The sequence below is a fragment of the Oncorhynchus gorbuscha genome, linkage group LG07, assembly GCF_021184085.1.
Source record: "Oncorhynchus gorbuscha isolate QuinsamMale2020 ecotype Even-year linkage group LG07, OgorEven_v1.0, whole genome shotgun sequence".
NCBI classification, from domain to species: domain Eukaryota; kingdom Metazoa; phylum Chordata; class Actinopteri; order Salmoniformes; family Salmonidae; genus Oncorhynchus; species Oncorhynchus gorbuscha.
In genome coordinates this window covers 66,704,991-66,777,079 of record NC_060179.1, presented here as the reverse complement: position 1 = coordinate 66,777,079, position 72,089 = coordinate 66,704,991, and the positions used below count along the sequence as shown (strand labels likewise).

General features: G+C 43.7%; 2 protein-coding genes across 3 annotated transcripts; one reads left to right on the top strand and one right to left on the bottom strand.

Moving 5' to 3' along the window:
* Positions 1-29,174: 29,174 nt before the first annotated feature.
* dld (deltaD) lies at positions 29,175-39,524 on the bottom strand. 2 transcript variants are annotated; one of them, XM_046357252.1, is made up of 11 exons: positions 39,257-39,524; positions 33,995-34,285; positions 33,501-33,561; positions 33,141-33,398; positions 32,342-32,402; positions 32,101-32,231; positions 31,656-31,825; positions 31,234-31,450; positions 30,284-31,115; positions 30,039-30,165; positions 29,175-29,911 (listed from the first exon to the last, which is right to left on the bottom strand). In XM_046357252.1, the coding sequence occupies exons 1-11, from the start codon at positions 39,320-39,322 to the stop codon at positions 29,906-29,908; spliced, it is 2,220 nt and encodes a 739-aa protein (XP_046213208.1). In that variant the 5' UTR covers positions 39,323-39,524; the 3' UTR covers positions 29,175-29,905. The 2 variants fall into 2 exon arrangements, with proteins under 2 accessions (XP_046213208.1, XP_046213209.1); XM_046357253.1 differs by lacking the exon at positions 39,257-39,524 and adding an exon at positions 34,406-34,949.
* On the top strand, positions 39,493-53,566 carry fam120b (family with sequence similarity 120B). Its single transcript, XM_046357250.1, has 11 exons — positions 39,493-39,609; positions 40,014-41,035; positions 41,136-41,316; positions 41,459-41,560; positions 41,695-41,855; positions 42,296-42,388; positions 46,488-46,694; positions 48,452-48,554; positions 50,446-50,733; positions 50,982-51,039; positions 51,154-53,566. Exons 2-11 carry the CDS (start codon positions 40,019-40,021, stop codon positions 51,182-51,184), a joined length of 2,241 nt encoding a protein of 746 aa, XP_046213206.1. The 5' UTR covers positions 39,493-39,609; positions 40,014-40,018; the 3' UTR covers positions 51,185-53,566.
* Positions 53,567-72,089: the final 18,523 nt, after the last annotated feature.

Below are 72,089 nucleotides of genomic sequence, written 5' to 3'. Positions count from 1 at the left end.
TCTGCTGCCTGTGACTGGAACGAACTGCAAAAATCGCTGAAGTTGGAGACTTTTATCTCCCTCACCAACTTCAAACATCAGCTATCCGAGCAGCTAATCGATCGCTGCAGCTGTACATAGTCTATTGGTAAATAGCCCACCCATTTTCACCTACCTCATTCCCATACTGTTTTTATACTGTTTTTTATTTATTTACTTTTCTGCTCTTTTGCACACCAATATCTCTACCTGTACATGACCATCTGATCATTTATCACTCCAGTGTTAATCTGCAAAATTGTATTATTCGCCTACCTCCTCATGCCTTTTGCACACTTTGTATATAGACTGCCCATTTTTTTCTACTGTGTTATTGACTTGTTAATTGTTTACTCCATGTGTAACTCTGTGTTGTCTGTTCACACTGCTATGCTTTATTTTGGCCAGGTCGCAGTTGCAAATGAGAACTTGTTCTCAACTAGCCTACCTGGTTAAATAAAGGTGAAATAAAAAATAAAAATAAAAACACCTGTTAATTGAAATGTATTCCAGGTGACTACCTCATGAAGCTGGTTGAGAGAATGCCAAGAGTGACCAAAGCTGTCATCAACACAAAGGGTGGCTACTTTCAAGAATCTCAAATATAAAATATATTTTGACTTGTTAAACACTTTTTTGGTTACTACAGGTGGAAATGGCGCCAGAGAGTAGGGCTGCCGTCTTATTGGCTCTTAACCAACCATGCTATTTAGTTTGTTTTCTCGCGTTGTTCGTAACGTGTTTTGTATATAAAGTTGCTGCTACCATCTCTTATGACCGTAAAGAGCTTCTGGACATCAGAACTGGAATAACTCACCTTAAATTGGATGAGGAGTTCTTCTTCAATGAGTCGGACTCGAGGGATATACTACGGACACCCAACCAGGCCCAGATCCCCATGATTCGCTGGAAAAGGAAACCGGGATCGGGATGCCTTGGGAGGATCAGGCGACGAGTGGCTAATCTGCCCTTGTCTTCCGTTCTGCTAGCTAACGTTCAATCACTGGAAAATAAATGGGATGAACTGAAAGCACGTATATCCTACCACCGGGACATAAAAAATTGTAATATGTTATGTTTCACAGAGTCGTGGCTGAACAACTTCATTAAGAACATACAGCTGGTGGGTTATACACTCTATCGGCAGGACAGAACAGCAGCCTCTGGTAAGACACGGGGCACTGGCCTATGCATATTTGTAAACAATAGCTGGTGCACAATATCTAAGGAAGTGTCAGGGTTTTGCTCGCCTGTAGAAGAGTACCTCATAATAAGCTGTAGACCACACTACCTAGAGAGTTATCTGTATTTTTCGTAGCTGTCTACATACCACCACAGACCGAAGCTGGCACTAAAACCTCACTCAATAAGCTATATTACGCATAAGCAAACAGGAAAACGATCATCCAGATGCGACGCTCCTAGTGGCCAGGGACTTTAATGCAGGGAAACTTATAAAACAATAAAACAAAACAAACTCTATAAACTGGAGGCTGGTTTGTGGGCACAACATACTGTTCATGGCTAACGATCCGACAGGGAATGGATGTCAGGTCAGAGCTTTTGAATGGGAGAGGTGATGATCAGGACAGGTGTGCAGATTACTGATGGGATACAGGTGCGGGTGAACATCGATCTCCCAACAAGCTAATTCGCCCGGCAACCAGACAGGGTGCATTCCAGGACACCGGAAACACACACCAGGACAGAAACACAGGCAAACACAGACTCAGGAAGCGGGATTCGTGACAGTACCCCCCTACGACAAACGCCACCGGGAGGACTACCTGGAGCGCCAGGGTGGAGGCGGTAGAAGTCACGAAGCAGGTCGTCATCAAGGATCTGACGCCGAGGAATCCAACTCCTCTCCTCTGGACCATATCCTTCTCAATCCACGAGATATTGGAAACCTCAACCTCCCCATCTGGAATCCATTATGCGGCGCACCGTGTAGGCAGGACCATCTCCGATCATCCGAGGAGGAGGAGGACGAGGAGGAGGGGGCAGAGGACTGAGGAGAACCGGCTTGAGGCAGGAGACATGAAAGGTGGGGTGTACTCGAAGCGTTGCCGGCAATTTGAGTCGGACCACAACAGGGTTAATGATTCTCTCCACCACAAACGGACCAATGAACTTTGGTGACAGTTTCCTCGACTCAATCCGTAGAGGAAGATCCCGTGTAGCCAACCAAACCTTATCTCCGATGGTATAAACGGGAGCAGGAATACGGCGACGATTCGCCTGGATCTGATACCGGTCAGAAACTCTAAGGAGGACCTTCCTGGCCCGATGCCAGGTCCGGTGGCAACGACGAATGTGGGCCTGGACAGAAGGAACCGAAAGATCCCTCTCCTGAGAAGGAAACAAGGGAGGTTGGTATCCGTACAGGCATTGGAAGGGGGACATCCCAGTGGCAGATGAAGGAAGGGTATTATGGGCATACTCGACCCAGGGTAATTGAGATGACCAAGAGGTGGGATCAGAGGAGACAAGACAATGCAGCGTGGACTCCATCTTCTGGTTGGCTCTCTCCGCCTGACCATTAGATTGTGGGTGAAATCCAGAAGTGAGACTGAATGTAGCTCCAATGGCCAAACAGAAGGATCTCCAGACAGCAGAGGTAAACTGAAGACCACGGTCAGAAACAATGTCACTGGGCAATCCGTGGACCCTGAAAACCTCCCTAACCAGGATCGCGGACGTCTCCGTGGCAGATGGAAGCTTGGAGAGAGGGACAAAATGAGCAAACTTGCTGAATCTGTCCACAATGGTCAGAATGACCGTGTTCCCAACAGAAGGGGCAATCCCGTGACAAAATCCAGGGCCAGATGCGACCAAGGTCGCCGAGGAATAGGTAGGGGGTGAAGAAGCCCAGAGCTGGGCCGATTGGTACTTTTGTTCTGAGCACAAACAGGACATGCGGCAACAAACCTCCGGGTATCTTCTCCCATGGCAGGCCACCAAAATAGTCTGCGCAGTAGCGCCATAGTCCAAGTAACGCCAGGGTGACAAGCTATTTTGCTGGCGTGGGACCACTGAAGAACAGCAGAACGGACCGACCGGGTGGACCGTTACCGGGGCCGGGCTGCGTCCGAAGGGCCGCCATCACATCCTCCTCAATCCTCCATGTAACGGCTCCCACGACAAGGTTCTGGGGAAGAATCGTCTCAGTCTTGGCCCCACTCTCATCCGTCTTGGAGAACATCCGGGACAAGGCGGACCCAGGTCGGAATGTCAGGGAAAAATTGAAGCGTCCAAAAAACTAAGCCCACCTGGCCTGACGGGAGTAGAGACGTTTAGCCGATTGCACGTAAGCCAGATTCTTGTGGTCAGTCCAGACCACAAACGGTTGCTCCGCTCCCTCCAACCAGTGACGCCACTCCTCCAAGGCAAGCTTCACAGCGAGAAGCTCCCGGTTACCCACATCGTAGTTTCTCTCAGCTGGTGAAAGACGACAAGAGTAGAAGGCGCAGGGATCGAGTTTACCGTCAGTGGAGCTACGCTGGGACAGGATGGCGCCCACCCCCACATCAGACGTGTCCACCTCAACGTGTCAGGTTGAGAGAGAATCGGCGCGTTGGTGAATCGGCTCTTCAAGTTCAGAAATGCTCGGTCTGCCTCAGGAGTCCAACAGAAAATTATGGTGCAAGACGTCAGAGCAGTTAAAGGTGCGGCCACCCGGCTGTAATCACGGATAAACCTCCGATAGAAGTTCGCAAATCCCAGGAATCTCCGGAGCTGCAATCTCGTACCAGGCCGGGCCCAATCCCGAACCGCCCGAACCTTCTCTTGGTCCATCTTGATCTCACCCCTGGAGATGATGTACCCGAGGAAGGATGTAGTGTGGGCGTGAAAAATCAGACTTCTCTGCCTTCACAAACAGACGGTTCTCCAATAACCGCTGCAGGACCTGCTGAACATGCTGGATGTGGCTGGAAAGCTCCTTGGAGAAAATCAGGATGTCATCCAGGTAAACGAACACAAACAGACCGATCATATCCCTCAGCACGTCATTCACCAAACTTTGGAACACTGCTGGAGTATCAAATAAGCAAAGCGTCAATACAGGCCTAAGATCGAATCGTACTACACCGGCTCTGACTGTCATCGGATGTGGCAGGACTTGCAAACTATTACCGACTACAAAGGGAAGCACAGCTGCGAGCTGCCCAGTGACACAAGCCTCTACCAGACGAACTAAATAATATCTATGCTCATTTCTAGGCAAGTAACACTTAAACACCCATGAGAGCATCAGCTGTTCCGGACGACTCTGTGATCACATTCTCCCCAGCCGATGTGAGTAAGACCTTTAAGCAGGTCAACATTCACAAGGCAGCTGGGCCAGACGATTACCAGGAAGTGTACTCCGAGCATGCGCTGACCCACTGGCAGGTGTCTTCACTGACATTTTCAACCTCTCCCTGTCTAAGTTTCTAATACTGACATGTTTCAAGCAGACCACCATAGTCCCTGTGCCCAAGAACACTAAGGTAACCTGCCTAAATGACTACAGACCCGTAGCACTCACGTCTGTAGCCATGAAATGCTTTGAAAGGCCGGTCATGGCTCAAATCAACACCATTATCCCAGAAACCCTAGACCCACTCCAATTTGCATACCGCACCAACCGATCCACAGTTGATGCAATCTCTATTGCACTCCACACTGCCCTTTCCCACCTGGACAAAAGGAACACCTATGTGAGAATGTTATTCATTGACTACAGTATAGCGTTCAACAACATAGTGCCTTCAAAGCTCATCACTAAGCTAAGGACCCTGAGACGAAACACCTCCCTCTGCAACTAGGTCCTGGACTTCCTGACTGGCCAACCCCAGGTGGTGAGGGTAGGTAGCAACACATATGCCACGCTGATCCTCAACACTGGAGCTCCCCAGGGGTGCGTGCTCAATCCCCTCCTGTACTACCAGTTTACTCATGACTGCATGGCCAGGCACGACTCCAACACCATCATTAAGTTTGCTGACGACACAAAAACATGACACGACAAAGCCTATTCCCCCTCAGGAAACTAAAAAGATTTGGCATTTGTCCTGAGATCCTCAAAAGGTTCTACAGCTGCATCACTGCCTGGTACGGCAATTTCTCGGTCTCTGACCGCAAGGCACTACAGAAGGTAGTGTGTACAGCCAGGTACATCACTGGGGCTAAGCTGCCTGCCATCCAGGACCTCTACACCAGGCGGTGTAGGAGGAAGGCCCTAAAAATTGTCAAAGACCCCAGCCACCCCAGTCATAGACCGTTCTCTCTGCTATCAAATGGCAAGCGGTATCGGAGTGCCAAGTCTAGGACAGAAAGGCTTTTCAACCGTTTTTACCCACAAGCCATAAGACTCCTGAACAGGTAATGAAATGGTTACCCGGACTCTTTGCATTGTGTGCCTCCCCCAACCCCCCAACCCCTCTTTTTACACTGCTGCTACTCACCGGTGTCTGTATGTAGCCTCGCTACTTTTATAGCCTCGCTACTGTATATAGCCTGTCTTTTTACTGTTGTTTTTTTCCCTACCTATTGTTCACCTAATACATTTTTTGCACTATTGGTTAGAGCCTGTAAGTAAGCATTTTACTGTTGTATTTGGCGCACGTGACAAATAAACTTGGATTTGATTTGACTTCCTGTTTCCATCGCAGCTGTCTTGATTTATTTATATAGGATATGAATTTTCTCACATAAAAACTGTGGATGGAAACATGGTTTATAATGGCCTTTATGTAAAGAAATGCGGAACAGAAGTGTATGTTGTGTAATGCACCTTTATTATCACCTTTATTACCAGACAAATTTAGAACCCTAAAATTACAGGCAAACATGCAAATTGTAATTTAGAAAATTGTCAACAAGTATACACCCAGTGCTGGAAAAACTACTAAATTGTCATGCTTGACTAAAAGTAAAGTTACCTTAATAGAAAATGACTCAAGTAAATGTGAAAGTCACCCAGTAAAATACTACTGAGTAAAAGTCTAAAATAATTTGGTTTTAAATATAGTTAAGTATCAAAAGTAAATGGAATTGCTAAAATATACTTAAATGCAGGCAGAGATCTGGGACAAGGCTCCAGACAATGAGTTGAACATTGTTCCTTTACGGGTGTTGAAACAGTTAAGTTGGTAACAAGCGCGGCAGTTGGAAAGGGTGGGCTCAGGAAATGGGAGGGTAATGGCCCGAGTAAGGAAAGACTTGTTCTCAGCTAGCTTGAATAGAAAATGGGCACTGATTCCAAGGAAACTGTCTGTGTTCCTGACTAATCATTTGGGCAGGCACTCTGTGATCCAGCCTCTCCCTCCAGAAGTGCTGTTCGTCCGTCTGTCTGTCTGGACAGTACTGTGGAGCAGGGGCAGGAACAGCACAGGTCACAGAGGAGAGGAGTCCACTACTGTGTTGAGGAATATCTTTGGCAAGACTGTTGGGATGTGATGTAAATCATGAGGAAGAAGGGATCCCATTGCTTTGAGTTCCATATTAGCCTATGGTTTCTATCACAACCTCACATCTTGGCTATCAACAATACTTTTTACAATTTAAATAATACAGGTAGCCTACTGGAACACCATTTGCTACACAAAATCTACTGGATGTGACAGGCGCAGTATTAGTTAAGCAACAAACCACAACATGGTTAGTTGATGTGGTGTCATTATAATCACCATGCCACCATAACATCTAGGGTCACTACATCAAATTCAGATGAAATGACAAACACACTCCAACAAGTGTCTCATCTAACAACCAGCGGTTGGATGTTCTTTTGGGTTGATTAATACAAATTAGAGATTGAGGGGCTCAGTTAAAAATGCACTCTCAAACTTTTGTATTATTTCAGCCAGTTGTTTTGAAAGTGGTGCTCATGAGACAAAAGTGCTCCCCGTTTTTTGTGTACTATGTCATCCATTTCGCATGGTTACATCATGCAATTCGTATGATATGTAACAAATCCAATTTGTACAATTTGTTGAGAATTCGTTGTGCTTAGGATCCTGGATTGCATCTTTAACCCTATAGGGTAAGGCACAAACTCACTATTTGTTCACGTTTCCCTGGACGAGCATTTATGTGGTCTCTTTTTGTCCCTGAGGAGGGTGGCAGAGTGGAAGGGCCCTGTAGCCTACCTCACAGTCAAGCCACGCGCTCACCAGCCCCCCTGGTCCCCAATGTCTTGGATAATGACATTTACATTTTACATAATTTAACAGACGCTCTTATCCTGAGCAACTTACAGTAGTGAGAGCATATACACTATATATACAAAAGTATGTGGACACCCCTTCAAATTTGGATTTGGCTATTTCAGCCACACCCATTGATGACAGATGCATAAAATCGAGCACACAGCCATGCAATCTCCATAGACAAACATTGACAGTAGAATGGCCTTACTGAAGAGTTCAGTGACATTCAACTTGGCACTGTTATAGGATGCCACCTTTCCAACAAGTCAATTTGTCAAAGTTCTGCCCTGCTAGAGCTGCTCCGTTCAACTGTAAGTGTTATTGTGAAGTGGAAATGTCTAGGAGCAACAACAGCTCAGCGACGAAGTGGTAGGCGACACAAGCTCACAGAACGGGACAGAACGGGAACGTCAGCACAAGAACTGTTCGTCGGGAGCTTCAGAAAATGCATTTCCATGGCCAAGCAGCTCACACAAGCTTAAGATCAACATGCGCAATGCCAAGCATCAGCTGGAGTGGTGTAAGTTCGCCACCATTAGACTCTGCAGCAGTGGAAGCGTGTTCTTTGGAGTGATGAATCACGCTTCACCAACTGACAGTCCGACTAATGAATCTAGGTTTGATGGATGCCAGGAAAATGCTACCTGCCCCAATGCATAGTGCCAACTGTAAAGTTTGGTGGAGGAGGAATAATAGTCTGGGGCTGTTTTTCATGGTTCTGCCTAGGGCCCTTAGTTCCAGCGAATTAAAATCTTAATGCTACAGCATACAATGACAACCAAGATGATTCTGTGCTTCTAACTTTGTGGCAAAAGTTTGGGTTAGGCCCTTTCCTGTTTCAGCATGACCATACCCCGTGCACAAAGCGAGGTCCATAAGTAAATAGTTTGTTGAGATCAGTGTGAAAGAACTTGACTGGCCTGCACAGAGCCCTGACCTCAACCCCCATTGAACACCTTTGTGATGAATTGGAACGCTGACTGCAAGCCAGGCCTAATTTCCCAACATCAGTGCCCGACCTTATTAATTCCCTTATGGCGGAATGGAAGCAAGTCCCCGCAGCAATGTTCCAACATTTAATGGAAAGCCTTCCCAGAAGAGTGGAGGCTGTTATAGCAGCAAAGGTGGACCGACTCCATGTTAATCTCCATGATTTTCAAATGAGATGTTCGAAGAGCAGGTGTCCACATACTTTTGGTCATGTAGTGTATTTTCATACTTTTTTGTATTGGCCCCCCGTGGGAAAGGAATCCACAACCCTGGTGTTGCAACCTCCGTGCTCTACCAACCGAGCCACGCGGGACCGTACTCATACATGAATTCAGTTAGTGTTTATAATGGTGATTACATGAGATCAGTTAGTGTTTATAATTAAGAGAGACAAATGTAACTTTACAGTTTATTTACCCCTGCTGTATATCACTGCGACATGCGTGAGTATGATAAATGGATTCAGATTAGAGTCCATTTTTACACTGCTCTGAAGTGCTCTGCATTAGTGTCTCTCACTGTATTGTTGTCAGGCGAATTGTTCGACAGATTAATGATAATGACTTTGTACAGGACTTCCTGACTGAGTCAGTAAATATTGGCAAGAGTGCCTTATCCTCATACTCACAACTCAGCTCCAGCAGAAAGGGAAACTGGGGCAACATAACGCTTTCACTGGTCTCTTTTTAATTATCAACGTTTTACTTTTGAAAATGGTGTTTTGTCTCTGGAACATTTAGAGTAGTAATTCTATTTGTTTGACAAAATGTTTTTTATTCCGGTCAAACGTTTTTTTTTGCCATGAAATGCACCTTCTCTCTGTTGCTACTATATCCTGAGTTGGCAAAGAGGTGAATGTAAGAGCCATTTGTCTGTCTCAGAGGACGTTTTCTCAGTGTCACTCCTTCATCCCAGGTCATCTGAGGGCTCCAACGGTAGCCTAGGTCAGAGCTCCTTGGAAATTCACATACCATCACAGAAAAGGAAGTTTCTCTTCAATGTGTCAAAATCCAACTAGGAGATACCATTAGCTGAGAACTATCTAATGTCATTGGTATATTCGTATCAGCACTGTTGTCTAGGTTGTCTGTTGATAAAAGTCACACGTTTACAGTATTTACTTGCTGAGCTGCAGATCACTTTATGATACTATATGATTTGTAGATAGACCCATAATGACATTTCACCATAAATACAATTTTTATGATCTACTTTAACATTATCAATACATCTAAATTGTGGGAAAGCAAACAAGAAAGGATCCATGCAGAATTCATTGCTGACAAAATACTTCTTACACCGTGACCAAACTCAGGGACATTGCTACATATGACCTCCGTCCTGACTCCTAAGGGTCGGCAAGCCCAAGCCAATTATTGTTTGTTGTCCAAAAGGATGACCAATATACAATATTTACAATGGTCCAAAACTAAAGAAGTTAACTAAAACAAAATAAAGACTGGCAGGCCTAGATGCTCTATGGCTACCTCTCGCTCAAGGATTGACAAATCTGAAAGAATGGCGCCGGCGGAGATGGCTACCGTTTTAAGGCCTCCGAACCAAATGTGATATTTTGTTTGTTTTTTCACCTTGTTTGTAACTTACTTTGTACTTAATGTTTCTGCCACTGTCTCTTATGACCGAAAAGAGCTTCTGGATATCAGAACAGCGATTTCTCACCTTGAACTGGACAAAGATTTTTTTTCTTTAACAAGTCAGACGCAAAAGGATTGACTCCAGACACCCGACCAGGCCCAAATCCCTGTCATTCGCATGAAGAGAAGATGCTGATACAGGGGACGCAGTTCCGGGTGCCTAGTGAAAATTCGTCAGCGACTGGGTAATCCGCCTCTACCATCCGTCCAATTGGCCAACGTGCAATTATTGGAGAATAAGTTAGATGAACGCTGTTCAAAACTATCCTACCAACAGGACATTAAAAACTGTAATATCTTATGTTTCTGAACAACGACATGGATAATATACAGTTGGCTGGTTTTTCCGTGCATCGGCAAGACAGAACAGCTGCCTCCGGTAAGACAAGGGGTGGCGGTCTGTGTCTATTTGTCAATAACAGCTGGTGCGCGGAACCAAATATTAAGGAAGTCTTGAGGTTTTGCTCCCCTGAGGTAGAGTACCACATGATAAGCTGTAGACCACAATATTTACCAAGAGTTTTCATCTCTATTTTTCGTAGCTGTCTATTTGGGCTCCCGAGTGACGCAGCTGTCTAAGGCACTGCATCTCAGTGCTAGAGGTGTCACTACAGACCCTGGCTCGATTCCAGGCTGTATCACAACCGGCCGTGATTGGGAGTCCATGTGACAAATAAAAATTGATTTGCTGAATTGCCCACATTCGGAAAGTATTCAGACCCATTGACTTTTTCCACATTTGTTACGTTACAGCCTTATTTTAAAATGTATTCAATATTTTTTTCCCTCATCAGCCTACACACAATACCCCATAATGATGAAGCGAAAAACAGGTTTCTAGAAAGTTTTGATAATATATAAAAAATAAAAAAAAACAGAAATACCTTATTTAGAAAAGTATTCAGACCCTTTGTGCTTGGACACTCAAAATTGAGCTCAGGTGCATCCTGTTGACTTTTATCATCCTTGAGATGTTTCTACAACTTGATTGAAGTCCACCTTTGGTAAATTCAATTGATTGGACATGATTTGGAAAGGTACACCCCTGTCTCTATAAGGTCCCACAGTTGACAGTGCACGTCAGAACAAAAACCAAGCCTTGAGGTTGAAGGAATTGTCCGTTGAGCTCCTGTCACGCCCTGGTCTAAGTAGTTTGTGTTTTTCTTCATGTATTGGGTCAGGCCAGGGTGTGGCATGGAGTTTTTGTATTGTGGTGTGTTTTGTCTTGGGGTTTTGGTGTGTATGTATTTGGGATTGTAGCTAGTGGGGTTATCTAGCAAAGTCTATGGCTGTCTGGAGTGGTTCTCAATCAGAGGCAGGTGCTTATCGTTGTCTCTGATTGGGAACCATATTTAGGCTGTATTGTGGGTGATTGTCCTTAGTGTCTTGACGTCCTTATTCTGTGTTAGTTTGCACCAGTTTAGGCTGTTTCGGTTTTCATTACGTTTATTGTTTTGTTGAGTTTTTGTATTGATTCGTGTTACGTTTTTTTTTTATTAAACATGGATCACAATATACACGCTGCAGTTTGGTCCGACTCTCCTTCACCATATGAAAACCGTTACAGAATCACCCACCACAGGACCAAGCAGCGTGTTAACAGGCAGGAGCCACAGGAGAGGCAGCAGCAGCAGGAGCAGCAGCAGCTGCAGTGGGAGAGGCTGCACCACCTGGAGAAATGGACATGGGAGGAAGAACTGGAAGGTAAAGGACCCTGGGCTCAGCCTGGAGAATATCGCCGCCCCAAGGAAGAACTGGAGGCGTCGAAAGCTGAGAGGCGCAGATATGAGGAGGCAGCACGGCGTAGGGGATGGAAGCCCGAGAATCAGCCCCAAAAATGTATTGGGGGGGGGGTCTCAGGGAGAGTGTGGCAGAGTCAGGAGTCAGACCTGAGCCAACTCTCCCTGTTTATCGTGAGGAGCCAAGGAGGAGACCAGAACCAGAGCCGGTGTTGGAGGTGAGCGAAACAGAGACTGTGAAGGAGTTAATGGGGAAATTGGAGGAGAGAGAAATGAGGGAGTTGCTGTGTTGGTGCTTTTTGCATGGAATTCGCCCGACGGAACATGTGGGGGATTTGATAGCACCTGAGTTAGCGCTCCATACTCAACCTGAGGTGCGTGTTAGTCGGCTGGTGAAGTTGGTGCCAGCCTCACGCACCAGGCCTCCTGTGCCCATCCCTAGCCTTGCACGTCCTGTGCCAACACTGCTCTCAAGATCTCCAGTACGCCTCCACGGTCTAGCCCATCCTGTGCCACCTCCACACACCAGCCCTCCGGTAGCAGCTCCCCGCATCAGGCTTCCTGTGCTTGTCCTCGATCCAGTACCACCGGTTCCAGCACCACGCACCAGGCCTTCAGTGCGCCTCGCCTGTTCAGCGCAGCCAGCGTTTTTCTCCTCTCCTGCGCTGCTGGAGTCTCCCGCCTGTTTAGCGCAGCCAGAGCTTTTCTCCTCTACAGCGCTGCCGGAGCCTCCCGCCTGTTCAGCGCAGCCAGAGCCTTCCTCCTCTACAGTGCTGCTGGAGTCTCCCGCCTGTTTAGTGCAGCCAGAGCTTTTCTCCTCTACAGCGCTGCCAGAGCCTCCCGCCTGTTCAGCGCAGCCAGATCCTTCCTCCTCTACAGTGCTGCCGGAGCCTCCCGCCTGTTTAGCGCAGCCAGAGCTTTTCTCCTCTACAGCACTGCCGGAGCCTCCCACCTGTTCAGCGCAGCCAGAGCCTTCCTCCTCTACAGTGTTGCCGGAGCCTCCCGCCTGTTTAGTGCAGCCAGAGCCTTTCTCCTCTCCTATGCTGCCGGAGTCTCCCGCCTGTTCAGCGCCGCCAGTGCCGCCAGTCTGCCCAGCGGCGCCAGTGCCGCCAGTCTGCCCAGCACCGCCAGTGCCGCCAGTCTGCCCAGCGCCGCCAGTGCCGCCAGTCTGCCCAGCGGCGCCAGTGCCGCCAGTCTGCCCAGCGCCGCCAGTGCCGCCAGTCTGCCCAGCGCCGCCAGTCTGCCCAGCGCCACCAGTCTGCCCAGCGCCACCAGTCTGCCCAGCGCCGCAAGTCTGTCAGGATCAGTTAGATCTACCAGTCAGCCAGGATCCACTAGTCTGCCAGGATCCGCCAGAAGTGCCAGTCGGCCAGGATCCGCCAGTCAGCCAGGATCTGCCAGATCTGCTAGTCGGCTGGGATCCGCCAGTCGGCCAGGATCCGCCAGTCAGCCAGGATCCGCCAGTCAGCCAGGATCCGCCAGTCAGCCAGGATCTGCCAGATCCGCTAGTCGGCCAGGATCCGCCAGTCGGCCAGGATCCGCCAGTCGGCCAGGATCCGCCAGTCAGCCAGGATCCGCCAGTCAGCCAGGATCCGCCAGTCAGCCAGGATCCACCAGTCAGCCAGGGTCCGCCAGTCAGCCAGGATCTGCCAGATCTGCTAGTCAGCCAGGATCCGCCAGTCAGCCAGGATCTGCCGGATCTGCTAGTTAGCCAGGATCCGCCAGTCAGCCAGGATCTGCCGGAACCACCAGCCAGCCAGGATCTGGTAGATCCATCAACCTGCCTGAGCTTCCTCTCACTCCTGAGCTTTCTCTCACTCCTGAGCTTTCTCTCAATCCCGAGCTTTCTCTCACTCTCGAGCTTTCTCTCACTCTCGAGCTTCCCCTCAGTCCCGAGCTGCCTCAGTCCCGAGCTGTCCTTCAGTCCCGATCTGCTCCTCAGTCCAGTGGGTTTCTGGGTGAGGACTACTAGGCCATGGTCGGCGGCGAGCGTGGTCTATCCAGGGACGCGAGGAGAGGGGACTAAGACATTGACTGAGTGGGTTCCACGTCCCGCACCGGAGCCGCCACCATGGACAGACGCCCACCCGGACCCTCCCTATTGTTTTGAGGTGCGTTCGGGAGTCCGCACCTTAGGGGGGGTTCTGTCACGCCCTGGTCTAAGTAGTTTGTGTTTTTCTTCATGTATTGGGTCAGGCCAGGGTGTGGCATGGAGTTTTTGTATTGTGGTGTGTTTTGTCTTGGGGTTTTGGTGTGTATGTATTTGGGATTGTAGCTAGTGGGGTTATCTAGCAAAGTCTATGGCTGTCTGGAGTGGTTCTCAATCAAAGGCAGGTGCTTATCGTTATCTCTGATTGGGAACCATATTTAGGCAGCCATATTCTTTGGTTGTATTGTGGGTGATTGTCCTTAGTGTCTTGACGTCCTTATTCTGTGTTAGTTTGCACCAGTTTAGGCTGTTTCGGTTTTCATTACGTTTATTGTTTTGTTGAGTTTTTGTATTGATTCGTGTTACGTTTGTTTTATTAAACATGGATCACAATATACACGCTGCAGTTTGGTCCGACTCTCCTTCACCATATGAAAACCGTTACAGCTCCGAGACAGGATTGTGTCGCGGCACAGATCAGGGGAAGGGTACCAAAACATTCTGCAGCGGTGAATGTTCCCAAGAACACAGTGACATCCATAAATCTTAAATAGAAGAAGTTTGGAACCACCAAGACTGTCGCTAGAGCTGGCCACTAGGAAAGATGGGAGGTAATCAGGATTGAGGGAAAGATGAACAGCGCTAAGTACAGAGAGATTCCTGATGAAAACCTGCTCCAGAACGCTCAGGACCTCAGACTGGGGGCGAAGATTTACCTTCCAACAGGACAATGACCCAAAGCACACAGCCAAGAAAACGCAGGAGTGGCTTCGGGACAAGTTTCTGAATGTCCTTGAGTGGCCCAGCCAGGGCCCGGACTTGAACCCGATCGAACATCTCTGGAGAGACCTGAAAATTGCTGTGCAGCGACGCTCCCCATCCAACCTGACAGAGCTTGAGAGGATCTGCAGAGAAGAATGGAAGAAACTCCCCAAATACAGGTGTGCCAAGCTTGTAGCATCATACCCAAGAAGACTCGAGGCTGTAATCGCAGCCAAAGGGGATTTTTTGTTTTATTTTATTTAACCTTTATTTAACTAGGCAAGTCAGTTAAGAAAAAATTGTATTTATAATGACGGCCTACCAAAAGGCAAAAGGCCTCCTGTGGCGACGGGGGCTGGGATTAAACATTTAAAAAATATATATATGTAGGACATAACACACATCACGCCAAGAGAGACACCATAACACTACATAAAGAAAGACCTAGGACAGCAACATAGCATGGCAGTAACACATGACAACACAGCATGGTAGCAACACAACTTGACAACAACATGATAGCAACACAACATGGCAGCAGCACAACATGGTAGCAGCACAAAATATGGTACAAACATTATTGGGCACAGACAACAGCACAAAGGGCAAGAAGGTAGAGACAACAATGCATCATGCGAAGCAGCCACAATTGTCAGTAAGAGTGTCCATGATTGAGTATTTGAATGAAGAGATGTCCAGTTTGAGTGTGTTTTACATTTTACATTTACATTTAAGTCATTTAGCAGATGCTCTTATCCAGAGCGACTTACAAATTGGTGCATTCACCTTATGACATCCAGTGGAACAGTCACTTTACAATAGTGCATCTAAATCTTAAAGGGGGGGGTGAGAAGGATTACTTATCCTATCCTAGGTATTCCTTAACGAGGTGGGGTTTCAGGTGTCTCCGGAAGGTAGCTCGTTCCTTTCGCTAGCTGCGGCGAACTGAAAAGAGTAGCGACCCAGAGATGTGTGTGCTTTGGGGACCAGTTTACAGAGGAGTATAAAGTGAAGTGATGTGATGTGTCCTATATGTAGCATTGGTGGAAAATCTGATGGCCGAATGGTAAAGAACATCTTGCCGCTCGAGAGCACCCTTACCTGCCGATCTATAAATTACATCTCCGTAATCTGGCATGGGTAGGATGGACATCTGAATTAGGGTTAGTTTGGCAGCTGGGTTGAAAGAGGAGTGATTATGATAGAGGAAACCAAGTCTAGATTTAACTTTAGCCTGCAGCTTTGATATGTGCTGAGAGAAGGATAGTTGACTACATCAATACTCAGACATTCACCTCCAGATGGATCGCACACTAACTGAAAACCGCCGGGCTATTTCGGGAAGCTTCAACAAAGTACTAAGTAAAGAGTCTGAATACTTATGTAAATGTGATATTTCAGTTTTGTATTTTTTATACATTTGCCAAAATTTGAATGGCTTCCATTGTTTTATAGCCCCACATTGTCTTCAGTTAATCAACATCGTTAGCATTCGGCAGCACAGATGGTCGTTGATGCACGCAAGCAGTGTGGATGAAATGATTGAATCACATGAATGTGCAACGTGGCCGGTCTAGTCAGGGTGTTAGGAAAAACACTTGCACATCTGAGTAAGTGTAACGGCATTCTTCCTTCTCTTCTGAGGAGGAGTAGCGAGAAGGATCGGAGGACCAATGCGCAGTGTGGTAAGTGTCCATAACATTTATTATAAGATATAAACTGAACACTATGAAATATAAAACAATAAACGTGAACATGAACAAAAACCGAAACAGTACCGTGTGGCAACAAACACTCACATGGAAACAAACACCCACAACTCAAAAGTGAAGCCCAGGCTACCTAAGTATGATTCTCAATCAGAGACAACTAACGACACCTGCCTCTGATTGAGAACCATACTAGGCCGAAACAGAAACCAAACATAGAAAAACAAACATAGACTGCCCACCCCAACTCACGCCATGACCATACTAAATAAAGACAAAACAAAGGAAATAAAGGTCAGAACGTGACAGTAAGCTTGTTGCAGCTGCATTGGAATAATTTCTTTAAAGAATAGAAAAACGCGCACTTTTCAGTAACATTTACGTATCGTCAGGACAGAATACTGGCTGTTTTGGAAACAGTCCTGTCCCTAGTGGGATTTCAGATTAAACTACCCAATTCATAATCTGCTGCTCCATATGTGGACAGACAATTTCTCTGCTTTTCTCACCTGTTTTTGGAAACGCCAAATGAAACCAATGGGCATAAACATGATGTAATGTCAACCAGCAGCAATCAATCAATGTTGGAGTTAAAAAGTAAATACTCTCTACTTTGTTTCAGGTATAATCAGATGGTTTACTGCTGTAGCACTGTTTACACTAGCTTCTCTATTTCCCTTTCCTTGTTCAGCAGATAGAGGGCGGATACTAGCAAGGGCTTCCTCTTGGTCCCTATACACTTCCTCAGTAAATCTCTTGCCCAGACCTCATCTGTGTGAAAAATATCTCAAGCATTCCTCTGGAACACACATGCACACACACAAAGACACACACACACACACACACATACACACAAACTGTTCTTGCCCAATTAGCTTTAACCAGAGCAAATAATGTTTCTAAGTTTGTCAAAGTGATCATTTTGTATTTAGCTCTGTTTTACCCCTCCTCTGCTCCCCACCAAAGGGATGATGACAATGCTGCAAGCCAAGTGGAATGAGACACAAAATCGATGTCGCCTGCTGCTACGCGAGCCGGCGTGCGCATGGGGCGAGAGGACGACATGTGACGCTTTCTGAATGGGCGCCTTTGCCAGGCCAGTGGCGACCGTAGGATGGAAATGTGAGTCCAAGTGACTAGTGTTATTGATTCCAGTCAACAAATGAGTTCATGTAATCCGTCTGCCTTTGTTCCGTTTACTTGGCGGAGCGCTCTCATTAGTCCCCAGTGCACGGTGAACTTGTCAGCAGGTCTGCTCTCCTGCCCACTGACCTCTGACTCGGGCTCATTCTTGGACAAATGAAATCTCACAAATGACAAATCCGGGCATGCGGTAAACCCTGTGCAGCAGCACATTTGCTTTTAACACTGGCGCCCCATTAGGCAGGCCAGGCAGAAAGCCCCATTCAGTGGCTAACTGGGCCGGCCCGAAACGGTTTTAACGTTCATCCCACTTGACAGCTAGCAGCGGGCTTCTCTGAAAGAAATGCCAACATTTGGGGAACGTGGCTGCTTTATTTGCTCTGACACGATAACTTGGGAAGGGAAAGTGTGTTCTGTGTTTGTTTTAGGGTCTCGTGTTGACTGTCATTGCAGAGAGTTTGATTTAGTTTGATTATACTGGAGTAGATGACAGGCAGAGAGGTTGTCCCCCTCCATGTGAACAAGGGAGAAGCTATTGTAGAGATTGGTACCCTAACCAAATGGTTCTCTGTCCAGTCAGAATGCACAGTTTGTTCCCAAATTTCCCTCGTACTGAGGGGCAATGAGTTTCTTTGTGGTTAAGGTTCAAATACAGAATACGGAAAGGACATGGAAAAGAAACAACTCTATGACAATGCTGTTATTGTGCAACTTTCCGGTCAAATTGTTATCGTATCAGTTATTACAACGACATAACTACAGTTGCATTCCTCATTGCCTATGTCTATGACAGGTTCATAACTGTCTGCAAAACTTTGGCGCTCAATTGATGGACAATCAAAGGGAACAAAATAACCATTTTAATGCTGTTTTTTTTAACAGTAATTAGACCAATTAACATGTACAACGTGTTAATCTCCTAATCCAAGTCTGAATCTATCACTTGTTTTTGCTCTATTCAGGGGACTCCTGGGAGGAAGCAGGCACAGTTTCCTGCTGCAATAACTCTGGTAGCCTGCGACCCCCCCTCGGCCAACACATTCTTAATCAGCAACTCTCTGTTATCCTACCAGCAGAGGAAGCATCGTTGTTTGCCTTGAAGGCTTGCTCTACCTCCCTGGTCTGGGAGGAACACTCTAGTTTGAACCATATTGTAGTTTCCAATAGGGGTTGCATAGATACAAATGAATTTTCCAAAACTGATACCCAGTCTCTTTAGTACTTCAATGTGAAAAGGAGCACAAATATTTTCTTTAAATTCAAAAGATGAATTAACTTTGGACCTTGACAGGAAAACATCTCATCTATATAAATGTTATTTCAAAAAGTGTAATTATCCTTTGGCAAAAGTGTATTTAGGCTTGTTCAGTACACATCAAGCTGATCATCATGCTCAACCACACACTTTACGGTACTGTGTCAATAGAGAAAGGCAGGGATGAAACCAAGGTCAATCACACTTGTTACCGTGTGACTAATACTTCAAGTTTTATTGGTCAGATATACAGGACACACATGGTGTATACTGTCCAACGAAATGCTTACTTGAAGGTTTCTTCTGGACAATTCAACAACAATAAGAAATAATAAAAGATAAGAATACGAACAAAAAGTAAATGACTCAGTAGAATAGAATAAACATTTTAGTGTGTCTAATATTCGTTTTACATGTACATGACAACATAGCTCATTCACCCACATTTTCTCAGTGATCTGTCTCATTTTGATTAGTGTGGTTCAGGGTGTAACGGACGTTGTTGGTGGAAGAAGGTGAGGACCAAAGCACAGCGTGGTATGTGTTCATGATGTTTATATTTAATGAATCAAACTTAACACTGAAATACAAAACAACAAAGTGAACGAACGAAACCGAAACACTTCTGTCTGGTGCAGAATACAAACACTCAACAGAAAATAATCACCCATAACTCAAGGGTGAAAACAGGCTACCTAAGTATGGTTATCAATCAGGGACAACGATTGACAACTGCCTCTGATTGAGAACCATACCAGGCCAAACACAGAAATCCCAAATCATAGAAAAAAGAACATAGACTGCCCACCCCAACTCACGCCCTGACCATATGAAAACAAAGACAAAACAAAGGAACTAAGGTCAGAACGTGACACAGGGTGTGTTTTGCCATTTGTCCATGCCTTTAGGACTTGCTTTGCTCTCTGATTAGACTTTCTGATGTTCGTGTTCATTCATAGAGACTGGGGTCCATTCAGCTCACTCTTTAGATCCCTTCAGAAGTTTCTCCTTTCAAAGAATGAGACTAATCACAAACTAAATTCAATTCTGTGTTCAAGTAAACTGTTTGCTGTAAATGACCAAAATAACAATTATTATTGTTATGGTTATGCTAAGCACAATGAAGAAGAAAAAACCCTGGGACACAATGGGGCATATCTCATTGTTTTAATCAGTTTGATTGTGTCCTGTCTGAGTTTTGTTTTTATAATGAAGTCTATAAGGGGCGATGGTGGGGGGCTATGGTTCCCCCCCCCTTTCTCTCTCTCTCTCGCTCTCTCTCCCTCAGCCTCCTCTTTTCCTCTATTCATATTCAGATGAAAGCAGGCCTTTTCTGTCTGGTTATTTACATACTCTGGAGAGAAGTGTGGGACAAGCCAGCCAGGGCCTGGCAAGTCTGCTGGAGAAGAGGGATGAGAAAATGCCAGCACATGCCGGCAGTTACCAGGGCAGGGACGAAGCAATGCTGCTCAGCCCATTAATGGGTGTTGCTCACCATCTGTCTGTCGGAGTGGCGAGGCGAGGCGTACGTGTCAACTCCCAGCCGCATGGCATCACAGGCAGACTGGAGCCAGAGTGAGGTCCCCAGAGTTCCACTGGCTAGAGCAGTCCGACACAGACACAAGAGGAGAGGGACAATGCACTCGGGGGATGGGTGAGATAGGGGCTGTTCAGCACTGATGTATATGGGTTCATCCATCCCCCGCCATGACTTTGCATATTCACACTGCGTCTTGTGTCATCTTCACCATGATAGCTGATGTGTGGTGAGCGTTCTGGCACAAAATGGTTGCCGTGCATCACCCAAGTGAGTGCTACACATTGTTACTGGAAAAGGTGAGTTTCCCCCCTTACTATGTAAAGAGCTTTGGGCACCTACTGTAGGTGGAAAGGAACTATAATATTATTATTATTATTATCATTGTTATTACTATTGTCATTAGTCTGAATGTGAGACCGACTTTCTCTAGGTTTTGTGTCAGCAGTGGAGGCTCACAGATACAGTTTCAGTGTTAGGGATGACAGCAGTGCATTACAGCTATAGAGGCCCAGTGATGAATGTGCTTTAGAGGCATACGAGAAGTCAGAGGGGTGTGTGAGGTGGCATCAAGTCAAAGCACCTGTTACATCTCTATGCCCACTGCTACCCTACTAATTCTGGGGCAGAAAATTGAAGAACAACATTGGATAACGCTCCTCTGGAAATGGATGAGTTATTATTTTAACACATATTTGATTGATTTCCATTACTTCAGTACTACTTCAAATTATATAATTTACTCCTCTCCCTCGATTGTTTTTTTTTCTCACAATTGTAACTATCCATACTTATTAATAAAAATCAACAACAGAAACGATGAGTCACATCTAACATGTCTAGTCACAATAATCCCAGTGAGATGCCTCCTCATTGTTAATCTAGTGAACAGCACACATCGGTCCCATCTCTTGTTTCCCCCAAGTAATTGGCCTTAAGCTAAAGGCCAACGGAAAAACATGGGATACTTTCCCCTTTGTTCTCAACCGAAGGGATTTTCATTCATTGTGAGTTGATTGTGGCCTAACCTCAACTTTCCTACCCATCTGCCATTTGAAATGATTATCATCTCAAGAGAGCAGAGCATTCAGTGTTTGTGGTCATTAATCAGGCGTCAGTCCACAGGTCCATTCCCACACACCCCACACTGAACACTGTCTCCAAGGGGCACGCCCCACTCTCGCTTCAATGGAGAAGACCTGGCAACCCGGCGCTTTCCAAGCACGAGAGTCGAGGTGCTGTGCATTTATATACACGTTATATATTTGCTCAAATGTGTCAGGGGCACACTATTTATTGAAGTGTTCTGGCTTTTTTTTGGAACTGTGTCGATTATGGTGCCTGGGATCAAGGTCCTGTGTCCTGTGACCTCAATAGGTCAGGGAGAGGCCCTCAGAAAAGACTCATATTCAGAGGATCCACACAAACAAGCACAGCCAGCTGCTCTGTGTGACTTTCTGTGGCCTGACGTAGCCATGTTGACCAGAACACACATGGGCCACAAGGACAGGCAACACAAAACAGAGGAAAGAAGAAGAAAACACCATTGATTATTGATTGGGAACAACAACAGCAACTCACAAAATAAATTGTAATCAACTCCCAGCTATATAATTGCTACTCATTGTGGCTTCTCTGTGATACAGGGTTGATCATTCTGATTCTGATTACGCATAGACATTTTCGGCAAGTCTATGAGTTAGCAAAGCAAAGACACCAAGCAGGGACTGGATCACAAGTGATTTCAAAGTCTGGGTTTAGGTTTTATAAACAAAATAAAAACATATGCCTTTTAGAGGATGCTTTATTCAAAATTAGTCTGTTAGATAAAACCCATTATGATCCATTTATTTTACTCACAGCTTATAAAACACAATCTTTGTTAATTTACTTTAAAAAAATATATTTCATTATAATGTTATATGGATATGAGAACCATTTCACTGAACATTTGATAAATATAAATGACTAACTTGTCTTCCTGGTCTGAAAGATGCATGTTATTGACTTTACCCAGAATTTTTTGACATCTTTATTATTTTGGCATGATTTTTTTTTTAAAGAAGAAGAAGAAGTAACCAATGTTGAATCAAATTAAAATAATCACAAATCAATCGTATCTTGATCTCATCACATTCTCCTACTCTCCACCAAAACAGAGACATCCAGTATTTTTTTTGTGCACTCCCATTCTTGAGCTCTTCGGCTTGGCTAGTGCGCAGGGCTGAATACTTGCAAGGAGGCATCTGTTGCTTATAGTTCTGACAACATCTGCTGCCATTGCTCCCCTTTCCCAGCATGCTGTTGGATATGGTTTCTCCCAAAGGTGGCCTTTGTATGCACCATTGTGAATTCAATCATTGTCTGCCGCAGGCGGTTCCCACGAATCATGCAAAGGAAGTTATTGCCATGATTAAAAACCTGTTGTCATTGCCTCTGCGCAGTGATCGTCACTTTTACTATGAGGGCATGAAAAAAATACACATTTGAAAAGATGAGCTTAATGACATCGGTAATCAAGGAGGAACTGCTGAAATTTATACTGAACTGGAAAATGAATGAGCACAGAAAAATGTTAAAGAAAATAAAGTGAACCTATAAAAATGTGTCTTTTTCACCCACGCTTGCTTTGATAACTTAGAAGTAACTATCTGTCCAATGTGGTCAGTTAAAAATGTTGTAAAAATCTGGGTTTGGGGTTTGAGTTGGTAGATTCCCTGTCTCCTGGGGTGTATCTGTCAGCTGGTACGATTTCCAAGAGCCCCTTCTGGGAGCACAAGCGATTCAAAGAAGCTTGGTCCCTTGGGACCGACTTTTAACTCCTGACAATGTCCACAGTGTCACAACATAATAGCCCACCATGGGGTTGGTGGGGAAGACACAGCAGATGTTAATGATAAACTTTGCTCACTGTCCTCCTCCTCAGGATGACTGCCATTGGTCTGTTTCACTCGCAGCATGCTAAGCTGCAGACAACATAAAAGACTTGCATGATATTTCTGCCACACCACAAAAGAGGCTTGCTTTTGCCACACTTAAGGATAACATTTGGCACCTAAGCGAGTGTTTGCTCTTCAGACAAGCTGTGCGTTATAAAACAAATGTGTTTGTGACCGCAGAAAATATTCATAATTATACTGTCTTACCGTTTCTGACGTACACTACCGTTCAAAAGTTTGGGGTCATTCATTGAGAAATCTCCTTGTTTAAAAAAAATAAAAGCACATTTATTGTCCATTAAAATAACATTAAATTTATTAGAAATACAGTGTAGACATTGTTAACATTGTAATTGATTATTGTAGCTCGAAATGGCTAATGTTTTATGGAATATCTACATAGGTGTACAGAGGCCAATTATCAGCAGCCGTCACTCCTGTGTTCCAATGGCACATTGTGTTAGCTAATCCAAGTTTATCATTTTAAAATGCTAATTAATTATTAGCAAACCCAATTATGTTAGCACAGCTGAAAACTGTTGTCCTGATTAAAGAAGCAATAAAACTGGCCTTCTTTAGACTAGTTGAGTATCTGGAGCATCAGCATTTGTGGGTTCGATTACAGGCTCAAAATCACCAGAAACAAAGACCTTTCTTCTGAAACTCATCAGTCTATTCTTGTTCTGAGAAGTTAAGACTATTCCATGCGAGAAATTGCCAAGAAACTGAAGATCTCGTACAAAGATTTGTACTACTCCCTTCACTAAAAAGCGCAAACTGGCTCTTACCAGAATAGAAAGAGTAGTGGGAAGACCTGGTGCACAACTGAGCAAGAGAACAAGTACATTAGAGTGTCTAGTTTGAGAAACAGATGCCTCACAAGTCCTCAAATGGCAGCTTCATTAAATAGTACCCGCAAAACACCAGTCTCAACGCCAACAGTGAAGAGGCAACTCCGGGATGCTGGCCTTCTAGGCAGAGTTGCAAAGAAAAATACTTATCTCAGACTGGCCAATAAAAAGAAACGATTAAGATGGGCAAAGAACACAGACACTGGACAGAGAAACTCTGCCTAGAAGGCCAGCATCCCGGAATTGTTGGAAAAATTACTTGTGTCATGCACAAAGTACATGTCCTAACAGACTTGCCAAAGCTATAGTTTGTTAACAAGATATTTGTGGAGTGGTTGAAAGACAAGTTTTAATGACTCCAACCTATGTGCATGTAAACTTCCGACTTCAACTGTACATGTAAATAATGTCAACTGCTGGTCTGTTGATTATCAATAAAGTAATTGAGTCGCTCGTTTGCATTTTTTTTGTGCATGCGTCCATCTTGCACTCAGAAAATATTAACTCAGTTTACTCTGTGCATTCAGGACAATTGTATGTATTGATATTGGCTGGATTTTCAGGCATACCAAGATGCTGGCATTTCACAGTTCATCCAAGTTCAAGTTGATTCTTAAACATGTTCAATCAAATTAAATGATTTTAATAAGCTCTTCTCAATACATTTCTATCTCCACTCTCAAGCTTGTTTACTACATTTGCCCGAATTACTCCATATTTGCCTGACATGTTGACACAATCTCTGTTTGGACAGATGAGGAGCTAGGCCTGACTTCTTGTCTGTTTTCCAAAACTAAGGGGATGTGGAACCCTTAGATTCCTGCAGAGGCTTTCAGGAGAACCAACACTCTCCAAAAGGGTGCTGGCCGTCCCCGGACAGTAAAAGTGTCAGCTACAACATGCGTAGAGAAAACAAAGAGAGACTGTTATGCTCTCTGGATCACTGAGTTTTGTATCAGATGGTGGAAAGCCCTGTCCCTTAATGATCATTGGAAAGCTCTGTCCCATAATGACCATATCCACTATGGCACCAAAGGGCCAGAGTGGGTATGGGCATTATGCTACATGTGGAATTTTACTTTACTCCACCTACGTGGCACTAATGGAATGGAGGCATGCCTCTCCTGTCTTGAAATGTCATCAATGTTGGTTCATGCCAATGGAAAGATGATCAGACCAGGTTGTAAATATTTTGAGTTTACCACATTTGTTAGGCTGAGGCAAGAATTCCTTCTCTATTTGTACCTTTATTTATTTGATCTAATTCACTAGCTTTTGGTTTATTTTGTCAAATTGATCCATTTTGCTACATTTACATTAAACATTTGTATTGCTGTGATTAGGAGGACATATCAGCCGGTCCATTATCAACTACGTCCCCACTTCAAGCAGTGGTCCTCTTTATTCCTTTGCATAATATCTTCTTCATTTTGCATAGTAACTTTATCTACAAATGTCTTCAGTTTAGTCGCCGGTCTATAAGTGAATGGAGCATGGAGTGGGCTGTTTAAAGTGTGCGGTGTGGGGACTGGTCGAGAGTGTTGTGTAAACAGTATTCCCCTTTGTGGGGATTTGTGTGATGACAAACTAGCTTTTACACCCACCGCTTCCCTTTGTGTCCTTTCCATTGTCCTGCATGAAACAGTTTTGTTTCCCAAGACTTCCCTGGCACAACCCTAAATCCTATCCTTAGCTCGTCGAATGAGATCTGAGGCTCCAGGTTGCAGTGGTTCTAAAGGGGGGTGGCTCCACATTGTGGGGAGTGACAGGTGACCACTATACAGGAACAAAGGATGGCTCATTGTCGGACCAGGATCCCCTTTCTTCTACCCATGTTCCCCTCTCTCCACAATCTGTCAAAATTGTACTTGCCATTGAGGGGCTTGGCAGCAGAAAACAGCTTTATATTGACTAATCCATGCAGAAGTAAGAGTGCGCATAGAGACTCGTCCAAAGGGGGTCCACGACACCAGCATCTCTCCTTTTTACTTGAAAAAGAATAAAAAGAAATACGGATGAAGAAAAAGGGGGATATCTGTGACCAGATTAATAAGATCATGGGAAAGTAACACTTAAACAAGTCATTGACTGTACTAACCAGAACACTAACTGCTCTCTTGTCATGGTAATATAGATTAGGCCCAAACTAATTCTGCCTTCACAGAGGTCCTAGTGTGGATTTAAGAAATAACCTACAGATAACAAAGCCAACTTGTTAGCCATAGTCTGAAACAATTGGGTACATTTAAGTAAAAGTTTAAATGTTGCAACACCACCATTGGGCATCTCTTGGATGTACAGTACATTACACAGTGACAGAATGTTCTGAAAAGGATCCTGCGGGTATATTGTGTGAGTTGATTACTCGATAGTGTCACATCCAATCAACACCATTGACAAAAGACATCTACTTCAAATATCATTCTTGTAAATCTGAAGAATGCATCTGAAGAATGGCGCCAAATCTTTCAGGAACCGTTGAAAGTTCAGTGTTCTCAGGGGGATCTCAGTCCTGTTGGGCGGTGGGAAGATGTTTAGGAGCTAGAGCTTATGTGCATCTTTTCAAAAGAAAAGAATGCCCACACAAACATTTGGCATCCCACCAGATTCCTAACATATAGTTGGATCAACCCGCTCCCCCCCACCCCCAGTGGATGAATAGAAGCCGCAAATCCTAAGGATGAATCCAGCACTAATAGCTGAAAAGCAGACAGTTGCCCTGCGTGATTCCATCATAACCAATGCTCTGATCATTGCTATGGAATGGGAAGAGGATTGAGCTTTGTGTGTGAATGAATTCTGTTCAAGGTAGAATCCTGCCTAAACATGAACAAGTACGCAAGAAGTACACACATATATACACACCCATTATATTGTGTGTATTGCATTACAAATACATTTATAAGCATGTATAGGTATAGTTTTGTTAAAAGAAACATTATGATTATGATTATAATGTAATAGATTTTATGTGTGTAATGCATTCCAGATGGATTTATAGCGTTTATACATTTATACAGGCTGTTAAAATACATCAGATGTAGGGTACACAGTTTAAAATGTAGGAAACAAGAGTAAACATTTAGTAAGAGAATGAATATTTCGTAAAAAAAACAGTTGACCTTTGTTTGATTATAGACACAAAACTGAAAAGAAAAAAAGATGAAAAAGATAATATTCCCCATTGGACGCAGAGCCGTGGACCAGGACTACACTGAATGAAGATACAAAAGGTCTGCTTTAGGCCTGTCTCCTGATATTTTCCAACTCAGCGAAAAGCCTTTGTGCGACTGAAAAAAGTGAAGTTAAAAGCTTAGCATGGTATGTGGAAACAACTGTCCAATAGTTGTGTAATACTAGCAAATACTTTTCACTGGTCCCTATCAGAGCCACTATATTCTCCCTGCATTCACAGGGCAAACTCTCTCACCGCTCCTTTCTGGCTGGCTTTAAAACAAAGTTGAAACCATTTCATTTGCAAACAAAATGGGCACATGGAAGTGGTCTGTAACGTTTTAACTAAGGCTAAGAAGACTTTCTATTACATTTATAAAGCACAAAATAGATATGTATTTAGAGACACACTCTGCTTTGTATTTGACAGCACATTCCAGGGAAGAGAATAATATTTACACTTTCATTATTGTTGTTAGAATTGAAATACCAAAGAGGGTCAATGCTGCTATTGACCCTCCCTTGTTTTAACCCTATTCAAGACAGCAACATCTCTTTCGCAAAAAAGAAAGAATCAAAATGAACTAGAAAGTGAGTTCTCAAAAATATTGCTTGTCATACATTACCAATAACCTGGGGAAATACTGTGATTAAAATAGCAAGTTTATAAAGCAGGTCTGGTTGATATCACATCATTAAAATGGTCAGAGCATGAGGTTGACTTTCCTCGTCCCTGATTGAAGTTGCTAGTAAAAAACTCCAACACTCTCACAGCTGTTTTATTCAAGAGCTTGTTTATCATTTCAGTGAGTAACCTGACAGTACACATTCAACTACCCATTCTGGTCGGAATATAACATCTATATGCCACTGCTGCAGTCAGATCTTTGTTCAGACGGCGAACTAGAGGAGCTAATTTTTCACTTTAGAGTGTCAGTTAATTGATACATTTCTTAGGTATAAATAGCATCCATCTGCATGTTTACAGGTGAATGCTTTCTATCAAATAGAAAACTGATTGAACATAAACATAACTCTGGATCAGCATTCTATAGTATAGATTATTGTTTGGCTCTCTTGTGCTTATACACTGGTACAGTATATTGTATCTGCCTCATGCTCCCCAATTCTGGAATGGGGTGTCTCTCTAGTCACCATCTGGACAGCTGCAAGTCAATGTGTTATTCAGTCTAGTTTTCAGCTGTCCACTGTTCACTCAGTGCTTCAAAGACTGATTATGAATGAATAAAGAAAGACTTACATACTGTGCATATAGTCACGATGTATTTTCTTCCTGCTTTCATATCCGAAAGGGCTGTTCGACTGTCCCCATAGGATAACCCTTTTTGGTTCCAGGTAGAACCCTTTTGAGTTCCATGTAAAACCCTCTGTGGAAAGGGTTCTACACGGAAGCCAAAAGTGTTTTACCTGGAACCAAAAAGGGTTCTTCCAAGTGTTTTCCTTTGGATACAGCCAAAAGTATAAAAGTGTATAGTGTATATTGTATAGTGTAAAAGTGTATAGTGTATATTGTATAGTGTAAAAGCCAAAAGTGTATATTTGTAACCATTTGTCATGCTAGTTTGGTTTCTCCTTGAGTGTGGACCAGATAAGTATTTGATGAGTACAAAGGGCAGGTTACTTGTACACTATCACTAACAGCCTTACTAAATGACATTGACTAAGGTTTAAACAAAATTGGAAAACTCTGACCACCACATTTTCCAGGGGGGGGGGGGGTTTTTTTTGACAGAGGGTTCTTTCTTCCTAAAAATAAATTGCCATCAAGATGATGGTAGTAATTTGTGATTACTGGGTGTGTCTTTGTCTCACTTAGTGTGGTACCACAGGGAGACTGTTGCATGTTGCATCAGGCCAAGAATACTCACAAAGTTTGCAGTGAGACTACTTAGAGAACTTGAGGTCAAACAGTGTGTGCATGTACTCTATGTCAAAGAGAAAACGCAAGAGAAGTAACTCTAGTACTCAATGTTGGATGTTTTGGGTGACATGTTATGGTGTATGTGGATATCACAAAGACACTTCTACGTTATGTTAATTATTTCATACATTATTTATTTTGGAAAAATATTTAGTTGATTTCCTTAATGGGCAACAGTGATAAAACATTTCCAATAGCTTCTGTACAATGCTTCTTAAATACATTTATGTTGGAAAACAAAGTCACATTGACCTGAAGTGCCTTATATACATTATACATATTTGCAAAACAAACAAAATGAACTTAAATTATATCAAAATGTACTCTACAAAAATCACAAACAAATGGAACACAATGTAATTAAATTAAAATAATACATCTTTGAGAAAAACAGTATTTTAACAAATTTGAAGGTAGTGTTTTCCCCTCTCTAAACCAATTCAGAAGACTGGCTCAAAGGATTTACAAATACACACTGCAGTCAGTGCATACTCATTATACTCATTATTAACTCAAATGTGTATGTTTAAATACATATTAAAAAGCAACCCTCCATAGTGCAATGAGGTAAAAAACTGTCCTCACAGGCAGTGCAACAAGTCCATATTACGCACGTTCCTGGGAAACATAACTTGTGAGAGCGCGGGCCAGTGTGGTCCAACATCCTTTTTATCTGCAGTCACTGTGCTTACTTCAGTTGAGAACCAGCTCATTCTGAATATCACTTTCAATGTCTTAGTCTCACAGCAGCAGTTACACGAAGGGAAACCTTCCCCCTGGGTTTGAGCAGCATTCACCGGAGTAAAACCTCCTGTAGAGAAGACGAGCTACAGCTCAGCTGTGGTGTTAAACCTAGGAAAGACAAGAGGGAAAGATGCTTTAGTTTCAGAGTGTTGAGCCATTCGCGGACCAGAGAAAACAAAATATGCAAACTGAAAAGAGATATTAGCAGTGGTGAAAAAGAGCCAACACAACTCACCTCAGTCGCAATGATACATTCGTCTTTCTCGTCTGATATGACGTAGACTGACTGGTACTTTGTGTCATTGCACATCGATGTTTCGTTGCATGTCGACTCCTCTGGACGTTTCTTTTCTGAGGCGTCACTGAGAACACAAGAAAAATAAATACATTAATATCAACATTCACCAAGTCTCCTCAGACAGAAGCATAACTACTCCCATATGTGGCACATAATTTGTATCCAAATGTGTAGATATTCACCTCTTTAAACTTTTTCTGTGTTTATCTTCGAAATCACTGTCCGAACACAGAGATTCGGAACAATTTGATTCGGAACACTTTGCCTCGCTCTTATCTTGGTCCTCTTTCGACACATCTTCTGGCTTCAGCTCATGCACCAGATTATAATCCGTTGACGAGTATCGGGACTTGTAGCCATTCTGCTCTCCTCCAGCATTGTCCGAGTGAAAGTCCACTTTCTTATTGGTGTTCTTGACCCCCGTCGTGCCGATCACGCTGACAGATAGGTCCTTGTCAGGTCGTTGACAGTTGTTGGCCAGGTTGTTCATGGTCTCACTCTCACTGTGGTTGTCTCCCTGCTGACTCCTCTGCTGCACCTTGACCCGTATGTAAACTACCAGCACGGCACAGGCCACCAGCAGCAGCAGCGCCAGGATAATCCCAGCACACACCGCGGTCCAGGGGAATGTGCCTTGGTCCTGGTCATCAGAGTATCTCTTATCAGCTCCCTCTAACCCGGGCTGTCCCTGGGGGTGCGCTGGCAGGAGGAACTGGCAGTTATGGCCGCCGTAGCCTGGCACACAGGCGCACACGTAGCGGTTTTTCCTCTCGTGGCAGGTGGCTCCGTTGTGGCAGGGATTGTGCTCGCATTTGCTGATGGGCGAGCTGCAGTTCTTGCCGGTGTATCCAGGTGGGCAGGTGCAGGTGTAATCGTTCATGCCATCCGAGCATGTGCCACCGTTCTGGCAGGGGTAGTTGGCGCACTCGTCAAAGTTGTCCTCACAGTTGGCTCCGGAGAAGCCCTCAGGGCACTGGCACATGTAGGAGTTCACAAGGTCCATACACTGAGCACCTGGAGACATTAGAAAGACATGTTAACCCCCTGTTCCAGTATTCATTCATGTCCTCATACTTATAGTAGAAAGACTAAACTGGTAAACACAGAACTAGAGAACTTTGTTTCAGCTTACCGTTGGAACATGGGTCGGAGGTGCAGTGGTCGATCTTCTTCTCACAGTTGAATCCGGCATAGCCAAGAGGACACTGGCAGTAGTATCCTCCCTCTGGGTTGTCAGCACAGCGTCCGCCATTAAAGCAAGGCCCATCGGCACAGGTCATGGCACTGAGCTCACAGTTATTGCCATAGAAGCCAGGGGGGCAAGTACATTTGTAGGTGTTTTCTTGATCCTGTCAGAGGAAAGACAAAGCACTTGCTTAGCAAAAGTTACAACTCCCTAACGACTTGTTATTAACTTGTTATCAACATGCTACATTCACCAGAAGGAATGCTTGCCAGCTCTAGCATAGAAGAACCACAGACTATGTGACATTACATCACTGAGAAATGCTTTCTAATGTAACTAATGAGGGGCAGCTCAGCCAAACTACTTACAGTGCAGCTTCCCCCATTCCGGCAGGGGTTGTCAGAACATTTGTTGACCTCAATCCCACAGCTGGCCCCAGAGAAGCCGGGTTTACAGGAGCAGGTGTAGCTACCCTGGCCAGTATTGGTACAAGTGGCTCCATTCATGCAGGGCTTGTGGTGTGTGCAGTAGTTGAGATCTGAAACAGACAATGGCACATGTGGCTTAGTCTTCTGAGAGTTAATGTACAGTGATATCCAGGATGTTTTACGACTTATTTTGAGGCGAAGAAAGCACCCCCCACCAATGTTTTCACCAAGTTCGGATTGCAGTGTCCTATTCTCTGAACCTGATTGGTATAGTGCCTTAAAGAACAGATACTGTATGCTGTCTCAAGACCAGTAGAGTTTGAATATGGTGGATAATGACAGAAGAGCACTAGTCAGTTGCATATGGGAGATAAACAGAACTCACCTTGGTTGCAGAAGAGGCCACCCCATCCCTCCAGGCAGTTACACTGCCATGGCTGCTGGCAGGTGCCGTGAAGACATCCTGGGTAGCGGATGCAGTCATCACAGTAACGCCCACTGAAGCCAACTCTACACCTGTAACCACACACAATGCAAATTGTTAGATGGCATATATGAAACTATACCAAACTGTGATCCTGTTGACTGGTGTTTAACACATTGCTGGACAGGTCATTGGGACTTACTTGCATTCACCAGGCTTGTCACAGAACCCGTGCTCCTCACCACAACCAGGAAGACAGATCGCTGTAATGAAAGAAACCATCACACGTGAATCATGGGAATCTAACTCATTGGAACATGTGTTTATACCAGCATAGCTTCTTTTCAGATGGGCCCTTTTCATTAAACACTGGCTAATTCATTTCAGTGGGCTGGTGGCCCCATTAGCCATTACCTAGAAAATACGCTCCCCTTGTCACCAGGGGGACCAACATTCTGCTTAACACAGTTGCTCCCACACAAAAGATTCACACACAAAGGCTTCTTTTTCTCCTAACTATGGGTCAGAAGTCCCTTTTTTCTTTTCTGCTCATACAGCCCCTCCCCTTAATGTCCCCGAGTCTGTGCAGATAAGAGTGGACAGCTGGTGTACATGGTGCCAGTGCAGGACAGCTGCTCCATTGTCTACTCTCACTCAGCAGCTGCCCGCTTCCAACAATGCCTCACCGCACTAAGCCAATCAACGCCAAGCGCACTGCCAAGTAGCCAATCAGGCATTACATTTAATCTATGGCACGCGTGTGATTATTCGGCAAACTTCTCTCATTTAAATTTGCCTAAACAGTAGCATAGACACCTGTTGCAACCCAAATGTTTGATAAGTGAAACTATTTGGTAATAACACATCATGTATTCTGACTAAAGACTGCAAATTAACCACATTAAGAATACTTTTGTCAAAGAAAAAGAAAAATGGAACAACAAACGTTAAAGTAGGCTAAGTATGGGAAAGGAAATGTAAGGAGGGTGCAGTCTACTTACGTTCTGTGCAGTAGGTTCCCTTCCATCCTGAGTTGCAGATGATCTCACCACGTTCCCCACAGGTGAAGTGACCAAAGGCATCATCTCGTGGACGGCAGAAAACAGAACAGCCCTCCCCGTAGTAATGCTCATCACAAACAAATCGGTAGGAGTACTTCAGCTCTGTTCTTCCACCAGTCTGTAAATCAGAGGACCACTCATCTCCCACTGTCAGATGCCTCTGAGTGGTGAAGCGACTGATCAGACGTTCAGGGTTATCTGAAAATTGTGAATACAATTAGTACATATATCCCGATACATATTTACAATTAATGATGATGCACATTTGCTTGGTGACCTGTTGCACTCTATGGAATTTACCTGTTGAAAGATCATCATCGGAATCTGTGTGTAGGGCCTCAATGATCAGAGAGAATGTCCCCTGTTGAGAAAAAAGGAGAAAAAATCTCATTATGAACAACTGTGCCAAAGGGTTATAAGATGCTGAGGCACCACTGTCCATAAACATCAGGCTATTTCTCATGTGAAGGTTGGCATCTGTTAGGCCTAATAATAGAGGTGTGCCACCTTTAGGCTTCACACTTAATTCAACCACTTTCACACTTACTCATAGCTGTAAAATGAAACGTTTCGGAATTTCACGCAGAGCTGCCAATTATATGCCATCTATGAGGATGTGAAGTTTCCCACCCTGATAACATTTGTTAAACGTGCCCAAGTCCCCCTCCTGTCCTAATATAGACTACATTTCACGACCGTTACTGACATTGTCAATGCCCCATAAATGGTGAACCCTGAGCATGCTGACAAAGCCGACGTTGTATAATTTTACAAAAATGCGGTGAAACGCTCACCGGCCACGTGAATCCAAAAGAAAATGGAATAGGATTGGCGAATGCTTCTGTAGTTGTTTCAGGCACTTGGAAGGAGTTTGATCCGAGGACAGGAGTCACCGCACCGCCATAGGTACAAGGGGGTTCCGGTGTTACGTTAACTTGATAATGCTTCAAGCAGATTCTAAAAAACGTTTTGCATTCACACTGCTGAATCCCAGAGGCTCCTTTGCAGCAGTTTGTATTGCCTGTCACTCCTTTCTTGTTGAGAAACTCTTGTAACTTCAACTCGAAAACGCCTGAACCAAGACCCTGTAAAAACACAATAAAAACATTAAGGTTGTAATATGTTTTCGATATGTACACATGACTAATGAATATGCCTCCACTTAAATTACAAATCAATTCAAGGGAGAGTCAAATTCGCAATACCTGGCATATCAAGACACAAAGGATGACAGCTATCGCGAGCGACTGGCGTCCCATTGTGGTGAGAATATTCAATAAATAGTTAAATGTCCACGAGCCAGGGCAATTTATGTATGACCCAGCTCAGAAAATCATCGAGAAAGTTATTTTCCGTTATCAAAAGTCCCAATTAAAAAATTCGGAAGGTCTTCAGACGTTTTGAATGGAACTGGAGTTTATCTCGATGCTTCTCAGTGTATCTTCCTGAATAACGTTTACAGTACAATGTAATCCTCAACAGTGGTGCTGGTGACGAAAAAATCCCGACGAAGAATGTGGGATTAAACTCGAAATTCCGTGCCAAGGCGTTAATTCCAATCCAGTTATGAGATAATGCAGTTCAACACAACTTCTGATTTGAGGGTGCAAAGGAGACAACCCAATTTTAGGGTTGATTGTGTTTTATTTATTTCCCCTTGATTGATAATGAGAAAAAGTTGTACTGATCCAAAACACTTCCCCAATGCTTTCTCAGTTATTTTCCCTATGTAGCTATGCGTGTGTCTGATATCCCAGTCAGTCTGCGGCTGGTTATATACAGACTGCGCTGCTAGAGTAATGAGATGCAAATGAGCTACTCCCCAATCTGGCTCGAGCTGTCACAAAGGGACACTTTTCAAAACCTCCCTCTCAAAAGATCGCCAAATGGTCACTGAGCTGTAAAATGTGCAACCCTCCTTCCCCATGGCACAAAACAAAACATTCTCATTTACATTCCAACAAATTTTTAACCTTCAAGAATCCTTTACATCCTTCTCTGACATAAACCTCAAATGACATCACAGAACATCTCCACATCGTAAGACCCATGTAGGCTCCATGTACCCGTTCCAAATAGCTCAGGCCTCCAATGTAAGATTATTTCAAACTTCTTTTCAGTTTTTCATCCCCATTTTCTCTGAAACTTTGCTTTTGATTTCATTTTTTGATTTTGTTATTGTTTGCCAACATAAACTGTTTGTTCACACCATTACAATTAGTTTATTTAACCACAATGTAAAACTAATGGTCAACATGAAGTTACATGTAATCAAAAGGAAAAATCGATCAACTATAGCCTAAACAGGTTTTCCCATAGCTCTTGAAAAATCTTGCCCAAAACTAAGGATATTATCTCGATATAATTCAATATAACCAAACTACACAAATGTAGATGCTTGCACATTACGCATGTACCATGGGTTTCCTCAACACTTTTATGAGTTTTGAAAACTTTTAGCGTCAACAGGAGAATTTCTTTCATTTTTATTTATTTTTTACAACTGTAAATATTGTGTTGACTTTAAGCATATATGTATAGATTTTCCATGTTCCATTCTTATACACTGGGCAGTAAAAACTGAGCTGGTGTGTGTCATTCGCGTGGCTGTCATTAAGGCACTTTGTTATTGTGCGGGGGTAAGAATAAGTTTCTTCTTTGTTTCACTCAGCTGTATGTTAATTCAGGCAGCAGCACCTGCTCTCTCCACAATGTACTAGAGAAAGAGCTCCCCTCGGCGCACGCTGCCGTCCCTACAACAATGTCCAGTTAAAAAAACAAGTAGTTTGCTATTCCAGGAAAAAAAGTCGTCCCTTTTTTGATTATTTCGATATTATTCAACAACAGAGATTTTTCAACTAGGCCTAGCCTATCAAATCTGGTCAACTGTCCATTATTTTTCATTGCTGAAACCTCTAGAAACACATTTGTGTCATGTGAAAGAGGACATAATTTGTATTGGTTGCTCTAAGCTGATTACTCTGCCTCTCTCTGGTGACACTGAGAGGGTGTGTGTGTGTCGGGGTGGTCTTAATTAGGACGCTAATTGAAACGGCATTTCAATTTCTGGCGGGTGGCAACAACGACATTTACATTTTTGAGCGGAGTTTAAATACAAGGAAAGCGTTGATCCCATGCGCAATTATGCAAAGTTTTTGTTTCGTGTGTTTTAATCTACTCTTGAGTTTACTAAGACATTGTGTGTATAATGTCTGACTGATGTTTTTTTGTTTACAGTCCTTATAATGTTCAAGATATGACACATCCAAATAAAGATTTGGAATAGGTGCCTACCTTTGTACCCAAAGGAAAAGTAGTAGAGAAAACATTTAAACACTATGACTAATACCATTATTCATGTGTCTACATGGCCATATGTGTTCTAAGACCTGAATTGTATTTAACCAGTTGATTCAATGCAGTAATCCGAAGGATGTGGCTCCACGTTTTTACAGGTCTTTGCTGTGTGCGCAATTCCGCGTGCTTGAGGTTTACGCATTCACCACTTCCCGCAAACTTCTATCATCATATCGGTCTTCTATCAGAGATTTATTATATTGACGTGGCACACATTTCTCGATTACTGCAGCAAAGCGTAACTGAAAGGCATGGTGAAATCCTTCAGAATCATGCTCACTACACTTATTCTTTTCAAACTTAATTTATGCCACGCGATTCTGTCTTGGTTAAATCAAGCAGAAAGCTCCTTATTCGAACTCCCCCTTCTTTCTGAAGGTGGACTATGGGGAGACTGTTTAACTTAAGTGTTTCTATAGGGGGCTGTTGTACTTTAACTCCTGCCCACCAGTAGCTCCAATGAACAAAGGAGGGACTCGAGGTCTGACTATTCATCTTTTCTTTGCGCTTTAATTTTCATTGATTTTGAATACAAGGGGGAGCCCTTGGGGATTCTATCTGAAGGGCACGACACGCCTTTAGACGCGGACAGCCCCCCAAGCCAACCATCTGCTCCTCACCAAATGGCGTTTCCCCCCCAACTTTAACTGCATGTCTCTACTGTTTCTCTACATATTGCAGTCTTCATCCAAATTGGACTGGAAGCATGTTAAAGAGACTGCAACGGTATGATTCTGACCATATGGTTAGGGAAGCCAGAACTTTTTCCAGATAGATTGCTCGTGGGAACATAAACACTGTGAACATCACACCATAACAACCAGATAGGCCAACGCCTGAGTTGCTATGTTAACAGTACACTGATACAACCCAATCGTCAATTTAGGACCTTATTTGATGTACCGCGGTATGGCAATTGCTCCTTTGGATCAAAATGATGACCTGCTGTTATAACTTTGTTGCATAAATATGTTATTAGTTGTAAATAATACATGAATGTATATTGTTTTGAACAACATCAACAGACACCAGTTAATAAAAGAAGTGTCTAACGTTTTGCTTTGTCAAATAGGCATGCAGGCAACAGGTGAGATGTGCTGAGGCATCTCTTTTCTCCATCGTTTCCCTCAGTGATATAACTGAACTGGAGTAAAGACATAAGACGTAGTTTGTTTAGTGCGCTGAACCTCCAGGCCTAGATTTATTTTAGGACAATGGATCTCTCGTCGGCATCCTGTGTGATGCTGCAAAGGCTTGTGTTGATTACAATGAGAAAGAATCTGTCGCGTGGCTCGATTGCTTCCAGATGAAGGATAGGCAACAGCGGAGCATCATACCATGACGACAGAAACTCAATAGCAAATCATCTGTTCGCTTTGGCCCTACCCCTATTTTAATGACAATAGCCTACCCGTGTTTTTACCTGTGATTCTATGAACGAGATGGGATTAATTTGTCTTCAAGAAGTCAGATTACTCTGGCCAGCTGCTCTGTGAGTGGACAAAAACACATTTCAAAAAGGTCGTTTTTGTGCCCTGTATGTTGTTGGGGTCATGGGGGGAGATTGGGGTAACTTTGTTTGTGTGGGTCTGTGTATGAGAGCGTGCGTGAGCGCCTGTATTTGTGTGCATTCTTTAGGACGGATTTGTACTGCTGAGCCACTCTAGAATTCTTTAGCAGAATGGTGGGCAGGCGCGTGCTTTACCGAGAACATCTGCCTCTCTTCTGGGTATTTAAAAAAAAACTTGTGTGTCAAGGGTGGATCCTTGGGGGGGGGGGGGGGGGTGAAGAAAGTCAATAAAAGGTTAGAGGTGATCCACACTGCAATATCAAGACGTAGGCCTAGGTCTATAACCTAGTCATGTAAGCATATGAGCATGAGAAAACCCCATATTCAATGGATTAGAGGTATAGCATATATTAAGGCCTCTGGGCCTACAAATTAAAGTATGCACTGCAAAATAGTTTTCATCGTTGTATTATCAACTAAAATAACTACATAGCCTAAGGTAGGCTAAAATAGGCTTAATAAGTTAGCTGAAAAATATTGTTGTGACTTTGTATGCTGCAGTCTTTTTTGTTTTTAGCCAATTGCATCCCTACCACCATAAAACCAACCACCTTCGCTATTTCACCCTCAGGATGAGCTCCAGCGATAAAATACCATCAGACCGTTGTTATGAGCCCCTCACCCCAATTCTGCAATCTGAATTACGACACAACGCCATCCCACTGAATGGTGGATTTAACGGGGCGGTGCCCCTTTAGAATGGCTCCCCATGTCCCTGGGAGCATCTGCCCAGAGATGAACAGATGTAAGCACCTGTGGTGACAGCCCGCATATGCTCTTACCCATTCACACTTTTCAAAACACTGACACAATAGAATATAGAGCTTTGTGTGCGCAGTAATATAACTCCTGGATGATCTATTTCTCCTCAACAGCAGTAGGCCGTAACATCAATTCAATATTATGTCTCGTTAACCAACTTCACTATTGATTAAACGCTTTCCTCAACTTTATTTCAAAAGGTTAAACAATTATTAGGGTATGAAGAGGGACAAAATTTAAGTTAGGCCTGAATCATAACCTAGGCCTACTTCTTATTAAATATGTTAAAGCTTTATGTAGCAAGGTCCCTAACGGATACTCTGGTGATGTTTCAAAAACCGAAACAAATGTTGCAGATTCGAGTTACCTTGTTACAGAACGTTACAGTCTTCATCCAGGTTGTATCACGACCGACCGTGATTGAGAGTCCCATAGGGCGGCGCTCAATTGGCCCAGCGTTGTCCGATGTAGGCCGTCAATGTAAACAATAATTTGTTATTAACTGACTAGCCTAGTTAAATAAAGGTTAAATAAATTAAATATAAAAACAAAACAAACAAAATAAACCGTGTAAAAGTTCAACAAAAGGTATCCTTGCGCGCACGTGTGTTTTTGGCTCTTACGTGCTGACGCAACTCGGCGTCCAGTTCAAAACAGGAAGTGGTCCTATCTGCTGAAGACGAGCTAGCACATAGGCTGCTACGTTATCTTAACGCTGAAGTAAGTAATACCACATTAAGGAAGTATATTTGGTGCATCACGTACACACAGTTATGCAGACTAAAATACATTGAATACAGTCCAAACCCATAGTTGCTTGCCAGGTCCAGGGGTTGTTTAGCTAGCTAGGTAGCTACTGTTACATGCAAGCCCTGCAGACTGAAATGCATGGACAGGGAGGCATAACTAAGCGCGCACAAAGTGAGCGTGCACCTTTGAAACTGTTTAAATTGTTGTGAAAATTATTTCCCTGAATATTCTGTGAGCATTATCCATTTAGTCAGTCATTAATTCACTTGAATGATATACATTTACTGGTATGAGCTTGTGTAAAATATTGCTCCTTTCAGAATAGCTCAGCACACTATTTAAAACGTATTTATCTCATTTGTTTGTCTTTGTAGCAGGAATGGGTGTAAAAGGCTTGCAGTATTTTATGGAGAAATGTTGTCCAGAAACCTGTGTGATGGTGGACTTCAGGGAGATGGCAAGGCAGCATGTCAACAGTCACCAACAGGGCAGTAGCACCCCTCTTCCTACACTGGTGGTGGATGGCATGGCCTGTCTGAGGCACTGGTACAGTTGTCAAGCTTGGGTGTATGGTGGTCAGTGGAAAGAGTATATGCATTGCCTGAAGGAGTTTGTGGGTGCATTCATGACTGCAGGTATCCGACTTGTGTTTTTCTTCGACGGGGTAGTGGAAGAAGAAAAACGGGCGGAGTGGGTGAATCGGCGACTGAAGGTCAACGAGGAGGTTGCCAGGGTGTTCCACTATTTAAAGTATCATGGTCAACAGCCTGGCCGGGAGCTGTTCTGCCTCCCCTCAGGGCTGGCCACCTTCTCTCGCTTTGCCCTCAAGTCTCTGGGCCAGGAGACCTGGTGCTCTGTTCGCGAGGCCGACTATGAGATCGCCAGCTTTGCCCTCCGTCACAACTGTATGGGCATCCTGGGGCAGGACACAGACTTCATCATCTATGACTCAGTCCCCTATCTGTCTGTGGCTCAGCTAAGGCTAGACACCATGACCACCGTGCTGTTTTCCACAGACAAATTGTGCCACGCCCTCCAACTGCAGAAGAGTGAGCTCCCTCTGCTCGCGTGTCTCCTTGGTAATGACGTGGTGCCAGAGCAGCGGATGCAGCGGCTGCGTAGCGATGCCTTGGCAGCTTACAGGAGGAAATATCCACAGTCTCCACCTCAAGGGGAGAAGATTTATGCTGTAGCAGATTTCATCAGTAGCAACAAGCTGTCCAGAGAGGGAGCCCATGGTGTTAGCTGTCTGCCTCTAACAGATAGAGAGGTTCTGGAGAAAGGAGTACAGTACTATCTACTTCCTGGTCAACAGCCACTATGGGACATTAGTGATACCTCTCCTCGAAGCCCTGTGTGTCTGATGAAGAGCTACTTGAGTCCTGACATCCTCCAGGTAATTCAATATAAGAAACAGACATACATTGTTGCAGTTTTAAAGAGATAACATAAAAAGCCCAAACAATATGATGATAGTTTTGAGTCCTGTTTTACAGGCAGCCAAAGAAAAGCACATGCGAGCAGAGTGTTTTATGGTATACAATGTACTGTATGATGGTGTGGTGGAATGCAGTAATACACTTGAAGACAGGGAGGATGCTGAGCTCACTCCACAGGCAATTGTGTATCAATCTTGCAGAGAACGCATCTACGGCATTCTGTTACCCACAAATCCAGGTATTGTATATTACGTGGTTATTACGTTCTTATTACAATATTACATGGTTATTACAACATTGCATTCCTATTTGTTGTCTGTTTTACTACCAGGCACCAACTCAATGAAGCAGGTTGCCACTTATCATGCATCTTTTCTCAGACAGTAGTGGACAGGCCCCAACTGTGAGGGAATGGTTTGTTTTTCCTGGAAACCCACTAAAGGACCCCAAAGTAGTCTCTCCCTTGTCCCTGAACCACTCTGGTATGTTGTGAATTCTTAACATTAATTTAACCACTCATGTGGAATAAGAAGTTGATTGCATATTGATGCAAAGTGCTGTAGATAGATTTATCTAACTTTGAAATAATATTTTCCTTACCATGTTGGAAAATCAGACTTGAAGCGTTTATGGTTTGGGAAGGACTCCGAAACAAAATGCCTCCGCATCTCTACCTTCTTGGCTATATTTGAGTTGGATGAATTCCCAGTGGAGCATGATCGTCTGGATGGCTCTTTGATGGCTGTGCTGTGCCTTGTGACCTACATTGCCATGCAGGTGGGGAAAATACTATGTTTTAGTGTGAAGTGTTTTTTTTACGTCTGCCTTTACAAACACCTGTACTTCAGTCTCTTGTCTCAGTTGAGTGTTAGTCTACATGAACCAGTCTCCCCTCTGGGGTTTTACAATGTTGCCGTTGCTCTAGCTCATATTATTGGACTTTGTTATGAAAAGAGGACTGACATTATCACATAGATAATTTACCCCCCCCCCGATGCTCTGATTCAAACTTTTTCTCTGTGGTTCTCGCTAGACAATGAAGCTATCAGCGTCTAATAAGGAACACTAGCTATGTCTACTGCTGCACTTAGGGTGCTCTATGCATAATGCCCTTTTCATGTTTTCTCAGTGATTTCTCATTCTTGGATGTTTGTTTTGTATACAAGACTGTGTTTCCATTACCCTCAGACTAGAACACTTCTCATGCTTGTTTTTAGGTGGGCCACCTCTCCTTGGAAGACATAGATGCATATCTCAGCCAAGCTATCTGTGTCAGGTACAAATCCTACACAGAACTGCTTCACACAAGGGTGAGTGAGATACGCTAGTGTCCTCTGGCTGTTTCATACAAACCATTTAAGGTCTTTATAGATTCTTTATAAAAGGGTTGTCACATTTCTGAAAGTGTCAGATATAAAGACCTGTTACTTATATAGTTATACATTTGCTCATAAATTATTTGTGTAGCATCTATGTAGGCCTTATTCAGAGTTTGTGAAGACTTCATTTAGCTTTTAAAGTTGTTTGTTTTAAAGTGGGAACCTTCTATTTTCGAAAAACTGAAGAAAGTTGTAAGGCATAGAAGTCTTTCCAGTATATGCTCTGCATCTTTATACTACTCATCCAAGTCTTATTTTGCATGTGAGGACAACCTGCTAATTAGGTTGGAGAGTGTATAGTGTATAGCCCATGATCATATGGCTCCTACCCAGTCATTGAGGTGGACTGAGAGACAATAGACTGAGAGACAATAGCAGGTAGGGTGCACTGATTTTATTTGGCCCACCCTAAGTCTTGTGAATGTCTGTCTCCACACCGGCAGGCATTATTCACTCACTTACATGACAACTGTGTAGACACATTCAAACAAATGCATCCCTAACCACACCCAAGACAACAACAAGAGAATGAGGCTGGGAGAATTGGATAGTCAAAAAGCCGTTTTTCCACGATACAGCAAGTCCCACAGAAGAAACTCGGTTGACTCTCTCAATATGCAAGAAGATGCAGCAGGAGAAACTGCTGGGGGTGGGGGTGTAATTTTGGGTTGCATTGCGACATTCCTGCCCAAACTGCTCTAATTGTGGCCTGAACCTGAGAGCGATGCTTTGGCGACGGACTCCAAGCTGTCCCTGACACTGACCACAGCAGCTATTTGCAGCTCCCCACCCTAATTTAAACCTTACTATGCCTGCTATTTCTGCCCCAGCTGCCCAGAGCGGGCGGTGGTTTTCCTGGGCCCGGGTTGATAGTGGCTACTTACAGTAGAGATAATGGATGATAGCAATGACAAATTAAAGCTTAGTGGGAGACATTCAGGAAGCCACCTCCTGATTTACAGTGCCTCCATAGCGTCCTCCTTAAAGCTAGCATCAGTCAGTTTCTCTTTTCTTGTCAAATCAGGATTGTTACTGTTACACTGATATTTATAGAAATCGACTCACTGTGCACACTCATGTGTAACTCTCCATTCTTTCTCTTGTGATCATTGAACATTGTAAGGATTTTATGTGTTTGTTTATATAACAGCTTCAGTAAACTCCAGCTTGTGTAACACTATATCCCAGACTATATGGGGTGATTGTTTGTGTTGGGGAGATTTCTATTTAGTAAGTGCACATTAGCAGGTGTTGAATGGGTAGACTGGAGGAGGGAGCGAGAGAGGCAAATGCGCCGGGCGAGGTGGGGACCGCCTGCTGCTGGACAGATCAGAGTGTGTGTAAGCTTGTCTGCCTTTCCTACTCCAGGGCTCCACGCGCACCTGTTGCCTCACACCATTGTTGCATCCCATCGGGAAGTATGTCACATCTGCCTGAAATCTCAGAAGGCCAGGGGTGGGGAGGGTCAGTGAGAGGAGGAGGGGGAGACAGATGGCAGGAGACTTTCCAGGAGCAGCCTGATACCCCTGGAGAGTCTCTATCTCTAATCTCTCTCCCCCTGCAGTGCTTTCTCATACTGGGGGAATGTCCATTCAGCCTAGGGCTGGGGATCAGGAGATGCCACTGCATTAGGGAGCTGCTGGGAGCCCGCATTCAGCCCTCATCCACACTCACACCAATAAACCCTTTTATTCAACAGCAAGGGCTCCAAATTAGACAATTCCTAGTTTCTACTAGTCATGAGTAGGGTTGTGAAATTCCAGAAACGTTCAATAAATTCCTTGGTTTTCCAGAAATCCTGGTTGGAGGATTCCAGATTTCCTGCTTATTCCCTCTGTATTCCGGGAATCCTCCAACTGGGATTTCGGGAGAACCAGGGAACTTATTGAAAGTTCCCGGAATTTTGCAACCCTGGTCATGAGACACTTGTTCGTCTAAGCTTGTACAGCAGAATGGGATGTGCGGTGCTGTTTCAAATATACACTGGTAAGATCCTCTCTTGTGTAATGGACAGGAGACGGTTGTCCTGAACACAGAGGGGTGCCCCCAGGAGTGTTGGCTGTCTCAGGCGTCTGGTTGGAAAATATTTGAATGTTTATGCTTTGGGGAAGATGCTGTGAGGACAGCTGCACCCATCTCCTTAAAAGACATGGTTCTTCCCAACTTTTACCCCCTTCACTGAGGGTGGATCCATGGCTGGAGATTAGTATTCTTACTTCAGCATTTAGAGAAAAAAAACACCAAATTTTGGAAAGGAGGTTTGACTAAGTTTAGAAATGTTCAAAGAAAATTGTAACTGGTTTTCTAATTGGCCAGGGATCCCACACACAAGTATGTGTTTCCTACTTAACTGCCACTTTCAACCAATGAACAGGAAAAGTGTAGCCACACATTGTCAAATTACTAAGTGTCAAATTGGCCAGTTTAGGCCTATACTCTGTTTTAAACAAGCCCCAAAGTAGTAGCTTCCCTTGCTTGCTTGTATGTGTGTTTAGATACGGGATGAGTGCTTTGTTTAGGGTCAGTGTGCCTGGAAGGCACAGGCTGCTGACTGCATCCTTTTTAGCTTGATCTCTCTTAGTTTGCTTTAGCTGAAGCTGTGTTTGAATGGGGAGCAGGCGGCAGGCAGGTTTCTGGGATGTGTTTGAATGGGGAGCAGGCGGCAGGCAGGTTTCTGGGCTCATGTGTTTGATTGGGGAGCAGGCGGCAGGCAGGTTTCTGGGCTGATGTGTTTGAATGGGGAGCAGGCGGCAGACAGGTTTCTGGGCTCATGTGTTTGAATGGGAAGCAGGCGGCAGACAGGTTTCTGGGCTGATGTGTTTGAATGGGAAGCAGGCGGCAGGCAGGTCTCTGGGCTGATGTGTTTGGCAGGGCCTAATCAGCCCTCTTATCTCCTATGGGAGGGACCAGGTGAGACCTAAGGGTAAATACACTCCCCTACGTATTTATTTGGACAGTGAAGCTGAAACTTAATTTGTCTCTATACTCCAGCATTTTCATATGAGGTGACAATACAGAATGTCAGTTTTTATTTGAGGGTATTTTAATATCTGGTTTACCATTTAGAAGTTAAAGCACTTCATGTAAAATTGCAGATGCACAAAGATCATGCCCCCAAAACATGCTAACCTCTCACCATTACCTAAACAGGGGTTGTTAGCATTTTCTGGGGGGTATGCTATTTAGGCCTCTGTCACAATTCATTATTCAAGATTCATTCATAATTATCCGCAATCATGGTAGTATCCACATACTTGTAGAAGTGTTCAGAAACATATTCTATTATTATTTACAATAAAAGTGACTCCAAAAAGACATCCTTGTGTGGTTACATTATTTATTATTAATTTCTACTAGGCACAACATAATCTGAAACACAACCAAAACAAACTGCAAATTCATCCAACAAGTTTGTGGAGTCACAAGCTTGATGAAAGTCATTGTGTGCTAGAAATATGGGACAAAATACTAAACTTTTGACTAAATTTAATACACTATAATTGCATTTGTCCAAATACTTATGATACCTTCAAATGGGGGGGACTAGATACATAAAGTGCTTTCATGTCTAAACAGTAAAACAGATATGTATGAAAATACCCTCAAATAAAAGGTGACATTATGTACTGTCACCTCATATAAAACATTTGATCACAAATCCAAAATGCTGGAGTACAGAGCCAAATTAAACATTTTTAGCGTTCCTGTCCTACTTAATATGTAGGGAATTGTACAGGGAACATCTGCCTGTTGGCTAGCTAGCTACTGCTCTTGTCATGCTGCTACCCGTGCCTCTCCTCTCTCTGTGCAGATCAACTCTCTGGAGCAGAGTTGATTTACTGTAACTTGTCTGGCTCCATAATGTATGTGCTATAGCATACTCTTCTATTGTCTTCATGCCATACAGTTAGGACGATACATTACAGAACACTCCCATAGAAACATATGGTGTAGAACAGATATGGTTGTCTGTCATGTAGAATAGAGAATCATGTGAGCTCTATTGATTATATTTCTATTTGCTCTGCAGGTCTCTCATGTGGAGCCCCGGGCGGTTCAGCTGGGCTCTCTGTTTGTCCGAGGGCTGACCCACCTGGTGGCCGCCAACAGTGCTTGTGGATGCCCCTTCCCCATGGAACAGCTGATGCCCTGGAACACCTTTGACGGCCTGCTCTTCCACTCAAAGTACCTGCTGGCTCACTCAGGGAGGCCACAGGAGGAGCTGCTGGAGGGAAATGTGAGTCAGTGTAAACAGTGGTAGTAGGGTTGATTATAGATATTAGCTACTGTAACGGCAGTAGGAATAATTATAGCTATAAGCTACTGTAACAGTGGTGGTAGGTTTGATTATACACTGAACCATAATATAAATGTAACATGGCACAATTTCAAAGATTTTAATGAGTTACAGTTCATATAAGGAAATCGGTCTATTTAAATAAATTCATTAGGCCCTAATATATGGATTTCACATGACTGGGATTACAGATATGCATCTGTTGCTCACAGATACCTTAAAATTAAGGTAGGAGTGTGAATCAGAAAACCAGTCAGTATCTGGTGTGACCACACATCTCCTTAACATAGAGTTGATCAGGCTCTTGATTGTGGCCTGTGGAATGTTGTCCCACTCCTCTTCAATGGCTGTGTGAAGTTGCTGGATATTGTCAGGAACTGGAACATGCTGTCGTACACGTCGATCCAGAGCATCCCAAACATGCTCAATAGGTGACATGTTTGAATGAGTATGCATGCCATAGAAGAACTGGGACATTTTCAGCTTCTAGGAATTGTGTACAGATCCTTGTGACATGGGACCGTGCATTATAATGCTGAAACATGAGGTGATGGCTGCGGATGAATGGCACAACAATGGGCCTCAGGAGCTTGTCACAGTATCTCTGTGCATTCAAATTGACATAGATAAAATGGAATTGTGTTCGTGGTCTGTAACTTATGCTTGCCCATACCATAACCCTACCGCCACCATGGGACACTCGGTTCACAATATTGACATAAGCAAACCGCTCACCCAAATGACACCATACACGCTATCTGCCTGGTACAGTTGAAACCAGGATTCTTCCGTGAGGCGAACACTTCTCCAACGTGCCAGTGGCCATCGAAGGTGAGCATTTGCCCACTGAAGTCGGTTACGACTCCAAACTGCGCTAAGGTCAATACCCTGGTGAGGACCGCGAGCACGCAGATGAGCTTCCCAGAGCATAAATTCTTTGTTTGTGCAAACCATGAGTTTCATCAGCTGTCCAGGTGGCTGGTCTCAGACGATCCTGCAGGTAAAGAAGCCAGATGTGGAGGTCCTGGGTTGGAGTGGTTACACGTGGTCTGCGGTTGTGAGGCCAGTTGGACATACTGCCAAATTCTCTAAAACAACGTTGGAGGTGGATTATGGTAGAGAAATTAACATTCAATTAACTGGAAACAGCTCTGGTGGACATTCCTGCATTCAGTATGGCAATTGCACGCTCCCTCAAAACTTGAGACATCTGTGGCATTGTTGTGCACATTTTACAGTGACCTTTTATTGTCCCCAGCACATGGTGCACCTGTGTAATGCTGTTTGATCAGCTTCTTGGTATGCCACACCTGTCAGGTGGATGGATTATCTTGGCAAAGGAGAAATGCTCACTAATGGATATAAACAAATTTGTGCACAAAATTTGAGAAATAAGCTGGGATATGTTCTTTCAGCTCATAAAACATGGGACCAACACTTTACATGTTGCGTTTTATATTTTTGTTTAGTGTAGATATGAGCTACCATAACTGGTGGTAGGTTTGATTTATAGCTATTAGCTACTATGTCTGTGGTGACTATCCTCAGATGAGGACCCAAAAGCAACTTCCAGACATTGTGGCTCCAAAGTTGTCTTTGAAACCAATAAAGTCAAAATCATGTAGGGGAAACCCTACCTTGTGTGTACACTCAGCAGGGAAGTGTTTTTCTTACTGAACTTGGCTCATCTTGTTTAGGCATCCTGGGTGTCCCTGTTCCGTTTTCTGAGAGAGCTGGTCCTGGGAATCTGCAGCAGGCGTGGCCAGACCATCCAGTCCAGACCACGGATAACACATCCCGGTGAGAGACCCATTCATTTTACTAATGAAACATGTTGAGGTTCGAGTGTCGGTGAACAATGCACACAGATTTACATAAACACAGTCCATTCGTGCTAATAATGTCCTATTAATAGGTCATTCTGCCCAGTTAGTGGGTAATCACTGTTCAATATACTGTATCTACAAAACATTTGTATATGCTTATACTATTTACTAAAAAAAATCCATGACAACATGGATCCTCCTCAAAGTTATCCTGCAATGTTGGTTGATTACTGAGGCAAAGACATTGCTACTCTTTGCCACGCTCGGAGAGTCAGCCTATCATTATTATCCATATGTTCTGAATAAAAGGAAAGAATTCTAGTTGAGAGAATGTGTACTCTACCATGTAGGACTGTTGTTGCCCCTTGTGGGGGAATAATACCCAGTAGTCTCTACAGTCTATAATAAGATCCATCTGGGCCTCAGTCCATTGGCAAAGTTCCAGTGGAAGATCATTTTGGCTCCTCAAGATGCTTTGTCATAACAATAATAATTCTGGGTTTCTTTTTATAGGATGTGATCTATATTAGGTAACATAACAAGACAACCAAATTATAACATCCCAGAACCAGCCTGTTACAAAGTCCTCAACCCCCACTGCTCATCTGGCATCCAGCGTACTGTGGTTCTTTTTGGAGATTAAAAGAACCCGGACGGAAAAATGTTCTCCATCTGTTTGTTCTCTTGACATTGAACAACACGTGAAATATGAACTACATTTTGTTTTGCTTTGGTTGCTTTTGCTTGGGCTGCTATGATTTGATTTGTCTTTGTCCAAACACAGTATTTGAATTCATGTATGATACCCTATTTCTGTGGGCCACAAATACTATGAGATATTGAGTGTGGAAAGGGGGCTTAAGTTTGGAATAAGCGACTAGTTCTGTAAACAAAATCTAACAACTCAAAATAAGTGTTGAAGTATAGATGGGAATGGGAACTTGTCCAAAACTGTCATGCTTAGTAGGGCCAGGACGATAGCAGTATGTTGATACTCCTTAGGATCGTAGCAAGGAAACAAAACACGAAGCGGATTTAAATGATTTAGGAAAACAGGCCTAATGTTGGAAACAGACATTGTTATGTAGTCATCAAGTCACATGTATTTATTTTCCTAGCTATAGCGCACAATATTTAACACACAGCAGGTTTTTAAACGGAACAAAGATTTTTGTCTGCTTCGTGTTTTCATTTTTGCCATGGAAAAAATCTTGAGATATTGGTATCGTCACAGCCCTACAATGGTTTTCAGTAAAACATTGTTATGATCCCAGAATATTGAGTTCCTCTGAGGTGAAACAAACATTCTGACCCTAATAACATAATGAGGCCCCTCTAATCATTAGAGTGGCTAAGTAAAAACAAGACAAAAACAGAGCCACCACGACCGTGTGTGTGTGTGTGTGTGTGTGTGTGTGTGTGTGTGTGTGTGTGTGTGTGTGTGTGTGTGTGTGTGTGTGTGTGTGTGTGTGTGTGTGTGTGTGTGTGTGTGTGTGTGTGAGGCTGATGTTTAACGGCTTTAAACATTTTTTTAAATAATTGTCTCCTTGCCAATGTTCACTTTAAGTCTCTGTCTTTCATACAAGTATTGTCCTGAGTTTATAGATCCCATATGCCGCAAAAAAGTTTTACTTCTTTTATTCAGTGTACACAAAGGTATGTCTTCAATTTATGTCTTAGACCCAACCAGTAATCATTACCCAAGGGTTGTGGGGAGATGGTGGTGGCGCTTTGCGAGCACAGAATTGTATGGTTTGTGTTTGGAGTGATTCTTAATGTTTCGTCTCCACAGCGAAATATTTATACCAAGACTCAAACTCATAATTAAAAGAGCATTTAAATATTTTGTGTGGTGTTTTCCTCAGGGAAGCATGTCGATCACAATGAGCAGTGGAGGGAAAGAGGAGCCCCATCGGGACAGCATGGTCCCTCTCAACGCTACAGACCCCAGACCAGATCCCCATCAGGACAGCATTTTCCCTCTCCTCAACGCTACAGACCCCAGACCAGACCCCAGACCAGATCCCCATCAGGACAGCATTTTCCCTCTCCTCAACACTACAGACCCCAGACCAGATCCCCATCAGGACAGCATGGTCCCCCTCCTCAACACTACAGACCCCAGAGCAGAGGTCCTAGAGCACAGACACATGGTAGGCTACTGACAGGCCACTAGCTGCAGGTTGCTGCCTGGGCCAGGGCATAGTGCCATTGAGGTTTATTTCAACCAGCCAACAACAAAGCAGTAGCAACCTAATTTGATTCTGTTGTTGGTTGAATGACTTTCAACCAGCTAACTAAAACGTCATGTTAAATTATTATTATTTAAAAAAAAGTTTAACTTGATTTTATTCATAATCATATATCATTCAGAATTAATAATATTTTATATTTTTCACAGAACACAACAGACCAAGATCAACACATCCAAACAGGAGGAGATACCACCTGGCACCTAGGTGAGTGTCTGTGTTTGTTATACTGTTGCATGAGCAAGCTGCATCCATTCATTCTGCATTGCCTTGAGATGTATTTTTATTCTGATTTGTCTTGCCCCTCTGTTTTTACTGTAGGTGGCAGAACCCCCATCCTGATTTCCCCTGACTGTCAGTGTTGAGTGGACATGCCTTGCTGGGACCATCTTACAGAATTGCCCTGTTAAGAGCAGCACAGCCCAACACAATCAGGGGATGTGTCTGATATTAGACTGACTTGTGTTGAACTTTGTGAACACAGTTTGTGTTACCATAACCTCACTATCAGTTGGATTTTCTTGGAGAAATGTAGGTCATGTAACTGTATGAGATATTGGTTGCAATAGGAGAGGATATGTGTCACAAGGAGAGGAAAAAGGGCTTATTAGGTGAAAGAGGACCTGAGGTGAAAGAGGACCTGAGGGAGCAGTTACATTTCACTTGGTTTAGCATCTGAAATCACAAAGTAAGCATTGACATACCAAAATAAGAAGGGATAGGTGAGAGTGGGGTAAGTTGAGCCACCCTTGTTTCTAGGAAACAAGACACAAAATGTGTAATTTTGACCAAATGTTTAGGAAGAGGTCATTTCATGTCTGTGAGGGAAGAAACCACATGGAAATAGTGGTAAGCAAGTTGGGTCCTCCAAAAATATAAAGTCAAATTTATTTAATGTGTTAGGTTTAGGTACAAGCATCATGAAAATTCTAACTAGATACTTTTAAGATTGTTCCATACGTCATTTGAGGTCTGTATAAGCTTCAATATGAGGTCCTAAACCTAGCATAAAAGTGCATCCTTGTAGCTGTGTGGGCTAATATAGTCAAAATGTTTGCCTTGGGGTAAATTGGGCCAATGGTTGAGGCAATGGCCAGTTGAGCAAATTTAAGTATTTTCTTCCCTGGCGTAATGCAAGGCATTATCGCTGGGGATATGAGATGACAACAAGGCCTATGTTAAAAGTGTTTTAACAAGTACAAAGTGTTTGTTAGGTGCTAAACCTGTGTTTTAAAATATGCTTTAAATTATTTTAAAGTGATTGTGATTGGGTTGAATTGTGTTTGGGAAATAAAAATAGACATGGTTTTATAAGAGTAGTGGTAATATTTAATTTGGTACAGAAATGTGTAGGCGGCTTAACTTTACCCTGGCCTGTAGGCGGCTTAACTTTACCCTGGCCTGGCCTGTGGCTCAACTTACCCCATAAGTTGTGCCAAGAGAGCACTTTTTCTTTTGTATTTATGTACTTTTTACATGAATACTGATTATTATCATGGATACACTATATCCTGAAATATATGTAGATAATTGTTTGAAAGAACACTGTATTTCCCTTGATAGAGATGCTGAATTTTTTTTTTAATGGCTCAATTGACCCCACTTTCTTACCCCTACATTTTCTCCCTTTGCTAGGATGTTATTCTGGGTCCAGTGGGATCTGAGGTAGTGTTCAAGTTACTCTGAATCTGAGCAAACTCCAAAGCATCACTTCAGAGATGTGGTGAGAGATGACTTGACTTTGTTGATGTATTTATATCAAGTATCACTTAGGGTATTTTATCATTTCAATGTAATTTACTGTGATTATTCACGCAGATGTTATTGTCATCATTTTCAAAATGAAGTCATAGACCCTGAGCAAGAGCAACATCCAATGCTATCAAAACCAACTGCCATGCTCCACTGCCATTATCAGTGTTTAGAATGCTGCCACATTCCCGACAGAAGGCAGCGAGCAGCGCTAGGCTTACACTGAGAATCTCTGGGGCTACCCATGGGGAGAGAGTGTTTGGGTCTATCTGAGCTGGATGATGACATGCATGGTGTACCATGCAGGGCCTCCCTATTCCTGACAAGGAGAACACCTGCAACAAGTGGTAAGTCACATTCCCTGGTCAAAGTGGTCAAAGCACAGCTCTTTCCTCTTATCTGTAGAAAATGAAGCACATACTGAAATTAAAAACAAAGCTATATAAACAGATGTCTTGACCTTGGTGGCAGAGCAACATGTAGACTGAGCAGGAAAGAGATTCGATTTCTCCAGAAAAAAGAAAGGAGAAAAGGACCAGGTTGTTGATATGGTGATGTCACGGGGTTCAGTATGATACTGAGCTAGATTGGCTTTTAGACAAAATACAATGAAAATCCTGTGAAGTCACCATGAAGGGAAACTATGCTGGTTAGAGCACTACTGCACAATACTTTTTCATATAATCTGATTATGGAAAACAGTGGACTGAATCCATGAGTAGCTGTGATTAGTATGATGTCAAAGGTGTAGCAGCAGGTAGCCTAGAGGAGGACCATTAGCCTGAAGATTGCTGGTTCAGATGTGGAGTTATGGAATATTAAGATTAATTTTGGTACCAAGGTCTTTAAATCTGGCCCCCATACACAATGCTAAATGAAGCATATATGTGCATGTAAGTTAAAAAGCAGCCTAGAAAGAGGCAAAGGAGCTGCAACAGCAACACATCTTCCCTTTTGAGTTTCACAGTCCCCAATTACCCATTTAATTATGGCATGGCTTCATGTGCCCTAATGGTAAATATAGTCTCTTTGCCCCAGAGGCTCTGTGGTTGTGGTCAAGGCCAAGTGGGCCAGAACTGAAGGTGCCGCGTGGGGGCTGTGGTGGCTGAATGCGTGACTGGCAGGGCGCACCCATCCTCATTGCCACAACAGGGAGCAAGTCGCCTGTTGTGCGCCAGGCCGGGGGAGAGACAGGAGGGCAAGAGCGGCGGGTCTCTGCCACAGGAACCAGAAGACTTGGCACACTGTCATCTCTGTTTCCTCTATGGAACAGAGGAATGGGTGGGGCCTGCAGGCGCGGCGGCACAGCCAACCGTTCCAGAGCCCCGAGACTGCTGTACCCAAAGAAATGAAAGCCTGCACACTGCTGTTTTCAGTTTGACTTTGTGTTTTGGCGGTTGGGTGTGGGAAGAGAGGGGAGGGGGGATAGTGAAGATGGTAGCATGTGCAAAAACTGTGAAAGGGCCTTTACTGCAGTTGGTTGGCTACTCTCGATTGTCATTATCAAGGTGTTGATTACAAGTACCCGTTAGTTGTGGCTTGAATTTAACATTTTGTGTGTATGTTTAGAAAATATAAACAATCAAAATGTCAAATATGTTTACTTATAGTGATGGTGATAATTATAGAATATCCAATCGGTTTTCTATAATAAGCCCCTTTAGGACTGCCTATAACTTGAGTCAAAACACTAAACACTAAATAAAAAATGACGCGCTGCTGGGATAGGACAACTATAGAATACTACAATCGTAAAAATAGTTTAAAATGTCAAGAGCCAAAGTGAGCAAATATAGCCAGGGATATTTACAGCCTGAACAATAAATAGACACCTTTCTTTAAAAAGTCTGGAACCGGTCCCAGATTTGTTGATGCTGCATTTGTGGATGGACTTCCGCAAAGTCAAAAACCAATGGAGAAGAAAAAAAGAACACGTAGTGTTCATGTAGTGTGCTGGCTGGATGTTGGCATATATTTAGTGGGTTGAGGTGAGTGCTAGTCTGCCTTTGTGCATGTCGAGTAAACAGTATCATGCCCTCGCCAACACTGTAGCCCATAGCTTTCGGTATTCTCTTTGTTGTATTTGGAATCTAAGCCCATTTAGAGCCGTTATTTAAAACAAAGGACAGCTGATGGCTCCAATTGTTCATATGATGACAGTTAAGTGTGAACTGTAATACGAAATCGCTTGAGTAATAGTATTGACTTTGAAACAGCTCTTTTAATAGCTCTGTATTGTCTGCCTGACAGCACTAAGCATGGTTTAGTTGGTGTTAATGTGACAACTCACTTTAGAAGGATGCCCTACCACCATAGAATTCAATGTACGTCGGTTAAATCGTGTCCTAGGAAGGAACTAAAAGAGGACATTCTTAACAAACCATGGGAATTGGTTAAGTCACCTGTTGCTTCGAACAAAGTCACCCTACGGATGTAGGATCTTAATTTGAGCCAGTTTGCTAAAGCAGGAAAATAATCCCGCAGTAACAGTAAATGTGTATTAGAATTAATGGACATTTTTCCAAAGGGATAATGAAGTCTGAAATTACAAAGTGGAAATTTGTCACGGCTGTTGAAAGGTTCAGCGTGGTAAGCGTACATTTTCGTTTATTAATCAAAATGACGCCGAACAAAACAAATAACACTACCAAAACAAACCGTGACGCTCAAAGGCTATGTGCCCTGAACAAAGTCAACTTCCCACCAAGACAGGTGGAAAAAGGGCTACCTAAGTATGGTTCTCAATCAGAGACAACGATAGACAGCTGCCTCTGATTGAGAACCACACCCGGCCAAACACAAAGAAATAGAAAACATAGAAATAAAGAAACTAGAATGCCCACCCTAGTCACACCCTGGCCTAACCAAAATAAAGAATAAAATCCTCTCTATGGCCAGGGCGTGACAAAATTAACAAACTTCAGAAGCCTTTTTAAACCTCAGATCGACAACCAGTTTTAAATTCCCTGCAACAGGTTGATCAAATTAAGATCATACATCTGTACCATGAAACCCTCCCTTGTTACAGAGCTATAAAACCCAGCAAGGGGAAGTAAATAAATATATATATATATACAAACATACATACATACAGTATGTCAGCATGAGCAAACCATTCCTCCTATTACTCATCCTGCCTAGTAATATACAGCCAGTTGTCAAACCCAGTTTGGTTAATGTTCAGTCTAAAAATGCAATGGACCGTCAGTAATTTGCCTTCAGATTCTCCAGTGCTTTTCACCTCGTAGGGCTAATCTCGCTTTGTGGTATATAACAATGCAGCACCAAATGAGGAGGAAATGTCAGGTTATGTTTCAGTGCCAGCCTCCTTCCCACCCTCCATCTGTAGTAATAGCCGGTGCTTATTGGAACATATGCTGCTTGTTGCACACCCACCATCTGTTGGCTGAACTGATGGAGTGATCCTGTTGCCAGGGTGATGGGGCCATTCAGTGAAATAGCCCTGCCTACAAACATTTCTTCTCAAGTTTGGTGTTTCTAATACATAGGAATGTCTTTGGTACTGCATGTTACCTAGAGCAACGTTTGTCAGTGGAAAGGGTTTTGAAGACAATAAGCGTCTTTGTAAAGTAACAACAATTTTGTGCATAATACAATTAGTCTGAATACCAAACTGTTATTAGGAGCTTTCAATATCTACATTTAGACCATCAAAAATAATGCTGCTGTCAATATGATTTAATATCTTGTCATATTTAGACATGTTAAGTCTCCCAAATGGAAAGTCACATTCAAAGCACTTATACTCTTGTTTTCCGTTATATTCATGTAGGTATGGCTCTCGGGTATAGGGCTCAGGCATATATCCTAAAGGAAGGCCATTCCCAGAGAGATAGAGCGAGAGTTGTTCAGTGCACACTCTGGTTTGGTGTGCCGTTGAGCCAAGCCGTGTCTGATTTCTGTTCTTTCAACTGCCATCGTTCCTGTGAACCTGAGACACAAAGAGGAAAAGAGCGCCCCAAAACAAAGGACCAGGGAGAAAGTCAAAGCACTTGAAACCCAATCCTCAAGACTTATGCCACCGTTTGGCCGTCTACTTTGCTCTCAACTGTATCTAACTGATGCTGTATTGACTTCAGTCAAAAGATTTAAGGAACCTCTATACCCCCTACTCCACCTTCCATTTCACATGCCCGGTGGCCATATGTCAGCCCCACGCGTGACTTACTACTGTATCAGAGCAGGGAAAGTTCTCAAAAGTGCACCGAACTCTTTGGGTAACCTTGTCTGAATGAATACAAGGACATGGCTATGGGTTGCAGCTGTGACTTGCTGAAATTCTGTGGACTAATTGAATGAAACAGTGACAGATAAAATGACATACTGGTGAAGATTAAGTCATTCAAAATACAAAGGAGAAAGTTGCCTTCAGCTGTGGTCTGTAGTGTGATGAGTGTAAGGAAGGACAGAACTTGCATTGTTGCTGCATGAGCTCTATTCTCACACAACTGACTACAGTAGCTCAGCACCACAGGGTTCCGTGAAATACCTGGAACAACAGGCCAGAAAAATAAGAGGCTACAACATCTTCAGTTTTTAAACCCTACTTTTAGATTATTCTAAATTGGGGGATGTTATTATAGGTTCATGAGAGCCTGAACAAATATACACCTGAAATAATTGTTTATTTTTGAGGGCCTCAAAAGGGCCTCTCTGTACCCCCACACTAACATAATGGTATCCATACCAACCAGCACACACACACACAAAAAGTTTCCATGTTGTTGAATTGTGAATGGGTGTGTGCCAATTATGCCGGAATGTGAAGTGGTAGTGGGCTTCACGTGTCAAAACGTTTTTAATGACAAGGATGAGGAAGGCAATAAAAACAGTAGCTGCCAAAGGAGTTTCGTTCAGAGTTTGTAAAAACAATGTACAAACTAATCACGGCAGAGGGCCCCGCACCACATGAGAGCCCCCCCCCAGAGGGCAGAGCAGGGGAGATGGAAGTACCACATGGAGCGAGCTGCTGCCATGGAGGTCAGAGATGTGAGAGACCAAGCACAGAAGGGAAGGCGTGGGCTTCCTTTAGCCTGCGCAGTCATGACTGACTTTCTCAGTCTCACGTGGTGCGTTCTGGCTGTTGACCCTGTGCTGCTGAAGATCTCTATCAGGTCTTCAAGGGACCGGCAAACCATCCCTGCTGATTGTAGGATGTTTTTAGAATACAGCACTTTCCCAACAACAACAACTGATATTTTTACTTTGACCTCCTGCTGTAGCTTTGTCTTATGAAGAGTCAACTGTTAGTGATGCTTTATTTGAATGTTGTATCATAATCCCTACCATAGGTTATCATTCATATGACTTCGAGATCTACCGCATTATGACAGTTTGACATAATTGTAGGTCACATCAACGGTCATGACTTGCTGATGTCAAAGTCATCATGTTTATGACAACATTATCACATTCCCACATGTGTCAGTTATGCAGTATGTAATATCAGTGTAACTTGGGAGTGTTATTTATTGAGAAGAAAAACATTAAACGTTTCTATTCAATTTTAATTGACCCACTGACCTAGGGAAAAATAATAATGGCTATATGCAGTGTATTAAAAACATGTTTTTTTTTATTAGGTCACTGATTCAGACTCATATTGAGCAGGAATAGAACGTTATCATCTAACTGACTATGCAGATTTTATAAACAGCCAGTCACCAAGGGCAAGTGCTAAGGCACATTCTATTAGAACTGCTAATAGGCCAATTAATGTGGCCAGTGTGAAGGCCTTTCTTCTCTCTGGAGAATAAACCCTGCCCTCGACTCTGTGTTAAACATGTGACTCTTATTTATTATGGCAGTGCTATTGCAAGTAGCTACAATTCCCATGATGTGCTCTCATACAGTATATTAACAGCTCATTCCCACAGCATTGTGTTGGATCTGGGTTTATGTGCCACTGACTGTCACCAACCATTGCCCTCGCTGGCAGGCTTTTTGTCTAGATCTATATTGAGGGCTAACAGAGGGAGGTGCCTAGAATGCATATTAATGAGGAGTAAGGGTGTTGGGGCCTATAGAAGGCCCAGTTATATACTGTAAACACTGATCTCTATGCCAATCCACCCATCCCACTAACATTTGATTTAGCCATCAACTGCTGGTTTGGAGTCCAGGTTCACATTATTTTACTGAATGTGAAGTCAAGTAAAACCTCAACAGGTCTCTGGATCTGTTCATTTTGAACCAGCATCGTCAAATAGTGACAACAATGGCTTGATTCACTCTCCACCAACGTCATCCCCACATCTCACCATTGGATTGGATCAACAACCGTGCTAACTGAAGCACACATGATCTTAGCAAACAGAAGTAATGGCCATATCTTAAACAATATTTAGTTACATCTGATAAATGCACAAATGTATTGGGGTTGACATTAGCAATGAGTGATGTTTTGATTGTAATCAACCAGATCACCAATCACTCAGAAAAAAACTGTTGATGCAACAGGCACAAGGACACATAATGTACAGTATAGTAGCTGTAAGCGCGTGTGTATCATTTTGCTTGTTGGAATCATTTTGTTGCATAAAAAAAACAGCTCTGTCTTTCATATTCTGCCAAAATTGCCTGCACATGTCCTCAGACAAGCTAAGCATTAAGTATAGCAGAGTTGTGATTTACTGGAGACTGTGAGTCCAGTCACAGCCATAGAGCCTCCCCTAGGAAAACAAAAGAAAGAAACCTCACAGATTCTATGCTGTGGTTTACCCCCAAAATCCTCAGGGTTCTCGTGGCAAACTGATCCAAACCAGTCTTATTTTCCCCCCACATTCGAGGGACTTCTGTAAATTATACTTGAGTGTATTTTGATGCTAGACACTGAGTCAACCAAAAGGACAAGAAAAGACAATAAAAAGTAACAAAGAGGGCAAAATGGTGCTTAGCCCAGTACCAACCCTCTCATTATGAAGTCCCCTCTTCTCCCTCTGGCCTTTTCAGCTGAAACGCTCTGCTTTGCTCCCAGTCCCAACACAGCAACATTTAAATCACTTTACTCCTAACAGGAAGGCTTGGGCAAAGTCTCGTTCCTCTCCACTATATTTAGATGTCAGTGTTTATAAATTGCATCCCTTCACAAATGTGTTGACTCAAGCTCAACCCTTACTGGAGGCAAGCAGCCTGCCCAGCCACCCTTTCTCTCTGTGCTCAGGCACTAATCAGGGGTCGCTGTGGATCAGGGGTCACTGTGGCAGCATTCTGCCAGCCGGGAGAGGACGGCAGGCTTGCAGCCGGCTGCTTTCTCCAGGTCACAAAAGGCCAGTGTGGCTTAGATTCTTACACTTAAATGTCCCTTCTCTTTCTCTTTACAGCTACTGTATTCTGTAAAATGTTGCCACCAGAAAGATGGTGCAGTGAGGATGATAGTAGGCTATGTAGTCAATAGAACACTGGAGTGTTGCCTCTTTCTCACCGTGATCCCCTAATTATTATTAATGACACAGGCGGAATGATACAAATCAAGGTACTTTCATCTGTCAAAGATTTATGCTATTGGAAATGTGAATTGGTGGCTCTTTCCTTTGGCAATCATTATCTCTGATTATGTTTTCTGGATAATGTGAGAGAAACGGACATACTGCTGTTGGCTCGAAGATGACATCTGGAACATTCTAAGCAGCATTGTGGATCCAATGAGCCCTGTGATCATTTAGCAAGTCTTTAGCAGGGCCAGTGACTGAGGAGCTGCGAGACTGACTCCCAGTAGCATATGGCTTTGTAGTTAGGCAAGGAGTCACCCTCTCCTGGGCCTAACAGCAGTCATGCCACAAAGAGCCAGTTACATGTACATTTAAAAGCCATTGAACTGAACAGGTCCAACAAACACGGCTAGGTTACCCAGTCTCAAACTCAGCTGCCCCTGCATCTTCCTTCTCCTGGGTTTTTTTCATGGAAACTTCTGCCCCTGCCAGCCGGCCCCACACTCAGTAACACCGGGTTATAAATGGGCTAACTATTTCCACCCAAATGGCACCTGGAGAGGAGATGCCATGCACTTCCTCTGACCCGATGTCAATCACATGCTTGAAGCCCTGGGTTAAGAGGGAGGCGCAGGGGTCACCAAGGGCCAGGGTCCTCTCTTCCATGACCTGAGCTGAGGAGGATCAGCATGAGGAGAGTCACTCAGGTGTTTTTTCCCTCCCATGGGTTCCTTATGATAAATAATGGGGAAGTGATGGCCGCTCTTCGACAGAGCAAACCCTTTGATCCTGCCTCTGTGGCAATAAAAGGCTTTGATGCTTCTTTAGCACTGTCCATGTTCCACATTGTCAGACTCCAAGCTAAGACAGCTTTTCTGAATAGAGGTGTTGCCTTGATCTTACATCTTAAAGGGACGTGGCCTCCTTGGCTACTGTTAGGTGAGAGTCAGTGGAAGTGCTTGGAGTCGGCCATGGTGCCATCCTGTCCTCCTATAGTTGTGCTAATGAGAACCTCCAATTTTGATCCAGATGTATCTTTCCACAGGAAACCAAGCGACATAGGCCTAGTAATATATTACACTATACGGTAACCATGGTATGCTGCTAATACTTTACATTTACATTACATTTAAGTCATTTAGCAGACACTCTTATCCAGAGCGACTTACAAATTGGTGCATTCACCTTATGACATCCAGTGGGACAGTCACTTAACAATAGTGCATCTAAAACTTAAGGGGGGGGTGAGAGGGATTACTTATCCTATCCTAGGTATTCCTTAAAGAGGTGGGGTTTCAGGTGTCTCCGGAAGGTGGTGATTGACTCCGCTGTCCTGGCGTCGTGAGGGAGTTTGTTCCACCATTGGGGGGCCAGGGCAGCGAACAGTTTTGACTGGGCTGAGCGGGAGCTGTACTTCCTCAGTGGTAGGGAGGCGAGCAGGCCAGAGGTGGATGAACGCAGTGCCCTTGTTTGGGTGTAGGGCCTGATCAGAGCCTGGAGGTACTGAGGTGCCGTTCCCCTCACAGCTCCGTAGGCAAGCACCATGGTCTTGTAGCGGATGCGAGCTTCAACTGGAAGCCAGTGGAGAGAACGGAGGAGCGGGGTGACGTGAGAGAACTTGGGAAGGTTGAACACCAGACGGGCTGCGGCGTTCTGGATGAGTTGAAGGGGTTTAATGGCACAGGCAGGGAGCCCAGCCAACAGCGAGTTGCAGTAATCCAGACTGGAGATGACAAGTGCCTGGATTAGGACCTGCGCCGCTTCCTGTGTGAGGCAGGGTCGTACTCTGCGGATGTTGTAGAGCATGAACCTACAGGAACGGGCCACCGCCTTGATGTTGGTTGAGAACGACAGGGTGTTGTCCAGGATCACGCCAAGGTTCTTGGCGCTCTGGGAGGAGGACACAATGGAGTTGTCAACCGTGATGGCGAGATCATGGAACGGGCAGTCCTTCCCCGGGAGGAAGAGCAGCTCCGTCTTGCCGAGGTTCAGCTTGAGGTGGTGATCCGTCATCCACACTGATATGTCTGCCAGACATGCAGAGATGCGATTCGCCACCTGGTCATCAGAAGGGGGAAAGGAGAAGATTAATTGTGTGTCGTCTGCATAGCAATGATAAGAGAGACCATGTGAGGTTATGACAGAGCCAAGTGACTTGGTGTATAGCGAGAATAGGAGAGGGCCAAGAACAGAGCCCTGGGGGACACCAGTGGTGAGAGCGCGTGGTGAGGAGACAGATTCTCGCCACGCCACCTGGTAGGAGCGACCTGTCAGGTAGGACGCAATCCAAGCGTGGGCCGCGCCGGAGATGCCCAACTCGGAGAGGGTGGAGAGGAGGATCTGATGGTTCACAGTATCGAAGGCAGCCGATAGATCTAGAAGGATGAGAGCAGAGGAGAGAGAGTTAGCTTTAGCAGTGCGGAGCGCCTCCGTGATACAGAGGAGAGCAGTCTCAGTTGAATGACTAGTCTTGAAACCTGACTGATTTGGATCAAGAAGGTCATTCAGAGAGAGATAGCGGGAGAGCTGGCCAAGGACGGCACGTTCAAGAGTTTTGGAGAGAAAAGAAAGAAGGGATACTGGTCTGTAATTGTTGACATCGGAGGGATTGAGTGTAGGTTTTTTCAGAAGGGGTGCAACTCTCGCTCTCTTGAAGACGGAAGGGACGTAGCCAGCGGTCAGGGATGAGTTGATGAGCGAGGTGAGGTAAGGGAGAAGGTCTCCGGAAATGGTCTGGAGAAGAGAGGAGGGGATAGGGTCAAGCGGGCAGGTTGTTGGGCGGCCGGCCGTCACAAGACGCGAGATTTCATCTGGAGAGAGAGGGGAGAAAGAGGTCAGAGCACAGGGTAGGGCAGTGTGAGCAGAACCAGCGGTGTCGTTTGACTTAGCAAACGAGGATCGGATGTCGTCGACCTTCTTTTCAAAATGGTTGACGAAGTCATCTGCAGAGAGGGAGGAGGGGGGGGGAGGGGGAGGAGGATTCAGGAGGGAGGAGAAGGTGGCAAAGAGCTTCCTAGGGTTAGAGGCAGATGCTTGGAATTTAGCGTGGTAGAAAGTGGCGTGGTAGAAAGTGGCTTTAGCAGCAGAGACAGAGGAGGAAAATGTAGAGAGCCCGGAGCCCTGTTCTGTGAGCTCGCAATGAGTCATCGAGCCACGGAGCGGGAGGGGAGGACCGAGCCGGCCTGGAGGATAGGGGACATAGAGAGTCAAGGGATGCAGAGAGGGAGGAGAGGAGGGTTGAGGAGGCAGAATCAGGAGATAGGTGGGAGAAGGTTTGAGCGGAGGGAAGAGATGATAGGATGGAAGAGGAGAGAGTAGCGGGGGAGAGAGAGCGAAGGTTGGGACGGCGCGATACCATCCGAGTAGGGGCAGTGTGGGAGGTGTTGGATGAGAGCGAGAGGGAAAAGGATACAAGGCAGTGGTCGGAGACTTGGAGGGGAGTTGCAATGAGGTTAGTGGAAGAACAGCATCTAGTAAAGATGAGGTCGAGCGTATTGCCTGCCTTGTGAGTAGGGGGGAAGGTGAGAGGGTGAGGTCAAAAGAGGAGAGGAGTGGAAAGAAGGAGGCAGAGAGGAAAGAGTCAAAGGTAGACGTGGGGAGGTTAAAGTCGCCCAGAACTGTGAGAGGTGAGCCGTCCTCAGGAAAGGAGCTTATCAAGGCATCAAGCTCATTGATGAACTCTCCGAGGGAACCTGGAGGGCGATAAATGATAAGGATGTTAAGCTTGAAAGGGCTAGTAACTGTGACAGCATGGAATTCAAAGGAGGCGATAGACAGATGGGTAAGGGGAGAAAGAGAGAATGACCACTTGGGAGAGATGAGGATCCCGGTGCCACCACCCCGCTGACCAGACGCTCTCGGGGTGTGCGAGAACACGTGGGCGGACGAAGAGAGAGCAGTAGGAGTAGCAGTGTTGTCTGTGGTGATCCATGTTTCCGTCAGTGCCAAGAAGTCGAGGGACTGGAGGGAGGCATAGGCTGAGATGAACTCTGCCTTGTTGACCGCAGATTGGCAGTTCCAGAGGCTACCGGAGACCTGGAACTCCACGTGGGTCGTGCGCGCTGGGACCACCAGAGTAGGGTGGCCGCGGCCACGCGGTGAGGAGCGTTTGTATGGTCTGTGCAGAGAGGAGAGAACAGGGATAAACAGACACATAGTTGACAGGCTACAGAAGAGGCTACGCTAATGCAAAGGAGATTGGAATGACAAGTGGACTACACGTCTCGAATGTTCAGAAAGTTAAGCTACGTAGCAAGAATCTTATTGACTAAAATGATTAAAATGATACAGTACTGCTGAAGTAGGCCAGCTGGCAGTGGGTGCGTTGTTGACACTACACTAATCAAGTCGTTCCGTTGAGTGTAATAGTTTCTGCAGTGTTGCTATTCGGGGGCTAGCTGGCTAGCTAGCAGTGTTGTTTACGTTACGTTGCGTTAAAAGAACGACAATAGCTGGCTAGCGAACCTAGAAAATCGCTCTAGACTACACAATTATCTTTGATACAAAGACGGCTATGTAGCTAGCTAAGTAGCTAGCTACGATCAAACAAATCAAACCGTTGTACTGTAATGAAATGAAGTGAAAATGTGATACTACCTGTGAATGCGACCGGGTAGTTGAGTTCTATACAGAAGACGTTGGCTAGCTAGCAGAGTCACCTACGTTAAGGACGACAAATAGCTGGCTAGCTAACCTCGGTAAATTAAGATAATCACTCTAAGACTACACACTCTAAACCTAAACAACACAATTATCTTGGATACGAAGACAGCAAAGACAGCTATGTAGCTAGCTAACACTACACTAATCAAGTCGTTCAGTTGAGTGTAATAGTTTCTCCAGTGCAGCTAATCAGTGGACGTTAGCTAGCTGGCTAGTGAAGACTACGTTAGGACGGCGAAATACGATAATTACGCAATTATCTTTGATACAAAGACGGCTATGTAGCTAGCTGAGAAGAAATTGCTAAGATTAGACAAATCAAACCGTTGTGATATAATGAAATATAATGAAAAAGTTATACTACCCGCGGGAGCGAAGTGCAGATGCGACCACTCGCTCCAACCGGAACCGGAAACAATAATACTTACCACTTCAAAAGCGGGCTTACTCATTTATTTAGTTTCTCATCTAGACAGTTAGTCACAAAGGAATCAATGTCACCTCGCGATATTTGTCCCTAAAGAGAATAAACTGTTTTGTACTAGTAGACCAATGCAGAACAAGGAGAAATTCCACACAAACTCTATGGTGTGGGGATTCTGTAATGGAAGGACCTTATAATGCCACTGTTTAAATGGTGGGGTCTGAGTTGAGTTATCTAAATCACCACTGCTACTGTAGCAGTAAAGGGCAACTACTCATCCCATCCTAAACTACCACAGCATCCTGAGGACAGATGCCGTCCTTCAGATGAGCTGGGTAATTGAGCAGTAAACAGGAATCCCTCCTAATAGGCAGGTACATGCCATCAGCCTGTTTCTTTGATAAGAAGACAAGCTTCCCATTGACAGGGTCTTGTCAAACAGCATCCTACCAGGAACTCCCTAATATACCTTTTAGAGGGAGGAGCCCAAGCTCTGCTTGTTGTACTCTAGGTGATTGTAATACATGTTCTAATGAAGCAGACTGACCATAATAGACCCAAAGGGAAGTGTGTGTGTGTGTGTGAGTAAATTGGGGGGTCAATGAGGAGGAACTCAGGAGCTGGTTGCCACATCGTTAACCACTGTGGAGGAGAAACCCCTGCTGCCAGGAAGGTGTGAATAACCCCCCTTCTCACCTTGGACCATCCCCAAGTGCCAAAGGCCTGCTGGGAAGCCACTTCACAGAGGCCTGGGAAAGATCCAGGCAGAAACAACACAGACAGAGGGACACCTGGAAGTAGGGAGGGACACAAGGTAATGCATACAGTGACTTCGACATCCATTGTTTGGAATCCTTAGTTGTGGAACTGCCACATCCGTTTGGGATATTACAACAACAAAGCAGTTACTGCAAACAACAAACAGTTTTTTCCCCTCGGACACCATTTCAATTTTCTTTACCACGCTGCTCACTTCCGTTTGTACTCTCCTCAACACCATTTCGTCAACACAATAATAACAGAGGGACTGGGTAGAACAGTGGCACTGGTTCCCTTAATGCAGATTCCATCTTTAAGGCCATGGTGTTAATATTTTAACTTGTGCTTTACCAAGTAGGGAACAACATGATTCAGGTTTTTGACCCAGATTACCGATGAAGTGGTTTAGTGGAGGGTTCTCCAAGAAGAGGGCTGTCGGAAGAGCACACCTGTCGGTTTATAAGCAATCCTTTCTTTATTTAGAGTACTATTGCATAGTGTATATGACAGCCATATAGAATACCAGTTAAAAGTTTGGACAAACCTACTCATTCAAGGTTTTTTATTTATTTAGACTATTTTCTACATTGTAGAATAATACTGAAGACATCAACACTATGAAATAACACATTTGGAATAATGAAGTAACCAAAAAAGTGTTAAACATATCAAAATATATATTTTTATTTGAGATTCTTCGAAGAAGTAGCCACCCTTTGCCTTGATGATAGCTTTGCACACTCTTGGCATTATCTCAACCAGCTTCATAAGGAAGTCACCTGGAATGCATTTCAATTAACCTTGTCAAAAGTTAAAAGTGGCAGAGGATACGTTCATTAGAGATATTTTTTTAACCCTCTATTTAACTAGGCAAGTCAGTTAAGAACAAATTATTATTTACAATGACAGCCTAGGAACAGTGGGTTACCTGCATTGTTTAGAAGCAGACTTACATATTTTTGCCTTGTCAGTTCCAGGATCCAGTGGTTACTGGCCCAACCACTAAGCTACCTCCCTCCAAGTTACCAGTCACAGAAATTGCAGCTCAAATAAATGCTTCACAGAGTTCAAGTAACAGACACATCTCAACATCAACTGTTGAGAGGAGACTGCGTGAATCAGGCATTCATGGTCGAATGTCTGCAAAGAAACTACTACTAAAGGACACCAATAATAATAAGAGACTTGCCGGGACCAAGAAACACAAGCAATGGACATTAGACTGGTGGAAATCTGTCCTTTCATCTGATGAGTCCAAATTTGACATTTTTGGTTCCAACTGATGATCTCTGCATATGTGGTTCCCACCATGAAGTATGGAGGTGGAGGTGTGATGGTGTGGGGATGCTTGCTGGTGACACTGTCAGTGATTTATTTAGAATTCAAGACACACTTAACAAGTATGGCTACCACAGCATTCTGCAGCGATACACCATCCCTTCTGGTTTGCGCTTAGGGAATATCATTTGTTTTCCAACAGGACAATGACCCAACAAACCTTCAGGCTGTGTAAGGGCTATTTGGCCAAGATGGAGAGTGATGGAGTGCTGCATCAGATGACCTGACCTCCACAATCACCTGACCTCAACCCAATTGAGATTGTTTGGGATGAGTTGGACTGCAGATAGAAGAAAAAGCAGCCAACAAGTGCTCAGCATATGTGGGAACTCCTTCAAGACTGTTGGAAAAGCATTCCAGGTGAAGCTGGTTGAGAGAATGCCAAGAGTGTGCAAAGCTGTTATCAAGGCAAAGGGTGGCTACTTTGAAGAATCTCAAATATAAAATATATTTTGATTTGTTTAAGTCTTTTTTGGTTACTACATGATTCAATATGTTATTTCATAGTGTTGATGTTATCATTAAATAAATATAGAAAACCCTTGAATGAGTAGTTGTGCCCAAACGTTTGACTGGTACTGTATATAGATATCTATAAATGGTTCTAGTTGCTACATGATTGCAAGTTGAAGAGAGACAAAGACCAAGAGATTCAAACAAATTCATTACATCATTCCAGTACAGACAATGGTCTATTTCCAAACGTGTGACATTATCATTCACCAGTATCCTTGACTAGATAAAATGTCAATGATAGGGTATCTCATCCTGTCAAAGTTAAAGGGAGTGTCTGTGTGTCTCAGTAGCCACCCTGAGGTTTGTCAAGGGAAGCTGGAGCCACGCACCTATCTCTGATCACTTGATTGAGTGCTGTTTTTAGAAACTCTGCATCCTGCTCCATGTCCCCCCACCTTTTCCTATTACTGATACCTTTGTCATTCATTCTGTTCAAGGGAGGTTAAGTGCTAGGGATGTTAGGCTTATGATGAGCTACGTATGATAACACAGTTGCAACTGATTCTGAGGAGAGAGAGGGACAGATCAGTCTCACAGTCTCACTCCTAATGAAGCCCTGTGTGTTTCACAGGGCTCTGGTTCACTGTCTTTGGGCTCATTACACTCATAATGGCAAGGATGTAAAGTGGAAATTTTTCCAACAGGGAGGGATGGCTAGGCTGTTTAAATACAGGGTCTTGGTGTATTGCATTTCTCAAAATACAGAAAATGAATTGTGTCATCTGAAATATGTGATGACAATTCTCATTTGTCAAGTTTTACACATGCTGGAACATTAATGTGCTATCATTTTTGTGGGTAAATCAATTAAAACATATCTGTCATTATCCACTAAACATATCATTCCATTAAGTCATTCCATTTTTGCTTATGCAATCAGCAGATTTTCCCAGTTCTCTTTGAGCTTTGGTTTAATTTCTTGAGTGCATACTTTGGTTGTTAGTGACCCAGAATTTGACCACAAAATACAACATTCTAACTTAATAAAGTGTACATCTGTTTCTTTAGTTTTTCATGAATGCAGGAACTATTTAGAATTCTGTTGATTTGTTTCATGAAAAGAGAAGCTGCATTGGGGATCTGATTTAATTATATCTCTTTCCCACAAGCTGTTGTCTCCGTGTACATTTTGCCCCCCTGTCCTTCCCTTTGGAACTGTCTGTGGGAAAAGCCATCCAGCTAGCAGGGTAGAGAAAGCATTGAAATTGGTAATTCAATTTCACTGTATTGCAATGAGCAGAGAGAGAGGGAGTGGCAAAGGGGGAAGAGAGAGAAAGAGAGAGAGATGCAATATTGGTATATTATATGACACTTTGTTGACTGCAGTAGTCTGAAGAATGATGATGATCTTATGTCCAAACAATCAAGACATTACACTTCACTATAAAACTTGCAAAGATCTTTTATTTTAGCGAACAGGAATGAGTAAGAGAATGGCGACGGGCCATGTTGCAGCATGGCTCTACTTGTGCAGTTGCTGAGAGAAGGTAACTGGGCCCTGTCAACAGTAACGCTCCCCTGTCCCTAAGTGTAGAAGAGCCCTGATAACAGCCAGCATGTGGGTGAGAGGTGCCGTTAGAGCAGACAGGGCTGAGCTCCAGCCTCACGCCACCGGGGTGTTACCTCTCCCCCTAACCTCCTCCTCCCTCTACCCCCACTGCTATCTCCTGTGCCTCTTTAATGAGCCCAAGTGTCAAAACAGGGATGATGAATAGAAAGCGCCCATGTACAGATGCAGTGTGATAAGTAGGGAGGAGCAGTGGTGTGTGTGTGTGCGTGTGAGTGTGCGTGCGTGTGCACGTGGAATGTGTGTGTGGGTGTGTTTGTGTGTGTGGAGGACAGAGACTCGAGAGGAGGTGTGCAGATCAAAGGTGGTTCTACTTTGGAGTTTGATTAAACTGTGGACCTGTAATATGGACCCACTAAGTCCTTTACCATCCCACAACAACAATGGGCTTCCTGAAGCTTTGGAGGTATGCCACAAAAAGCTGTCGCCAATCAGTCTGTCTGCCGCAGCATGGCATGTATGGGACCCTACAGGTCTACCTGAACCATTGTAACCAGAGTCTATACTTTGAAACAATCATGGTGAGCGAGTGGGATTACTAGAATGGTGCCTGTGAGGTACTGTAGTAAATATGTGTGGTTTGTTGCAAAGCTGAGTAAAATCTCCTAATAAACTAAGAACAGTATTAGACTGTAGTATACTATGACCCCAGCCTCAGGCTATTCCAGAGGCTGGGGTCATAGTAACTAAAGGCTGCTTCTCCATGCCTCTTGGTCCCAGGCTTTGGGATAGTTAAAAGGCCAGAGCCAGAGTACCTGAGGGACCTACTGGGTACACAATTAAAAAGCATGTCTGACATGTGTTGGGGAGCACAATTGTGGATTGATTTCAAAACCAATAGAATAATCTTACAATTTATTCTAAAACTCACAGGCAGCTAGTGCAGACACTTTAAAACCAGTGTAATGTGCTCTCCGTCTGGTCTTGGTCGGTACCCGTGCTGCAGCATTCTGTATGTTTTGCAGTTGACCAATTGCTTTCTTGGGTAGACCATACAGGAGAGCATTTCAGTAGTCAGGCCAGCTTGTAATAAAAACATGTATGAGTCTCTCTGTATCAGCCTTAGAGAGAAAAAAGTCAAGTTTAAATAAAATATTATTGGTCGCATACATATATCTAGCAGATGTTATTGCGGGTGTAGTGAAAGGTTTGTGTTGCTAACTCCAACAGTGCAGTCATATCTAACAATACACAGCAATACACACACAAGTGTACACAAGTCCAAAAAAGTATAAGAATGGAATTAAGAAATATGGAAATATTAGGGAGAGCAATGTCAGAGTCCAGAATATATATACAGTACCTGTCAAAAGTTTGGACACACCTACTCATTCAATGGTTTTTCTTTATGTTTACTATGTTTACTAAGTTATAGAATAATAGTGAAGACATCACAACTATGAAATAACACATATGGAATAATGTAGTATCCAAAAAAGTTAAACAAATCAAACAAATGTTTAACAAATGTTAAACAAATCAAAAAATATTTGATATTTGATATTCTTCAAAGTAGCCACCCTTTGCCTTGTTGACAGCTTTGCACATTTTTGGCATTATCTCAACCAGCTTCATGAGGTAGTCACCTGGAATTAATTTAAATTAACAGGTGTGCCTTATTAAAAGTTCATTTGTGGAATTTCTTCCCTTCTTAATGTGTTTGAGCCAATCAGTTGTGGGTAGGGGTGGTATGCATAAGATAACCCTATTTGGTAAAAGACCAAGTCCATATTATGTCAAGAACAGCTTAAATAAGCAAAAAGAAACGACAGTCCATCATTACTTTAAACCACTTCGGGCTAGGGGGAAGTATTTTCACATCCGGATGAAAAGCATGCCCAAAGTAAACTGCATGCTACTCAGGCCCAGAAGCTAGGATATGTAATTAATTGGTAGAATTTGATAGAAAACACTCTAAAGTTTCTAAAACGGTTAAAACAATGTATGTGAGTATAACAGAACTGATATGGCAGGCAAAAATCTGAGAAAAATCCATCCAGGGAAAAAAATTGAGGTAACAGTGTTTTCAATGGGCTTTCTATGGGGATCTAGATTTCTAAGGCACTTGCTTGCAGTTCCTATCGCTTCCACTAGATGTCTTTAGAAATTGGTTGATGTTTTTCCTTTGAGAAATGAAGAAGTAGGGCTGTTCAGAATGAGGGTCGAGTCTAGTGTGCTGTTGTGGTTGGGGTGCGCGACCTGAATGCTCGCTCCACTTTTTTTTAGTCCGGTATTGAACACAGTTTATCCCGTCTTAAATTGTATCGATTATTTACGTTAAAAAATACCTAAAGTTCTATTAGGAAAGTTGTTTGAAATGTTTGAAACAAGTTTACAGGTAACTTATTAGATATTTTGTAGTCATGTTGGAACCCGTGTTTTTCTGGATCAAACAAGCCAAATAAATTGACATTTTGGAGATATAATGACAGAATTTATCGAACAAAAGGACCATTTGTGATGTTTATGGGACATTTTGGAGTGCCAACAAAAGAATATCTTCAAAAGTAAGGCATGAATTATATCCCTATTTCTGGCGGGTTGAAATATGAAAGTCATGTGTTTGTTTGGTGGGGTGCTATCCTCACATAATCACATGGTTTGCTTTCACCGTAAAGCCTTTTTGAAATCAAATCACATTGGCTGGATTAACAACAAGTGTATCTTAAATTGGTGTATTGCATGTGTGATTTCATTGAGGTTTCATATATATTTATAGTAATTTAATGTGAATTTGGAGCTCTGCCATTTCACCGGATGTTGTCGAGGGGTTCCGCTAGCAGAACGT

Bases quoted from the DNA above. Each gene is read 5' to 3' on its own strand.
- fam120b (XM_046357250.1), top strand. From the start codon at position 40,019: ATGGGTGTAAAAGGCTTGCAGTATTTTATGGAGAAATGTTGTCCAGAA. The intron at 41,561-41,694 runs GTATGTTGTGAA...TTGGAAAATCAG, and splicing joins CTTGTCCCTGAACCACTCTG to ACTTGAAGCGTTTATGGTTT. The intron at 41,856-42,295 runs GTGGGGAAAATA...GCTTGTTTTTAG, and splicing joins TGACCTACATTGCCATGCAG to GTGGGCCACCTCTCCTTGGA.
- dld (XM_046357252.1), bottom strand. From the start codon at position 39,322: ATGGGACTCTCAATCACGGTCGGTCGTGATACAACCTGGATGAAGACT. The intron at 31,451-31,655 runs GTAAGTAGTTTG...TTCCTCTGACAG, and splicing joins GGAATGGGGGAAGCTGCACT to GATCAAGAAAACACCTACAA. The intron at 30,166-30,283 runs GTGAATATCTAC...TTGTGTTCTCAG, and splicing joins CACAGAAAAAGTTTAAAGAG to TGACGCCTCAGAAAAGAAAC.